The sequence below is a fragment of the Xiphophorus hellerii genome, chromosome 23 (assembly GCF_003331165.1).
Source record: "Xiphophorus hellerii strain 12219 chromosome 23, Xiphophorus_hellerii-4.1, whole genome shotgun sequence".
NCBI lineage: Eukaryota > Metazoa > Chordata > Actinopteri > Cyprinodontiformes > Poeciliidae > Xiphophorus > Xiphophorus hellerii.
Window position 1 is genome coordinate 12,034,769 of NC_045694.1, and position 70,919 is coordinate 12,105,687.

The 70,919-nt window shown below is 36.9% G+C and overlaps 5 protein-coding genes and 2 long non-coding RNA genes across 9 annotated transcripts; 1 reads left to right on the plus strand and 6 right to left on the minus strand.

Annotated features, from left to right (window-relative positions):
* Window positions 1–4,607: 4,607 nt before the first annotated feature.
* Window positions 4,608–4,813, minus strand: LOC116714211 (uncharacterized). Its single transcript, XR_004338026.1, has 2 exons — window positions 4,748–4,813; window positions 4,608–4,671 (listed from the first exon to the last, which is right to left on the minus strand). It is a non-coding gene; the product is annotated as an uncharacterized LOC116714211 (long non-coding RNA).
* Window positions 4,814–26,236: 21,423 nt separating this feature from the next.
* LOC116713877 (uncharacterized) lies at window positions 26,237–28,485 on the minus strand. 3 transcript variants are annotated; one of them, XM_032554153.1, is made up of 6 exons: window positions 27,981–28,485; window positions 27,597–27,896; window positions 27,138–27,464; window positions 26,916–27,056; window positions 26,767–26,822; window positions 26,237–26,689 (listed from the first exon to the last, which is right to left on the minus strand). In XM_032554153.1, exons 1-6 carry the CDS (start codon window positions 28,018–28,020, stop codon window positions 26,564–26,566), a joined length of 990 nt encoding a protein of 329 aa, XP_032410044.1. In that variant the 5' UTR covers window positions 28,021–28,485; the 3' UTR covers window positions 26,237–26,563. The 3 variants fall into 3 exon arrangements, with proteins under 3 accessions (XP_032410044.1, XP_032410045.1, XP_032410046.1); XM_032554154.1 differs by having other exon boundaries at window positions 26,916–27,053; window positions 27,981–28,483; XM_032554155.1 differs by lacking the exons at window positions 27,597–27,896; window positions 27,981–28,485 and having other exon boundaries at window positions 27,138–27,495.
* Window positions 28,486–35,988: 7,503 nt separating this feature from the next.
* LOC116713878 (uncharacterized) lies at window positions 35,989–36,410 on the minus strand. The gene is made up of 3 exons (XR_004337931.1): window positions 36,283–36,410; window positions 36,158–36,195; window positions 35,989–36,056 (listed from the first exon to the last, which is right to left on the minus strand). It is a non-coding gene; the product is annotated as an uncharacterized LOC116713878 (long non-coding RNA).
* Window positions 36,411–36,814: 404 nt separating this feature from the next.
* Window positions 36,815–37,836, minus strand: LOC116714874 (uncharacterized). Its single transcript, XM_032555659.1, has 3 exons — window positions 37,751–37,836; window positions 37,302–37,631; window positions 36,815–37,194 (listed from the first exon to the last, which is right to left on the minus strand). The coding sequence occupies exons 1-3, from the start codon at window positions 37,791–37,793 to the stop codon at window positions 36,815–36,817; spliced, it is 753 nt and encodes a 250-aa protein (XP_032411550.1). The 5' UTR covers window positions 37,794–37,836.
* Window positions 37,837–41,873: 4,037 nt separating this feature from the next.
* LOC116714131 (uncharacterized) lies at window positions 41,874–43,925 on the minus strand. The gene is made up of 5 exons (XM_032554471.1): window positions 43,868–43,925; window positions 43,396–43,728; window positions 42,955–43,302; window positions 42,212–42,334; window positions 41,874–42,115 (listed from the first exon to the last, which is right to left on the minus strand). Exons 1-5 carry the CDS (start codon window positions 43,908–43,910, stop codon window positions 42,027–42,029), a joined length of 936 nt encoding a protein of 311 aa, XP_032410362.1. The 5' UTR covers window positions 43,911–43,925; the 3' UTR covers window positions 41,874–42,026.
* A 13,869-nt stretch (window positions 43,926–57,794) lies between these two features.
* Window positions 57,795–60,561, plus strand: LOC116713973 (uncharacterized). Its single transcript, XM_032554264.1, has 6 exons — window positions 57,795–57,963; window positions 58,081–58,425; window positions 58,512–58,847; window positions 59,113–59,229; window positions 60,016–60,080; window positions 60,159–60,561. The coding sequence occupies exons 1-6, from the start codon at window positions 57,921–57,923 to the stop codon at window positions 60,297–60,299; spliced, it is 1,047 nt and encodes a 348-aa protein (XP_032410155.1). The 5' UTR covers window positions 57,795–57,920; the 3' UTR covers window positions 60,300–60,561.
* A 2,218-nt stretch (window positions 60,562–62,779) lies between these two features.
* LOC116714875 (T-cell surface glycoprotein CD8 beta chain-like) lies at window positions 62,780–66,858 on the minus strand. The gene is made up of 5 exons (XM_032555661.1): window positions 66,765–66,858; window positions 64,171–64,530; window positions 63,949–64,080; window positions 63,801–63,860; window positions 62,780–63,696 (listed from the first exon to the last, which is right to left on the minus strand). The coding sequence occupies exons 1-5, from the start codon at window positions 66,856–66,858 to the stop codon at window positions 63,689–63,691; spliced, it is 654 nt and encodes a 217-aa protein (XP_032411552.1). The 3' UTR covers window positions 62,780–63,688.
* Window positions 66,859–70,919: the final 4,061 nt, after the last annotated feature.

The following is a 70,919-nucleotide window of genomic DNA, read 5'->3' on the forward strand; positions in this document are numbered from 1 at the left end:
ACAGAAAATTCAAAAATTGTGTTGTCCACTAAAAACAAGAAAAAAAATGTATTTGTAATTGATTAAAACAATTTTTTTGCAATTTCATTTAAAATATCAGAGATAAAATCCTACCAATTTCCAGTCTGGTTCCATTTCCAAATAATATTTTTCCACATGAGGCCAAAGCACAGTAAAATATCCCAGAATCAGAGGAGTTGACAGCTTTTGAGTAATTAAACATACAACTCTTCTCAGAGTCAGATCTCTTCTCACATTCATGATGTTTGTTTCCGTCTGTGTAGATCATATTTGGATAGGTATTGTTTGATTTTGCTTGGAACCAGAACATGCTGAAATCTTCAGAGCAAGCCATCTGTCTCAGATTCAAAGAAAACTGAACACTGAAAGGTAGCCGTGTCTCCGAGACGGAACTGGATTGGATGCTGCAGGCTGCTGAATGACAGGTGTTGTCTGACATGCTCACAGTATTCTCTGCACAATAGAAGAAAAGCTTCAAAGTATTAGAGTATGTCAAATACACCTGTAATATTTCTGTTAAACAAAGAATAGACAGATTCATTGAGACACTTAATACCTGTCAATGTTTTGAAAGTTATACTTACTAAAATGAAGTTTTTATTCAATTCAATTTTAAAATGTAATGTAAATGGTTTAGGTATTACTTATAAATCCACATATAGTTCTATTTCTCACAGCTCTATTGTGTCCATAAGTTGAAGTTTTAGAAGCAAATAATAAGGAAAAAAAAAATTATATTTACCTGTCACCATCAAATATGTCCCACTCCAATTGGAACTCCCTGTCCACGAAGTGAGTTCACAGTGATAGAATCCTTCGTCGCTGTAGGTTGCCTTCAACAATGTCAGATTGCTAAATTTTTGATCATTATTCACCTTCCATCTTGAGTCAGGAAACTCCGGCTCAAATTTATGGGTTGTAGTTTGTTGTTTTCTCAACGACACTTTCAAAATCAGCCTCAAGTTATCTCCTGGTCTTTGCTTGTACCAGTAGATATCTCTTTCATTAAACTCACTCGGCAGAGGACATTTGAAGGTCACAGATTCTCCAGTCTGAACAATGTTCATTGGTACAAGAGTGTCTGAAAAGAACAAAAGCATTTAATGAAAAAAAGCTGCTTTAAAGACATAGCTAGTGTAATAAAAATAAAAACTCACGTCCCCGCTGAAGACAAAGCAATGTCACCAGTAACACAATCATCTTGACCCTGTGTCTTGGTAGTAGAGTTGCTGGTGTTTTAATAGTAGTGGGTGGTGCTTCAAGCAGTATTAATGTCCTGGAGGTCACAAATTAACATATTGTTCTCATTGGTTGTCACAAAATATAGATTCTGTGATTGTAAGTAAGTAAATGTCGTATGCTCTTCCTGCCACACTGTTTTTTCCACTTCTTAGAAATGCATATCACTTCAATCTTCTATTTTCACACACTTATTTAAAAATATTTTGCGCTTACACACTTAGACACAGTTAACAGTGAAATTTCCACTATTTCCTTCGTTTGTGTCATTTTACTGAATTAAGAAACACGCAGACATTGATACCATTGCAGCTGATTTGAACCTGCATGTAGAACCTCTGTTACTCTCTGGCATCAGAAGCTGCCTTTGTGAAGCAGTGGTAGCTAAGAACTGAGATCACCGTTTCTCGATTCTTCGGTAGTGGGCAGTAAATGGCATCTTTATAGCCATCTCATAAATACGAGATAACGCTTATTATACATCTTGTCATTGCAAGATAATTTTTTGTAATTACGAGATCTTTTCTCATAATTATGACAGCTTATCTCATTACTATTATTAGGTGTCGTTTTCTTTGGTGAAAGCAGCAAGCTTATGGGGTAGGAAAGGAAACTTTATTTCTATTAATTACAAAGAGTTTCTGCATAACAAGTGAAAGCAAAAAAAATGATTAAAATATTTTATCAGACAAATAAGACAAAAAACAATACAGATATGGACTAAAAAACAGCTTAAGTCAATCTATAGTGGTGAGCATCAAATGAGATTTATTTATTGCGCATACACCATGACATGCAGCAGTCTGTTTCCATTGTTATTCTGCAAACAGAAAATAAATATTGGATTTGGAATATTTAAAAAAAAAAAAAATTCTTATCTAAACTTAGAAAATCAAAGTCAGTAATATGAGCTGTGAAGATTAATGTGAAATAGTAGTAATTTCTTTAGCATTCAATAATAATATTCAACTACTTCTGGACTATAATGCAACTAATTGGGACATGTACAGAGGATAAAATCCAAGGCAGCAAAAAGCAAAACAAGAAATAAACATTTTAATCATCTTTTTACCAGTAATTACCTAATTTTCAAAATGTTTTTCCAGCAGAAAGGTGATCAGAGACACATTGTTAAACCCTCATATATTTGTGAGGAATAATTCTGTAAGGTATCCAGTTATACAAAGCAATTTCTGTCATTTCAAATTCTTTTGTTTTTACAGATGATTACAAAAACATTACAATGATTACAACCCAAACCCTAAACAACAATTCAAAAAGACAAGCGCTGTATGTTAATAAGACTATATGTCATATGTCTGAATTTTCATATCGATATTTATTGATATGAATCAATAAATATCGTTTATACTCTGACATTAATGTCAGAGTATAAACACTCCTGCGGTTCCAGTTTTTTATTCTTGCCTCCACGCTTTTTCCTTTCGCTTAGAAAAATCCACGGCAGCATAGTTTATGTTTCCACCATCAGCCTGTGGAGGAGATGAAAATAAAATTAGCTCATTTGCCTGTTGAACTATGAATAAAAGGAAACCAAAGCAAATAAATATTGTTCATCAAGCCATTTTACTTACAGGATCAGGTATTCTCTGTCGCAGTCTGTGCGATGTCTCTTGTGAAGTGGTGCTCTCCATTCCTGACACATAAAAATCTGAAGATTATAACTCCATCCATTTACTATGGATGTTTAAATCTGTTATTTTCAATCCTGACATAAGTCAACTAATAGATGCTGAGCAAATATGCAGAAGAAAGAGGTGAACATACTTTAAGATAAGTAACAGCAGTAAGTGTAGTTTTGTAGTAAGTGTCAAAAGCTTTAGCCGGTTTAATTTTTGTAATTAAAAACTGGACTGGGCTGTAAATTACATGAACAATTTGAAGTATTTTAAAAGACAGTCTTAGAAAGAAGCAAATTAGTTAAGTTTAGAGATGGGAACAAAATAGTTACTTATGTTTAGTTAGAAATTTGACTACCAAGTGTCACAGATAATAAATGCAAATAAAAACAATGCAAAAACATATTTAACTAATTCATAACTTCGAAGTTGGCATCAAAAATGATTGTTGCAATTATGCCTAGATCCTTCCATGAACAAATAAAACAAACTTTACACCAAATAGGCAAATCTAGAGAATACAGATAAAGAGTTATATCTATTTAAAATAATGAATTTTGTACATAGTCCCAGATAAAAAATAACAAACTAAAATAATGAAAATCTACATTTTTCTGGAATACTTGCCATCAGGATCTTTTTTGCCTTGCCCTCAAAGCTCCGTAACAGATGAGAACAACATTTAATATCAAAGAAAAAACCAGGCAGGATACTGTAGTCACCAGGGCAATCGATTCAAACCTTGTGTTGTCCACTAAAAACAACAAAAGATATTATTTGTATGATAATTTATGTATTATTTAATTTAAAGAATCAGAGACAAAATCCTACCAATTTCCAGTCTGGTTCCATTTCCAAATAATATTTTTCCACATGAGGTCACAGCACAGTAAAATATCCCAGAATCAGAGGAGTTGACAACTTTTGAGTAATTAAACATACAACTCTTCTCAGAGTCAGATCTCTTCTCACATTCATGATGTTTGTTTCCGTCTGTAGTAGATCATATTTGGATAGGTATTGTTTGATTTTGCTTGGAACCAGAACATGCTGAAATCTTCAGAGCAAGCCATCGTCTCAGAGTCAAACAAAACTGAACACTGAAGGGTAGCCGTGTCTCCTGGATGGACTGGAATGGATACTGCAAGTTGCTGAATGACAGTGTTGTCTGACTATCCTTCACAGTATTCTCTGCACAACAGAAGAAAAGTTTAAAAGTAAATTAATGGACAGATTCAGTGAGACACTTAATACATGTCAATGTTTTGAATATCATACTTACAACAATGTATTAAGTAAATTTTAAAATTCAATCTTAATGGTTTGCTTATATGTTTCTATTGAGTCTACATATTGTTCAGTTTCCTAAAATATTTTTCCCCATAGGGTGAAGCTTTAGAAGCAGAAATTTAAAACATAAATAATTTTTTACCTGTCACCATCAAATATGTCCAACTCCATTCGGATCTCCCTGTCCACGAAGTGATATTACAGTGATAGAGACCTTCGTCACTGTAGGCTGTATTCAGCAATGTCAGATAGCTAAACTTTTGATCATTATTCACCTTCCATCTTGAGTCGGAAAACTCTTGCTCAAAATCAATGGTTGTATTTTTCTTTTGTCTCAATGACATTTTCAAAATCAGCCTCATGGAATCATTTGGACTTTGCTTGTGCCAGTAGATATCTCTTTCCTTAAACTCACTAGGCAGAGCACATTGGAAGGTCACAGATTCTCCGGCCTGAACCGGCATCAATGGTACAGCAGTGTCTAATTATAAAAAAAAAAGAATAATTATAACATGTATTTATTTAGGCATGAATAGAATGGTATTAAAAAAACTTACAGCCCCGATGAAGAAGAAGCAATGTCACCAATAACACAATCATCTTGACCCTGTCTCTTGGTAGTAGAGTTGCTGGTGTTTTAATAGTATTGGGTGGTGCTTTAAGCAGTACTAATGTGCTGGAGGTTACAAATTAACATATTGTTCTCATTGGTTGTCACAAAATATAGATTCTGATTGTAAATATAGATTGTAAGTAGTAAATGTTGTATGCTCTTCCTGCCACACATTTTTTTCCACTTCTTAGAAATGCATATCACTTCAATCTTCTCTTTTCACACACTTCTTTAAAAAAATGTTGCGCTTACACACTTAGACACATTAACAGTGAAATTTCCACTATTTCCTTCGTTTGTGTCATTTCACCGAATGCAGAAACACGCAGACACTGAAACATATTTTGTATTTCTTATTGCCATGCTACTTTCTATTGTGGATCTCTGTATTTTAGTTGACTAGATGAGCACATGCTCACATGTAAGAACAATTTGGAGAGACCAATTGACCTAACAATCATGTTTCTGGACTGTGGGAGGAAACCAGAGTACCCAGAGAGAACCCTCACATGCACAGGAAGAACATGAAAGAACAGAAAGAGCCCAGACCAAGATTCAAACTCCTGACTTTCTTGCTCTGAGGCAGACATCCTCAGATCTAGAAAATACTTAGTAATGATGAGATAAAGGTGCCAATTGGTGCCAGTGCACTTCAGGAACAGAACAGAAACAATGAGATCCAGAAGTTCTGGATCTCATTGCTATCTGATCCAGAATTTTTACACTCTGTTTCAGTTTGTTGTAAGTTCGCACGGATTCTGACTTTATATACCATCTCACACCCATGTGCACATGTCAAGAGTACAAACGTTTTTGCAGAGCTTTCCTTGATAAATAGTTAACATTGCATCCCTCATTTCAGCACCTTTGTCAAGAATCAATTCTTGACAAAAATAACGTGCATTTTGTTTTCCATGGCTCTTTGTACTGCTGAATTAGGCAATAATGCAACAATTTATTAATATAATAAAATCTGCCGTCAAAATAAAAGTGCTTTAAAATAGAATTCTGTAATAATCAGAACAAAAATGTCATCGCATAATGCAGCAGTAACTACAAAATGTGTTCAAAGATTTTATTACATCTTGCATCAAAAAGTGGTTTTACTACACTTCGTAGCCAGATTTTATTACATTTTTGCATATTGTGGCAGTTACTACATAATGCGGCCATTAAAAGATTTACTAGTGTAAGGCATACTATGAAGTTTGGACCTGCTTTTAAAAATGTAAACCTTTTAAAGATCAAACCACAGTGGCTTTTGTCAGATTCGAGGAACAATAATTTCCGTGGCTGGTTTGTAAATAATAAAAGGATTGCAGCCAAAGTAACTGTTTGTGTTTTTAATACTGGAGATTCTCTCCATCAAAGACAGAGGAAAGGAAGGAGACAGTCAGAAACTAAACTGTATACCTTAAGAGTACGTAGGCTTACAACTGTGAACATCTGGCATCCCTGTGGCCTGGAACTTCCACAGAACGTGCCTGCATGTGGAAGGCCCTACTGTATCAAATTGAGATAGGAATAACGGAAAGGTGGCCACTCTGAGATAAAAATAATAATAATAAAAAAACAGCTTCCAGTCCAGGGTGGGCACTGCTGACTCTATGGACGGGCAATGCCCCCCAATGCCTGCCTATGCAGCTGGGTCTGCCTCCACTTCACTAAATCTGCATTTCCAGAGATAGAACAGCCCCAAAGTATGAAGCTGCCAGGCATCGCTATGTTTTACTGTGGTGATGATCCTTTCATATCCAGTAATTTTGTATTTAATTTATTTTTATTTTGAAGCATTAAAATGCAACAAAAGAACATCCCTGCTTCTAGATTTTTTTAGTTCTTATTTAGAAGATTTTAGCTTAGACTTTAGTCCACTGTTTGATAAACATACAGAATTAACTTTCATCCTGAACCACTACAGCCACTTAAATATGTGACAAATTAATAATCAATCTATTTTTTGAACAGGTTGTATCAGAGACATTTTAATTTACTCACCAAATAAACAGCATTCATAGAGGGATCATAAAAATGCCAGTAAAATGAACTTGTTCTACAAAAGGAACCTTGCATCTTGATTGAAAGGTGGCATGTGCATTTCACATTGTTACAAAAGTTCAGAGGACTATGGCATGACCCTGTTATTAATGTGACTCCCTCATGTCGAGTTCAATGCATCAACAGTAACCTGTCTATGGCATCACTGTTATTGGTTTATAAAAATTGTATTTAAAATGCATAAACAAGCAATGTTTTGCCCAGTGGTTCAACAAGGAAAGTCTGAAAGGCTGTGAGGATTATAATACACAGGGGCAAAACCTGTACCTAGTTATTACTTTATTAATAACTAATATTACAGGCTATTGAAGTTCACAAAATTAAAATACATAAAACAAAGAACATCATATTGTACAATAAAGGAAACAAATTATTGCATAACAATTATAAATAGCATTCTCTGATCCTAACTGATTAGCAATACAAATGAATGTTATTAACATGGAAGTATAATGCTTGAAACTTCTGGGTTCTTCTTTGACTACTTGTGTTGAAGTACCTAACTAATTTAGACAAAAAATTTCAAAGAGACAGACTTGCTTTTAAATGCAGTTTAAAAATTAACATGCCTTAAAAATACAGATAATTTCAAATGGCTTGGGTTGAAATGCATTTAAAAATATTCTGCATAAGAAGCAGTTACATATATAATTTTTTTTTTTTTTAATCGCCCCGCAAGGGGTCGTTTTGTGGGCTCTGGTGTCCCTTTTTCAAAGTAGGCTGACAGGAAAGGGGGAAGGAGAGGGGCGAAGACATGCGGTAAACGTCATTGGGTCCAGGAGTCGAACCCGCGACAGCCGCGTCGAGGCCACGTTGCCTCTGAATGTGGGTCGTGCTAACCCCTCCGCCACCACGGCACGCCCCCACATATATAATTTTTTAGTGCAATATTTATTGATGTTCAGATTTTAATCTCAGAGTAAAAGCACTCTTCTTTTTCCATTTTTTTCTTCCGGTCTTCACATCGTTTCTTACTCGTAGAGAAATGTAATGCAGCATAGTTTTCATTTCCACCTTCAGCCTATGTGGAAGATAAAAATAAATTACTGCATTTAGTTGTCTGATATTAGGAAATGGACACAATACCAAAAAAACAACATTTTTCCTCCATCAGTATTACTTACAGGTATTTTCTGTGCCAAGCTGTGTAGTGTTTCTTGTAAAGAGATACTTCCCATCCCTAATTATGAAAAATTGCAGGGTTATTCACTTAGTCCACTTAAACCTTGCTACACTTAACTTTTATTTAGTTTGGTTTTAAACTGTTATTTGATGATGACAAGTCAAATTCAGAAAAATTTGAAGAAATAAGAGGAAGAATTTCTTTGAGATCAGTAAGGAGAGTCAACAACCTTAGCAGCTACTTAATCTGAAAGACAGTCTTAGAAATAAACGAATTACATAAGGAAACAAAATAGTTACTTCTGTTTAGTAAATAATTTGTTATATGCTGCAGAGATGTTATATAGATAAGGAATAACTAAACTTCTCATTAAAAAATTCTCTTTACAGCTATGTGAGAATTTTGCCCCATAATACATAAAGCACACATTACACTGAACCAGCAAAACCAATAGGACCACATCTTGCAAAAACCTGTCGAGTGAAGAAAATATTTGCTCTTTCAGCTCAATATTTTGAGCATATGGTCTCAGATATAAAAAAAATAATGAAAATGACAACCATCTTTTTTTATTTTTTTGTCATACTTGCCCTGCACTGTAAAAAAAAACGGCCTCATTTTACGGTAAAAAACTGGCAGCTGAGTTGCCAGAAGTTTACCGTCTTTATACGGTAAAAGTCTGGCAACCAAAACTGCCATTTTTTTACCGTATTTCTAAAATACGGTAAAATTCTGGCAACCAAAGCTGCCAGTTTTTTACCGTATTTCTAAAATACGGTAAAATTCTGGCAACCACAGCTGCCAGTTTTTTACCGTATTTGCTAAATGCAGGATTTCACCGTATTTTTGAAATACGGTAAAATTCTGGCAACCACAGCTGCCAGTTTTTCACCGTATGTTGTAAATGCAGGATTTTACCGTATTTTTAATATACGGTAAAATTCTGGCAACCACAGCTGCCAGTTTTTTACCGTATGTTGTAAATGCAGGATTCTACCGTATTTTTAAAATACGGTAAAATACCGTACTTCCTAAAATATTTTAAAAAAAATAAAATGTGGTTTTGCCGTAGTAAATACGGTCATGCTGACTGAGGCATAATATCTACATGAGTGAAAAACACATCCAGACTGTATGATATATTGACATTTTATTGTAAACCCTCCCCCCCAAAAAAAACTTATGGTAAATTACTGGTCTCTGTTCCTACCAGAATTTTACCATACAAATTATAGTACAACAACCAAGGAAGTGTAACTTGTCAAGCATTTCTATACAGAAAGTTATAAAGAAAATAATTTCTAATTAAACAAAAATACAGATTACGAGTAATCCACTTAAAGAAACAATTTCTATTTAAAAAGTCAAGTTAAAAAAAGAACTGATTCTATTTTATGTCCAGTTTCCTCACGGTATTACTGAGATCTGGAAAACAAAAACAAAACAAACAGTATGTGTCCACATAAGAGATAACATATTGTAGAAGACAAAATGGTGATAAAAGGATTCTTGTTCTGGGTTGAGAGTCACAAGTCGCTGAGATCAGACGTTGCTCAGGATGGTTGTAGTCTTCCCAGTCACAGGTTGAAATTGAGACTCGCATGTTGTCAATCGGGTGTTTCCTCTCTGCTGGAAAACAAAAAGAAAAAGTTAGAAAGATGCACTACATGAACATCTTATTCGCTTAAATGTTTGTTTCACCTTTGTTGACTTGCATATGGACACAGGTACTTCAACCAGGTGGTGTGATCATTTCTGACTGAAAATTCAGTAGTTAAACCTTTGTTTGTTGTCAACAGGTGTGATCCTCTGGTCTGCAACCAGACAAAATACACAAACTAAAAACAAATATAACTGTTTTAGGCAATTTATGAAATAGATACTCACCATTTATCTGAGTCTCATGAAGGCCAATAGGTTGTCTTCAACCATTTATGTAAGTTACATTTCCTGCAAGCTAGCAGAAACAAAGCTGTAAATGTGAACACTTTTCATACAGGCAAACAAATTGATACAGCTGAGACAATTTATGCTAGGTTAGTTTTTCTCAGTCACTTTTGGTGCATTTCTCGAGTCATTGTTGGCATTTACAAAACAGTAAGCGCATTTCTCAAAACAATTTGTAGAAACAGGAAAAATAGCATTTGTTTGCTTTCAAAATCCTTAGTTCAGCTCTTAAAATCCTGTCTGTTAACATATCAGTGACTCAAAATAATAAGTTATAGTCTCTCTATGTACAGATAAGACAGTCAAATCGATTAGTCATGAGAAGAGACTACAAAAGGATCATTTACGCCAGTGTTTCTCAACCCTGGTCCTCAACGCCCCCCTGCTCTGCATGTTTTAGATGTGCCTCTACTCCAGAACAGCTGATTCAAATGATTGGATGACAATCAAGTACTGCAGAAGCTTGTTAATCATCCAGAGATACAATTCAGGTGTGTGGCAGAAGGGAAATACCTAAACCTGCAGGACAGGGTGACGCTGAAGACCAGGATTGAGAAACACTGATTTACGCTTTTGCTATAATTTATTCATGGACCATGCCATGGTGATTCAGAAAGAAAAAGACAGAAATGCAGAGAACAAAAAAAGTAGAAAAGGAGCCACAGGACAATCTCCTCAAGGAAAACTGTACAGTGCTGTAGAAATTACATTACATTTTAATTTCCATAGTCACTTTGTTCCTTAACTCCACTGAGGAATCTTTTTTCCTCAGTGGGGTTAAGGAATGAACAGTAGGGTGGGAGGACCTCCATCAGCATCATGTTGTGGGTCTCAGCCATGTCCTGATGTTGGACTGATGGAAACTGGCAGATGTCCTCAGCCTCTTCTGACTCTTCTTCTGCTTTCCTCCCAACTATTTCCTCCTCAGCCTCACTCCTCTTCTTCTCTCTGGCTGTTCACTCTGCCCAGATACTTGTTCATCAGTTCTCAGACATGTAACATTGTGTTGTGTTCTGACTATATAGAGCATAATGTTGCCAACTGATGGTTCACAAGATGCACCTCCAATCTGTTTCAGAAAACTGGTTGATCGTTGGTTGAGCTAATGGTTCATACACTGACCTGTTAGAGAAACTCAGGACTCACTTGGGAGCAATTTACCAATTCAGGACAGATTTAGAAAATAATAGAATATAAATTAATTAATATATGATTCACATTATGACAACTTTAAGACTTATGCATGTTAAGACTTACACAATGAACTGATGCTATTTTGGAAGTTGAGAATTCAACACAGACACGTTGTTGTCCTGTTGTCCTCATTTTCTGTATACACCCTTTATCCTCCGGGTCAAAATGACCCGTCTTCAATAAACCCCCAATATAAGCAGCTTAATTGAATTTTAAACACCAAATTCTATCTTGTATATTGTCACTCACCACAAAATGTGTGAATACTTGACTTTTCCCTCTCCACTTGAATTTCTATAGCTTAAGAAAAAAAATGTGCAAAATGAGTTTCGAATGCATTTTTATTCATCACAGTGACTAATTTTCTTTTACTTTTCTCCAGTGAACAAGAGGATGTACAATACAAAAATATGAAAAATAACATAACCCATTCAACTAATTGGCACATGTAGGGCAGTATGCAAGTGCACAGCCTTTGCAGATATATTTCTTACACCTGCAGCACACAGTATGTGTTTTACAGTCTGAGGGCAGAACTGACATCTCTTCCTCTTACTTGGCTTAGCTGAGGAAGTGGCTGTGGTAGATGGATCCTCAGGTTGATCAGGAGCTGCTGCACTCTGAATAGCTTTCACAACTGCTGCTGAGGCTTCTGTGTGGGGGACATGCTTCCTTCTTTCAATGAGTGGAGTTACAAGTGCCTTTCCTAGCTGCTCCAGGAACACCCTCTTCTTGTTGTGCTTATGAGACATCCAGGTTGGGTTGATCTCTATCCAAATCACAAAGGCATTGTAGGAGGACACATCAATGATGTTGTGGAAGATGACCAGGGGCCAGCGGGCAGTCATTCTTCTGCAGCTATATGCTCCAATCACCTTATCTAGGTTGTCCACACCTCCTTTGTTTCGGTTTTATTCCAGGATGATGATTGGCTTCCTGTCCTCACGGTCACTAATGTCGCCGTCTTTGTGCAGTGTGCTCAGAAGAACTACATTCTTGTTTTTCTTTGGGAGGTAGGAAACTAGAGTGGTGGTGGGTGTGAAGGCAAACTTTGAGGAGAAGACCTCTCTCTCCTTTGACCCAAGCAGTGCAGGTGGGAGCTCAGGCTTGTTCTTTTGAACTGTACCAACCATGGTGATCTTCCTCTTCAGGAGCTGCTGTCCGAGTTCATAAGAGTTGAAGAAATTGTCACATGTCACATTGTGACCCCTCAGTCCCTCTGTCACATCAAGCACAACTCGCAACCCCTGGTTCTTCTCTGGGCATCCACTGGTTGACTTCCCAGTATAGACTTGCATTTTCCAAGCATAGCTTGATTCAGAAGCCACCCATGACTTGATCCCATATTTTGCTGGCTTGCTGGGCATATACTGCCGGAAAGGACAACAACCTTTGGACAAAAGACATTAGCATCAGTGATTAGTATCAGTGTCACAGAAAACAGTCAAAGAAATCAATAGTGAAAATCACTTTTATTACAAATATGAAAACAGATTACCTCTAAATGGAACCAGTTGCTCATCCACTGTTACATCAGGCTCTGGATTGTAGAGGTAGGGCAACCGCTCCACCCACTTGTCCCATACCTCTCTTATGGCTGCAAGTTTGTCTGTCATACGTCTTGCTGGTCTTGATTCACGGTCATCAAATCGCATCAGTCTTGAGTAGGTGTGAAAGAGTTTGACTGGCATTGTGGCTCGGAAAATTGGCCTTCCACTCTCTGCTCACTTCTGCTACTGATTGATCTGAGACACAACTAAAACTTTGTAACATTTTATGGTTTGTAAATAACTCTGTGACCTTGATTTCAACTCCATTTGCCTCACGGGTCATTTTGACCTGAAGACCATCTTTGTACCTTTTTTTGTACAGCTTACATGGAAATGAGAATAAAAGCAACACTGAACTTTTTCTATTGTCTGGGCCAATCTAGGAAAAGTCTTAAAATCTCAAGTTAAAAAAATTACATTTAGGGGATTTTTTGGGGGGGGGGGGGGTTTAACACAGTGGCGGGTCATTTTGACCCGAGGACAACAGGAGGGTTAACATATTTTGATCAAGACGATAAAAGCAAATTACAATTATAAAAGCATAGAAGTGTACATAACCAGCTACATGATGTACAAAAGCAAAACTTGCAAAACTAATTGTTTTGATGTGCAGAAGTGACACAGTAATTTGAAGATTGAACAGGTAGTTTTAAGAATTTCAATTCTGTTCTGAGAGATGCACCCAAACTGAGAAAAGCTGTAAAATATTAATATTTAAATTCTCTTATCTTCAAATCCTTCAACTGTCATGGACCCAGTGACTTTAGTGCAAGTATTTTGGGTGTGAGAGTCAAGAGGTCAAAGGAAAATATTAAATAATATCTCTGATGCCAAGCTTTATACTTCTAAGTATTACCAAAATATTGAAACAAAAGCTAACATGTTCTTCAGAGATTTAACTTGCATGCATGAACATTTCACACTCAAAGTAATTCAAATTAATTATTGAACCAAACTTGGAAAAAGTTGCTTCTGCCATTAACAATAACTTTAAGCACATGTAGTCTGAAGTAGACCAGAAATATAATCTATGCAGCCGTTCCTACAGAAACATTAATGGAAGTGTTGCATCTGTGAAGATTAAATGTTCCATATAGTAAAAATATCTAGCTGCAGTGCATGTACATAAACAGCATGGCTCAGAAACTACACATTTCTTTGTCAGTTGGTTAAAGTTAGCTAACTTCAGTTGAAACCGTGAAAGGGACTCACCTGTGATGTGTTGCCCTTCTCCTCCTGAACGTGCAAAAATAGCAGAAATTTGATTTCAAAGACAGTAGCAGCATCTTGACAAGGACCAGGCCTACTGGGCTCTCAGCACCCTAGTTAGCAACCTTAGTTAGCACAGTGACTTTACTGTGTTGAGTTCAGGACACCACTACAGGAACAGAGTTAAAAGAATCTTGCTGCTGATGCTGAAGGATCAAGCAGCAATGCAAACTAGATAATTATTTGTTTACATGACAAATAACAGTCTCCATTTACTGTAAACCCTACTATTTATCACAATAACAAAATGAAAAACTCTCTAGACCAGGGGTCCCCAAACTACGGCCTGCGTCATTTGGTCTGGCAATGCCGGATCTGGCCCGCCTCCTCATACCAGAGAGCATTCAGTGTATTTTTTCATATATTGTATTTTCTGGTTTGTGGATTTCTCTTCAACCACCAGGGGGCTCTTGAGCAGATGTTAAACTAACTTTCCCTCAAATATATACTAGTCAGTCCCAGTCACCGTTTCACTCACGGTTTTTTTCCATTTCCATTCTGGGTAAAAATCTATCTAAAAGCGACCGCGAATGTGTCGTAGTCAGCAACCCCCCCCCCCCCCCCCCCCCCCCCCCCGTCGACAGTTTCAAAGACAGAACAGCCCCCCCCCCCCCCCCCCGCCGACAATAAGTTTCTAAGGTATCTTTCTCCAAAAACTAAGACCGGCCCCCGAGCAGAGAAAGGAACAGCTATGTGGCCCTCGCAGGAAAAAGTTTGGGGACCCCTGCTCTAGACTATTCTCTACTAATAGCACAATATTTAAAACCAAGTGTGGGATTTGTGAAACTTCAATGATGGGTGACTTTACAACTTGTATGATTTTGGATAACACTAGAATTGTTCTTTATTGAAGTTTCACAAATCAGATAAAGGTTTTACAAATCCCACACTTGGTTCTAAATATTCTGATATGAGTTGAGAATAATCTAGTCCAGATTTGAAGAGTCTAGGTGTTGTAGTTTTTTAGCTAGAGTAAATTAAAGATGCTGATTGCAGTGAAAAATTAGGTGGAATTGCCCTTTAGCCATTTCCCAAATTGGAAGCAGCAATTGGAAACCAACTTCAGCTTCATTCAAGCAAGAGGGGCTAACATACAGTTCTCTTAATGTTAATGATCAAATGCTCTCATAAATGATGGTGGCGTTGGCTGTAGGAGTTTGCTTTGCAATCGGTGGATCGCCAGATCGATGCCTGGTCTACTGCTGAGATTTCAGTTTGGTGTATTAAAGGCATTATTAAAAAAGAAACCAAAATATCACACCAGCATTCTGTTCTTTGTAAAAAATTATTTTGCAGTCTTGTTTACGCTTTTACATTGTAGATCTAAACATCAGCAAAATTTGTAATTTTGGCTGATTGCTACTGTTAAGTTTAGGGTAATTAACTGCTGGCAATATTACAATTTTTTAAGAACTTTACAATTACTTATATTTTTACACTATATTTCTGTATTTTCTACATTCGTGACTGTCACAATTATTTAGGATATATGTTTATTCAGTTATGATAATGCCATGTATTTTCTACGGCAGTATAATGCTGTGAATATTCTGGTCAGTAACTGCTGGCATTTTACAATTTTTTACCGTAAATTTACTGACTTTCTTTGCAGTTTCGACTTACGGTAGTTCCATGTAATTTCTACGGTAATGCAATGTTTTTGGATACGACGGTCAAAAACTGTTGGTTTTTTACAGTTTTTTACCGTAAATTTACTGACTTTTTTTACAGTGTGGGATGGTTTTCGATCGGCTGTTGGAGCTTGGCAACAGATGAAAACAACACTTAAAATCAATGAAAAGACCAGGCAGGATACTGCAGTTACCAGGGCTGTAAATTCAAAGCTTGTGCTGCTTGCTAGAAACAACAAAAACAAAAGAATTGTTCATAATTAATAAAATCACAAATGTATTATTTAAGTAAAAGCATCACAGACAAAATCTCACCAATTTCCAGTCTGGTTCCATTTCCGATTAACAGTTTTCCACATGAGGCCACAGCACAGTAAAATATCCCAGCATCAGAGGAGCTGACAACTTTTGAAAACTGAAACAAACAACTTTTCTCAGTGTCAAATCTCTTCTCACATTCATCACGACTGTTTGTGTCTGTGTAGATCACGTTTGGATAGGCATTATTGGATTTTGCTTGGAACCAGAAGATGTTAGGATCTTTTGAACATGCCATCTTGTCAGAATAAAACAAAATTGAACACTGAAAGATAGCAGTGTCTCCTGAACGAACTGGATTGGATACTCCAGGCTGTTGTATCACAGTGTAGTCGGATACCCTTCCAGCATTCTCTGCGCAACATAATAAAAACACAAAAGTCAATTAAACAATGTCAGATGCATATTCAATGGTTTCAATTAAATATTGGGCAGCTGTCAGTGGAAATCTGTCAAATACTTTGAATGACATACTTAAAAATATGTATTTTAAGTATGTCAGATTTTAATCTCAGAACAGTTTGTTCATAAGTTTCTATCAAGTCTGCATATCGTTCTGTTTCCTACAGTTTTATATCCATACGGTGAAGTTTTAGAAGTAATATTAAACAATGCCATTATTCACTTATCACTATTAAATATTTTCCAATGTTCCAGATTTGTGCTGTCTCATTGTCACTTTCAAAATCAGTTTCAGAGTATCTCTAGGAGAGTCTATGCTGTACAAAAATTTAATGTACAAACATATTCACTGTTTGTACCAGTGAATGTCTGTGGTTGAACTAAGAATAGGGCAGAGCACAGAACAAAGGTCACAAATTCATCAAACTGAACCAGCTCTACTGTTACTAAAATGTACCAGAACATATAAAGTATCTTGTTTATTTTAGGATTTCACATTTTATATTTTAAATATACCTGTTGCTCCTCACATGTATAGGCGAACAACCAAAATGAGTACTTAATAATATTTCGGGTGTAAAATAAGGAGGTTTGGTTAAGTTTTCATATTGTTAACAATATCTTATTTTTCTTTCATGACATAGGCAATTGCAAACTTTATAGAAGTATGTTGTATTATTTACCTTTGAATGTCAAATTTGTAGCTCTCCATTCAGGATTCTCAGTGGAAACATTGCTTGCACAGTGATATATCCCCAAATCCCCTGGTGTTGTCCTCAAAATTGTCAAGTTTATTTCTTTTTTATCATCAGTAATTTTCCATCTTAAGTCAGAAAACTGTGTTCCAAATGTAGAAGTTGTTATTTTTTGTTGCTTTACAGTCAGTTTAACAATTTGTCTCAAAGTATCCCCTGGACTCTGCTTGTACCAGTAAACGACTTGTTGGGTGAACTTAAACTTTGGCATAGCGCATAGAAAAGTTGCAGGTTCACCAAGCTGAACCTGCATCACTGGAACCAGAGAATCTGAAGAAAAAGAAGACATATTACATGATAGAACCTCTCAATATGATCACTAAAAACTTACAACTGATTCAAAAGCACTCACATGCCTGATGCAGAAACAGCAGTGTAGCTAATTGCACAAACATCTTCATCCTCCCTCTTGCAGTCCCAGAAACAACACTGGTATTTTTAATCTGACTGGGAGGAGCTTCAACATCAGACATGTCATACTCACACATTTTTCTGATTGGTTATCAAAAGTTATAATCTTAAACATCTAGTGACACTTTGCTCTTCCTGTCACAATGGTTTCAGAAACTTTAACTAAACACATAAATGTTTAGCAAAGTATTTAAAAAATATGTTTATATTCCAAAGTAAATGGCATGTTTGGCTGTCCTACATTAGTAATACTTTAAGTAATTTGGAGAAAAACAATTATGTACCTCTCCTTTTATTGATTGCTGTATTACTTGATTTATGAGAAAAACATTTACTTTAATAGTATGTTTTAAAGATAAATACGATTCTCATTATTCCAACAGAACAAATGTAATCAAGTCAGCCATTGGATGCCCTTGTGTTATTTATTCTTTATCACAAATTTCTGGACTTGTCACTGTTGTGTATAAGTCAGAAGCTCCTTACACTAGATTCTAATTCAGCTTTTGAAGTTGTGTCTGGTGCTGACTGAAGATGCATTAGAGGTTGATAGAAACCACGATGGAAAGCCTAATGGTTGTGATGCCCTTAACAGGAAAAGGGCCCCTACATCATGCAAGGCCAGCCTAAAATACCTTTGCTGGTCTTGCCTGATGAGCCAGAGCCATTGCACTGCACTTTTCTCTGTTGGCTGTGAGAGACAAACAGGGAGATTAAATTTATGAGGTTTTAGTGGGGACAAAGATTTTCCATTTAAAGATGGTTGATTTTATAATAAACAATAGAGGCTATTTTTATATTCATAGGCTAGGCTCTATCGGATGAGTTCTTCTGATCTCCGCTCTTCATTGTCAACCGATCTGCAGCACTTGCTCATGTGTTTGCAGGTCTACTCCACAGCTGCACACTGAGCGGATCTATGAAGAACTTGGCTGAAGCAGAAGAAACAGAGAAGGCAAAAATGAGCTTCATTACTCTGGGATGACTGTGGCTTTTCCACAGGCTAAACCTCCAGCCCACTGACCCATCCACCCACCAGGAAATCCCTGGTAGTTCTGTATTCCAGTCTACCCCTGCTTCCAGTACTAAGATCACTAAAGACAGTTTTTTATTATGACTTCAAAATCATGGATAAAATAATTTTCATCTTTCCTTTTCTTGTAGTTACAGTTTTGCGAAAAAATATATTAATATTTAATGGTGATGTTAAAGAACTGGTTCATGTACTGTAGTTGTGAAGTCTATAGGTTGGGTTAAGAATACAAAGCTCTTAATGATGAAGCTCAACCATACATGAAAATCTCCCATGTTCAGCTAGTTCTCAGTTTCCATTGGAGTAGCACCCACAAGCTCGACTTTTCTCCTTTATTCCTGATGTTAATCTATGTAAAAAATGTCAATTATTTTGTCTATTCTACAGTTTGATATTTATCCTAAAAAAACAAAAAGATATACATGTCATCAAATGAATGGTAACTTGGGTTTGTAAGTTTCATACTCCACATTGAAGTTTTATATTTAATCAAAGTCACATCTTGTATTGTTGAAACTAGATTTATTGTATAAAGTTATACAAACATTAGATGGTAAATCAGAGGAATACATTTTGAATGTTTTCATCGTACATAAACTTAAAAGACAACTTTTGCCAGTTAACATACTGGGTTTTGTAATTATTGTGGTGTAAAAACAAAGGACACATAACTATACTAGATGTTCACATGGGTGAAATTTCCTTGAATTTAACCTGAGAGTACAAAATTTCCTCAATTTGAATCTTTTTCTTTCTTCCTTGTTTCGCTTTTGCTCCAGAGAAATCTAATGCAGCATGACTGCTGTTTCCATCTCGATCCTGGATAGTAAAAAGGCAATATTATGAAGTTGAAATTATTCATTTATATCCAGGTACTGAAAATTACTTTATGAATACAGCAACAAGATATTTAATTACTCACAGTTTCAGGTAATTGTTTGCCAACGTCATTCCTTTCCTGTGAAATGGTAGTTTCCCTTCCAGCTGAAAGTAAATGCAGGGAAATTTAAATGTAGACTTTTTTTTTTTTTTTACAATTTCTCAACATTTTACCACATTAACTGAACATTTTGGTTTAATTCTGTTAGTAATGCTTGTAACTGCAGTACATGGTGTATTGCCAATCTTACTTTTGGTGGCATTTCCAAATACAAGTGCAGTATTGTAAGGCAATACATAGGTGTTTGTGTGGTTATGCTATAAAAGCACAAACTTTTACTGTTTTGAACTTTTTCTGATCTCCAAAAGAGATTGAGCGTCAAACTTGATCAATAGTGATAAAATAAACTAGCTATATGTATATATTCAATTTAAGACACCATGATGACACTGAGTGTAAATGGTGCAAGTAATGTGAAACCATAAGCATATAAAACAAATATGAGTTCTCAATTTTCCCCAAAGCAAACCATTGCTCTAACATTATTTTCACTGTAGAGTAAAACCCTTGGTGTAGTCAACTCAAACTTACCTTTCAAGCATTTACATCCAGTTCTTAGAGGTTGGTAAATGAAAACAATATTCACAATCACGGAAATAACCAAGCATATTGCTAATATCACAAGGATTATGAGCTGAAGACCTCCAGATCGCTCTAGGAAAAAAAGACAAAAATATATTGCACAACCCTGTTTGTTACATGATAGGTATATGATTCTTTATGTTGAGGAGAAACTCTTACCAATCTTACTTTTGATGGCATTTCCAAATAAAATCTTTCCACATGTAGCAATGGCACAGTAGTAAAATGCAGAGTCAGGGGAGGTAATGTTCTTAGAAAAGTGATAAAAACAACTATTTTCACTGTCGGATTTCTTCTTGCATTCACCACGTTTGTTATTATCAATGTAAATGATGTCAGGATGAGACTCTTCTGCTTCAGCTCTAAGCCAGAACACACTGAGATCCTCTAAACACATTTTGTTTTCTAGATCAGTGAAGACTGAACACTGTAGAGTCCCATGATCTGTGGAGAGGCCCGGATCTAAAATTGTTGGCTGGTGAAAAATGGTGTAGTTTGATGCCTTCAAAGTATTTCCTGGAAAGTACATCAAACAGTTTGAAAAACAATTCAACAAACATGAAGCTACTTGCATTTTGTTTTAAATAAATCTGATTTATAATGACTAAATTTAATCCTTTCATGCATAGTGGTCACTACTGTGAACAGCTATCTAAAAGCCATTTTCTTGTGCTTCTTATGGATTTTTATGTTATAAATGCACACAGACCACTGAAGTGGACACTAATGCATCATAAAATACACTATCAATTACTGCCCATCGGCCACAAATGCAAGAAATTATTTTTGTTAAATCTAATATGGCCGACAGACAAAAAGAATGCCAACCGAACCTGTCCCTCCTTCTACTGTGTACGACTCTTGCAGGTAAAAAAAAAAAAAAAGTGAGATCAGATAACCCCTAAAGACCAATACTACTGATGTATTTTTCAAATAACAATTTTGTATTTGGAGAAAACGAAAATTGATCACCGAAAAAAATTAAATAATAATAAAAAAAACTTTCCAATTTTTTTCCTACCTTTTTTTTATGAAAAAAAGTAGGAAAAATAAAAAAATGGAAAAGAATCCTGACAAAGGATCATAATTCATGCATGAAAGGGTTAAGTTAAGAAATCTTCACACAACTAAGGAGTTTTCTGTCTTTAAATAATTTCTTAAGATATTGTACCCACTTTAAAGGAGGGTGTATTTGTAAGGTTTTAGATCATATAGTTTACCTTTCACAATCAAATACGTCCCATTCCATTTATTGGTTCCGATCCAGTCCATAACCATACAGTGATAGATTCCCTCATCCTCTTGAGTTGCTCTTAAAATCTTCAGACTGCTAAATGTTTCATTAACACCAATCACCCATCTTGAGTCAGAAAACTCTGGTGAAAGCACAGAGGCTGCAGGCTTTTGGTGTCTCAAAGTGAATTTTACGATCAGTCTAAGATTTTCTCCTGGACTCTGCTTGTACCAGTTGACTTGTCTTTGGCTGATCTCCATATTTGGCAAATCACAGTTGAACATCACAGATTCACCAAGCAGAACTGGCTTCACTGGAATAAAAGTATCTAAAGAAAAATAACAATAGAATATATTATATTGAACAAAATGCACGTCATGACAAAAATCTGGAAGTACTCACATGCGCAACGAACAAGAAGCAATGCACCCAATAGCGCAATCATCTTCGTACTGTCCCTTTAGCAACCTTGCTGGTACTTTACTACCAGCGATGTGTGGGAGGAGCTTCAAAATGGCCAAACTATGTGTGTCAAAGTATCTGATTCTTTTATTGGTTGTTTCAAAATAAAGATTTGGTAAAGAGTAGGAGGTGTCTCACTTTCTGCATACTGGTCTTTTTCAGAACTTAAAAAACTTACAACTCTATTTTTGACTTTGTTTTCATTAATTTAAAGAAAGTTGTAAAAACTGAAATTTAAATATTTGTTCATGAAGAGGAGATTGAGTTACATTTTATCCATGCAATGAAGTGGTACTTCCCATCATTGTATATATCTTTTTTATGAAAACAAATCTACTGTGGCCTGTAGATCCTCTCTAATTGGATGTATAATTTATTCACACATATTTATTGTTATAAATTTTATTAAGGTTGAAGCTTGAAGAAGATCAATTCTCAAACTTATATAAGTAAGTACTGGTAGTGGTAGGACAATAAGTCTTCAATAAAGGAACCTTCCTCTGCATCAGTACTGCAACATTAGTTGAACAATGCAGTTTTATAACAGGTTTTACTTTTGAGATTTCCAGGTTTGTGTGACAAAGCGGTTACGTTTGTGTTCACCACTTGTGCCTCAAATATATTTCTTATTTATTCAATATTTTTATAGTTCTGCAACAGACTGGCGACCTGTCCAGGGTGTACCTCTCGCCTGGAACGTAAGCTGGAGATAGGCACAAGCAGCTCCCGACCCCTCTAAGGAACAAGGGTGTTAGACAATGGATGGATGGATGGATTTTTATAGTTGGTCAAAATGCCTGAAATTAAACATTGCTGTTGCAACTTTGCTTTACTTACTTGTTTATTTTTTGTTTGTGGTAGTGTTATGTAACAGTCCTCATATATGCATAAGTTTTAGTTAAAGCTAGCACTTCTGGACCACTGGATGAATATGAATGTTTCTTTTGTTTCAGTGTACTTTTTTTTTTTCCTTTTTACTTACCATTGTTTGTCCCTTTTAGATGCTACAGCCTGAGGAGGTGTATGGGAGGGGCCAGCCCAGCATTTCCTGCTTAAATGGCTGTATGATGTCACAGATTGCGTCAATGGGTTCTACCAAATGGAGGGCTTTATTATTTGGAATTTTTTTTCTTTAAAGTAACCATTTGAGTTTACCTTCATTATGTGCTTTACAGACCATTAGTTATGTAGATGACTTTGTAAATTAGATTAGTAATCTTACTCCTGTTTCTTTGTTTAGATTTTGTTGTTTAGTTTGAACTGTTCTATTATGGTATGCTCCAATGAAGTGCATGTTTGTTGTCAACACTTTGACATTATATATATACTGTATATATACTGTATATATATATACACTGCTCAAAAAAATAAAGGGAACATTTAAACAACACAATATAACTCCAAGTAAATCAAACTTCTGTGAAATCAAACTGTCCACTTAGGAAGCAACACTGATTGACAATCAATTTCACCTGCTGTTGTGCAAATGGAATAGACAACAGGTGGAAATTATTGGCAATTAGCAAGACACACTCAATAAAGGAGTGGTTCTGCAGTTGGGACCACAGACCACTTCTCAGTACCTATGCTGTCTGGCTGATGTTTTGGTCAGTTTTGAATGTTGGTGGTGCTTTCACACTCGTGGTAGCATGAGATGGACTTCACAACCCACACAAGTGGCTCAGGTAGTGCAGCTCATCCAGGATGGCACATCAATGCGAGCTGTGGCAAGAAGGTTTGCTGTGTCTGTCAGCGTAGTGTCCAGAGGCTGGAGGCGCTACCAGGAGACAGGCCAGTACACCAGGAGACGTGGAGGAGGCCGTAGGAGGGCAACAACCCAGCAGCAGGACCGCTACCTCCACCTTTGTGCAAGAAGGAACAGGAGGAGCACTGCCAGAGCCCTGCAAAATGACCTCCAGCAGGCCACAAATGTGCATGTGTCTGCACAAACGGTTAGAAACCGACTCCATGAGGATGGTATGAGGGCCCGACGTCCACAGATGGGGGTTGTGCTCACAGCCCAACACCGTGCAGGACGCTTGGCATTTGCCAGAGAACACCAGGATTGGCAAATTCGCCACTGGCGCCTTGTGCTCTTCACAGATGAAAGCAGGTTCACACTGAGCACATGTGACAGAGTCTGGAGATGCCGTGGAGAGCGGTCTGCTGCCTGCAACATCCTTCAGCATGACCGGTTTGGCAGTGGGTCAGTAATGGTGTGGGGTGGCATTTCTTTGGAGGGCCGCACAGCCCTCCATGTGCTTGCCAGAGGTAGCCTGACTGCCATTAGGTACCGAGATGAGATCCTCAGACCCCTTGTGAGACCATATACTGGTGCGGTTGGCCCTGGGTTCCTCCTAATGCAGGACAATGCTACACCTCATGTGGCTGGAGTGTGTCAGCAGTTCCTGCAAGATGAAGGCATTGAAGCTATGGACTGGCCAGCCCGTTCCCCAGACCTGAATCCGTTTGAGCACATCTGGGACATCATGTCTCGGTCCTTCCACCAACGTCACGTTGCACCACAGACTGTCCAGGAGTTGGCGGATGCTTTAGTCCAGGTGTGGGAGGAGATCCCTCAGGAGACCATCCGCCACCTCATCAGGAGCATGCCCAGGCATTGTAGGGAGGTCATACAGGCACGTGGAGGCCACACACAATACTGAGCCTCATTTTGACTTGTTTTAAGGACATTACATTAAAGTTGGATCAGCGTGTAGTGTTATTTCACTTTAATTTTGTGTGTGGCTCCAAATCCAGGCCTCCATTGGTTAATAAATTTGATTTCCATTGATGATTTTTGTGTGATTTTGTTGTCGGCACATTCAACTTTGTACAGAACAAAGTATTCAATGAGAATATTTCTTTCATTCAGATCTAGGATGTGTTATTTGAGTGTTCCCTTTATTTTTTTGAGCAGTGTATATATATATCTCCATTGAAGTCCACTCAGATTTTCCTTCTGAAAATGTGGCTTTGGGACTCCTTCCATTGTTCTCTTTTTTCACTGAATTATCTGGAAACCTGGGTACACAAGAGGGTTTCCTGTTTGCAAACTGAGTGATTGACCTTTAATAACTATTTGATGAAATTGCCCCAAGCTAGGAAATTATGCTCTTCTAAAATAGTGCAATGATGAAAAAATCCCGCATGACCAATAAGTTTCTTGATCATGTCTGAACCTGCAGTTCAATACACAGAAATATCTTCCTCTGTTTTTGTCTTTTCGACACCTGTTCTATTTGTGACTGAAAGGAGAACAACTGAGCTTTCACAGGAATAAGTGCAAACTACTCAGACCTGCTGGATCGTGGATGTGTTTGCATAAGGATCAAGTTAAAGCTGTGAAACCAGAGCACTGATTAAACAGCTTGTTGCACCAAAAGTGGACAAAAATATAAGAAAATACAACAGGTTTCTCAAATTCTCCTTTGCCCACTGTCCTGAGTTTCATTATTTCTCCCGTCGAGTCAAAACCTCTTTCATGTGGCTATCTGTCATGAGGCTGCAAAACCAGGCCTCATGTTAAGGTGTGGCCACTCATATATCTCTAATCAATCTAGCGAGATCCTGGACTGATATAAGAGTTCATAAATATGGAATAATATTTTTTTGTTGATTGAACAAGTCTGAAACATGCATTGAACCACTATTGTTTAAAAACACAAACTCATGCAGAATCAAATGTACTCATTCTTTAATGAGTAAATGGTGGCATTTACTCATTAAATTACATTAAATTACAAACATTAACTCTGGTTAGTGTCTCATGATTGATTGATATACAGAGACATTGTCTAGTATAAACTGAAACTACTGAAGCATGTATCTTCCACCTGATGTTGAGTCACTATTCATGATTCAGACTGTGGTTGGTTTAGAGGAGATGGTATTTATGTATCTCCCCATACAGTTATAGGTAAGAATATTGATAAAGTTTCTAAATATAAGTACAATCTTATAGCAAATTTTCCTTTGACTAAGCAGTTTTGATTTTTTGGCCATGGAAATACTTTTATTCTACATTCTATTTACAATATTGCAAAACGCTCATTATCATTGACGTGTAAAGCAAAAGACAAGAAGAATAACCATAAAATTCTATGTGAGATATGTCTTATTCTACACCTCTACACCTGTCACTGTGTTACAGCTGCTTCCTGAATAAACCCACAAAGCTTCAAAGTCTGCTCAGAGGCTCAGAATAAAACATTTTTCTAGAAGAACACAACTTGAGTTTTCAGACTTATATTTAAACCTGTAATAATCTTGTGCATAGTTAAAAGTAAGGATGTTTTTTTCTATCCTGTAGTGCAAATTTGTGGGAAACAATTATGGTAGATCAATACTAACCTCTCAAATAATCTTTTAAGCATATTAGTTGAGTATTTTGTTTGTTTGTTTGTTTTACTGTGCTTTGACTAGGGCAGAGTTCAGTCTTTTAAGTAAACATGTCTAAAGCATGACTGAAGTTCAATCATCTAGCAGGATATACTAAGCAAACAGATACTCAAAAAGTTTTAGAAGAGTTAAGACTTAAACTTTAATGAAGCTGTAACAATTTGTAAAAATGCTTCAAAACTACATGTTCTTAGCCATAAATAAACTATATAACTGACTGATAAAACACACAAATGATAATTACTTTTATTTATGTTTTTTTTTTTCATTTACTAAGTACTTGTAAAAATACGTGTGTCTACTTGGGAAGCATGTAAGAAATTTTATTTTAAGCAAATGAATGCAGAATAACAATAACATAACCAAAAAAAACAACAAACTAACAATAAAGTGCATTTTAAATTTAGTCTTCAGATAAAAATCAGAAACGTATAAATTAGCTTAGCCTTTTCAGACCCCATGAACATTAACTTCTGTGTAGATGACATCTTGCTCTTCAGCTGCTGTGGCCCCTGTTCTTTTTTTGCTGGCTTTTCTTCTTGTAGAAACTGATGAATAAACCAAGTTCTCATGTGACTGAGGACACAGAAAAAAATCAAACATAAAGCACATATTTTTGCTTCTTATTATCAAGGTTTATTATTTATTACTACCTTCTGACTTTCTGGATTTCCTTTGCTTGGTTCATGTGCTTGCAGCGCAACTGTGTCTAAAATTGAAAAATTAAATAAAAACATCCATTTAAAACGTTGTCAAGTTTTCCAGCTCATTTTTATATATTAGTATCTGAGAGACAACTTACCATTGCAAGAGCCTTTTAACTGCTTATTAATTTCTATGACTAAGTATATGAGGAAGGCCATAATAGCCAGACAGAAAGCCAACGCAGCACTCAGTAGACAGGCGACTGTATAGTAATTTCTTGAATCTCCTGTGTTTTCTGCTGACATGACATAACAAAAGAAGTTCTGTATTCAAAGACTCATTGAAGTCATTTAATATTTCACTTTAAAAAATAGATTACCTTCAGCGATAGGCTTTGATTTTTCTCTAGATGTGTCCTTGTCATCCTTTGCCACACCACAGTGATACATCTGAGCATCAGACAAGCTGGAGTTCTTGAAATAGCTGTAGAGACATCCTTCAGAGTTAAATTTAAATCCACTTTCCTCTGCATTGTCAGTGGAGTTGAAACCTGGAAAAGTCTGAATTGATTCGGCTCTAAAACAGAGCAAATTCTCATCTTCAGGACATGATTTATTTCGAGAGTCACGGAGGGCTGAACAATGGAGAGTCACTGAGTCATGGAGATGAGGTGGAACAGATGTGGGCACTGTGGTGACAGCAGATTCTAGTTTCACAAAAATAAAATATTCTTTTCTTTAGAAACGCTAGAAAAGCATAGAAACATTTACACAGAAAAACCTCAATTCATACAAAAATAATGTCATGGACATTTTATTGCATTTTTTGATTAACTTACCTTTAACTGTCAGATATGTCAGTTTCATAAATATCTTGTTTTCCTGATAATTTCTAAGACAGAAATAAATTCCAGAATCATTTAAACTTGCATTCGTTATCTTTAACACCCATATTCCGACATCTGTCTCAAATTTAATATGAGGATACATATTCCCAGTATTCGCAAGATTTTCAGCAGAATTTCCAGAATCTATCCTCATCCAAATTATTTCTCCAGCAGACCTGCGTGAACATGTGATCTTCACAAGTCCTCCAACATTTACAGTTTGTGTATCCATAATGGGATGATCTTTACAACCTAAATAGCCATAAAAAACAGTTAAAAACAGCAGATAAAGAAACATGAAGTGAAATGTGGATTAAATCTGAGGAGTTAACTTACGACCATCTTTGAGCATCAAGAGTAAATAAATTAAAAGCATCGTTTTCTGGTGATCCAATAGAAGATTGCTGTGATTCTGTGGCCTTATTAGATATGATTCAACTAAATGTGACCATATAAACTGGGAGGAGCCAGTTTTAGGGAAACTATGATTGGCTGAAATTTAGAACAATCTTGTTGCCCTTTTACTTTTCTACCACAGTGGAAATAAGGTGAAGGCCCTCTCAGACACAAAAGCACTAAACAAAAAACATCAGCAAGCCGCTGTCATTTCATGGTAGATTCTCATTGTGGTTTTATGTCAGACATGGTTATAAAAAGCTCAAAAGCTCAGTTTATGCTCGCAAGGCATTTGGATTTTTTTCATCTCATCTTTTCTTCACTTTCAGTGTAAACCAAAATGCTCTAAAGCAAAAAAAACAAACAAAAAAAACAGTTTGTCTAAAAGATAATTTCTCAAATATATATTAACTTACTATGCAGCCTGTCGTAGGCAAACTAGTCATACGGCCCCAAAACATTTTGCAACCTTGTTTTGCTCTTTCGGTACCTGCTTGAAGACTCCTGCCACTGTCATGCCTGCAGCCTCACAAAATGAGCTGAGTTTGTCCAAATATGTGTGAAACGGGGGGCAGTTCGAGCAACATTCTCATTCGACTGACTGTTCTGCTGTCGCTTTGCGGTTCCATGATGCCGACTTTGTTGTTACACATCGAAGCAAGACGAGGGTGACTAAGTTGAAATGTTCTGAAAAGTTGAGTCATCTTCATGGAGGCTCAGGCTTTGGTGCCACATTGTGATTAATTTAGTGAAAAGAGCTACTCTTGAACTTCACTTTTCCACTGACTGAAATAACATTTTTATGAAAGGCTTTTTACTTTGTACAGGACTGCCTGGATCCAGACTGAATTTCTACAATTTCCTTTTAACAAAACGTTGCCACAGATTATTGTTCTTCACATGTTGTCTTTTTTTCAAAAATACCACATGTGTAATAAGCTGGAGTAGTTCTTCGTAACTGTGACACGTGGGATTTGCCTCAATGTGTCATGGCAATAAGAACTTTGAACTTTGTACAAATTTAATTTATCTGAAAAAAAGCAACAAAACAAAAACAAAAAAAACAGCAGCTGTCTTGAAAATGTGCATGAGAAAACATCTTTCATCATTAAATGTAAAGAAATAAAAAAATTTTTCCAATCCCTTCACATCTTATTTCACAATATGCACAAGAAAATAAAACATTAGCATAACAGAGGCATTAATCCTACACAGTATGATGAGATTAGGGGAAGCATTATATTTTAAAATATCATTGATGCAATTAATAAAACACACCTCAATGTGGGATTTGACACATTGAGGCAAATCCCACAGTTTCTATCGGACAACCTCCCGTTTAAGAAGTTGTGGTTGTTATGATTCAGCTATGATGCGATTTCTTAACACATTTCATCCCAGGGAGCCTTCAAGCATGATGCATTTTGCTCTGGGTCCTTCACCCAATGTGCACAAAGCTTCATCCCTTCCACCCAGTTTATCAATAGAACATATATCACTTACATGGTGTTTTTAGGCTGAGGTGCTCCTAAAATGTCTGGACACATCTTATAACACTGATGTGTCCAAAAGATGAAGCATCTTATAACGTTGTTATAAGATGTTGTACAGAGTTTAGCTGGATGAGACAACCATCTTTCAGTGTTGACAAACAAAGAGGCTTTGCACTTTTCTTCCCATATTTCACACACCAGTACAATTTGAAGAATTTGACTGTGCTTTTTTATATTTGGAGGCTTTGCTGTTTTTTGGTTTTGTAATTTTCAGTAGGCTGTTGTGTTTCGATTTTCTTTTTATTAGAAAATTCGATGTTCCCTTTATTCACAGGTGAACAATTACAGACTAATCTCTAAACTATGTATCGTAGCAAAAATTTTTGAAAAATTTGTTGCAAATCAATTGAAGAATTTTTTAGATTCTAATTGTGTTTTACAAAATGTACAGTCTGGTTTTAGAAAAAAAAACATAGCACTGTTACTGCCACGTTAAAGGTTTGTAATGATCTTATCCAGGCTCTTGATAACAAAAAACATTGTGTTGCTTTGTTTATTGATTTATCAAAGGCATTTGACACAGTAAATCACAAGCTTTTAATTGAAATTCTACACAGGATTGGGCTCTCACATCAAGCTACCATGTGGGTAGCTGATTATTTGTCAAACAGAACCCAGAGAGTTCAATTCTCTGGTGTCAGTTCTTCTACTCTCACTATTTTAAATGGCGTACTTCATGGCTCAGTTCTGGGTCCGCTTTTATTCTCTATTTATATAAATAACTTGTGTGACAATCTGTCAAATGCTTTTTACCATTTTTATGCTGACGATTTAATAATATACTGCTATTCTGCATCACTATCACAGGCAATACAGTATTTGCAGTCTGCTTTTAATGTAGTTCAAACACGTTTACAAACTCTGAAGTTGGTTTTGAATGTGGACAAGACAAAAGCAATGATTTTCTCACATGCTAGAAAAATACCAGAAACTTCTCTATTGCTTACCACTGCTATAGGAGCAGAAATGGAGTTTGTCAGTAATTATAAATATCTTGGTTTTATTCTAGATAATGAACTCTCTTTTAAAAATCACATAGCAAATCTACTACGGACATTGAAAATGAAAATTGGGTTTTATTATCGAAATGGATCTTGTTTTACACTCAAAGCTAGAAGAAAATTGGTAACAGCGACATTCCTGCCACTTTTGGATTATGGAGATGTTTTATATATGAATGCTTCGACCAAATGTCTTCAATCATTAAATACTGTGTATCATTGCGCTTTAAGATTTATAACCGGTAGTCGACGTCTGACACATCATTGTGATTTGTACGCAAAAGCTGAATGGCCTCCTTTAAGTGTACGGAGAAACAATCATTTAATGATCCTGATGTATAAATCTTTACTCGGTCTAACCCCAGCATATTTATCCACTCTCCTACATAGAACTGTCAGTTCTCGTTCTCTTCGCTCCAATAACATTATTCTTCTGCATGCCCCACGCTTTCGAACTGAAAAAGGGAAGCAGGCATTCAGTGTGTTGGCCCCCACAGCGTGGAATCAGTTGCAGTCTGAACTTAAGATGTCGGAAATGATTTCACTGGACTTATTTCGAGCAGTTCTTAAAGATAGGCAACAAGATTCTATGAAACAGTGTCATTGTTTTTAAATTGTTTTTATTGTTTTATACTTGTGCATATGTATTAACTGTTTTTATCTTGTAACCAGGTTGCTATGTATTGCAAATTTTTTGCTCAGATCCCTCTTGAAAATGAGATCTAGATCTCAACGGGGTTTATCTGATTAAATAAAGGAATATATAATATATATATATTCATAGGAATATTATTTTGCTTTCTTCAGGTTTCCCTAGTTTATTTTCTCTGAGTTGAAAACTGAATTTTCTCATATTTACTTATTTTTTGACTACAAATTAAGTTTGAGAACTTGAAACATGTAAATGTCACAACATTTCTAAGTGGAAAATATTGTTAGTAGATGGTATAAACTTCTGTAAAAAGTTTGAAAAAGAAGTAAAAAGTAAAATAAATGGAAGAAGATATTCACATAACAGTCACTGGCCACTTGGCTAACAGTTAACTTATTCTTATTATTTCAGCCTTATAATGGATTTTGATATTTAGTTTTAACTGTAGCATAATATAACTGACTCAATAGTTGAAGTCAAATTTACAGCTTTGGTGTAATTATTGTCCAACTTAAGTAGACGATCTGGATGAAAATTAAATAATATATAATGTCATTAGCAGGACATTTTTGTCCCTGAACATGATCAGAACAATTTCAGAATAGAGATTTGCAATGCAAAGTAATTTTGCAATTAATACCAATTCCACTCTCACAATGTCTCTGTATTGGCTGCTAATACTTTGTCAGAGAGATTCAACAGGACACCCATAACATCCTGCTCCAACATGGTGACTTGATTAGGAAATTACTGTTGTTATTGTTACAAATTGAAACAATGTTATGGTCCTAAAGGTCTGACCTATGTGATTTAAAACACAACGCTAGTCCTGAGCCTCATGTTGTTTTTTGCATGAAGAAATCTGCTAATGTGCAAGGCTAGCATTAGCATATAAACTCATATCAACTTTGTTTTGTTGTGACTCATTGTTAATTTTTTAGCTTGTAATTTAGTGCAGTTTCAGTTTAGACAAAACTTACAGGAAACATCTGTACTTCATAAAATTAAGATTTGAAGAATGTCTTGACTGGTTTTTAAGCTGATCTCTGCACAGCTCTCTCTCTCTCTCTCTCTAGTTCTTCTTAATTCCAGTTCTCAGGGCCCCCTGCTCTGCATGTTTTAGATATGCCTCTATTCCAGAACAGCTGACTGAAATGATTACATGACCTCTTCTGCAGACATCAAGTACTGCAGAAGTCTGTTAATCACCCACAGATTCAATCCAGGTATGTGGCAAAAGGGAAACACCTAAAACATGCAGGGCACGGGGGGCCTGAGGACCAGAATTTAGCTCAGTGCAGAGCGGATTATATAATACAGCCACACTGAGAAGCACAGTAGTTAATACAGTCTCTTTCAGTATGAACACTTAAGAAAACTCTTAGTTCCTAAAACCTGAAATTTGTTATGTCAATAAAAGATGATGGCTGGCCTAAAATAAAGGTTTTCAAGTTGCACACATCAAAATGTTCAGTGAAAAATATGCCTGTACAACACATCAGATTGGATTTAACATTGCTGATGACATCACATACAAATGGCCCAACATAGGCGGAATTAACTGCGATTAAAAATGCCAGACCAGTACTGGATCATCCCTTGTACGATCTAATACTTTGTAAATTATGTCTTAAAAATATTGTCTGGTCGGGGCGTGCCGTGGTGGGGTAGGGGATAGCGTGACTCATGTTTGGAGGCAAAAAACCCCCAACATATATATATATATATATACAGTATATATATATATATATATATATATATAGTCTGGTCACTGCTACAGTTGCAACAAGTTTGCATCAATTGTAGGTGGAAACTAATGACTGATTAACACTACTGTTTCGGACTGGAACATTTTGGTTTGCGGCTATCAACTGGGCCAATATATTGTTGACCACAAGCCAAAAATATTTTGGTCTGACAGCAGAGTAACTGAGCAGCACAAAACCACAACTTCTATTGTGTGACAACAGCTAAAGACTTGCAAGATGCAGAGCTCACTGTGCTGCATTGGCTTTAGACCTTGTGCCATGTACAAAAAAATGCATTAGACTGCAAAGCTAACATATTATGAATAAATCTAATGCCAAATTAAATCATACTCCAAGCTGTCATGCTAATTCTGGATATTTGTTCATAGAGACAGAGTAAGATGTCTCCTGAAAAAAAAACAAACTAAAACAAATAACCAAAGTTTATTAAGTATGGTTCTTTGTTCTTAGTACTGTGGCTTAGCATGCACATTTGTTAACACATTGTTAATAGAGAGAGGCAAACAAATTCACACTAACTGCTGAGAAACAAACGACGCATGGAAACTTATGCACTGCTGTGGTTTGGCTCGGCTCTCAAAGAGGGGTGAGAAAACAAAGGGGCTTTTCTTTCTGTCTCACTTCCCGCTTTCGTCTTAAAAAGCAGACCTTATGCTGCTCTTTCTTTAGATAAAAGAGAAATAAATGTACACTTCAATTACTCTTAACTTTTACTTGCATCAAAAAAACCTGCAAAGCAATTGAGCCAACAAAGGATGGACATAAAGTTCACTTTCTTCTCCGGTTGATGCAATATATGCAGCAGCTGACGGACTTGAGTCATGTCTGAATATAAAGCAATAAATTACCATGGAACACAAATTAGGGTTAGTTAAAATGAGTAATGCATCACTTATTTTTCAAACTTTGATGGATAAAGATTGTTGTACTATTTTTTTTATATATTCCGATTGAATTATTATATAGTAATCACATAATTATCATATCAGTTTGCAAGACCTCATTCAGCCTGCTGAAGTCTCTTGCGGCCCACAGGGTTTATATCCGGCTGATGCACATAGAGAGGTCTGTTCTGAGTAAACACCTTCAGCATCTGGTCAAAGGGAGGAGAAACAGCCAACACAACTTCTAATTCTGTGTGGCTGTCCATTGTTTTGTTTAATTTCACTTTTAAAATAAAAAAAAACTAAAACTTGCTTTATAAACTGTGAAAAGTTGTGATGGACAAATACAACTCGGTTAACTCTAAAAACTATAGCTCTGTTGGTGACTGTGTAAGAAAGTATTACAAGTTTGAGTATATAGCTTAGAAAAAGCCCCATGCATAAAAATACAAAAAAAAACGGGGCAAGTTTTGACTGGTAAAGATGAAAGTAGCCACATAAGTGTCAAAATGTCAAGTAATCCTAATGCAGTTTTAGGTTAACTTCCTTCTTTAATCATTTGAAAAATAATGAAATTATTGTAATTCTGTATTAGAGGAAAATTAAAACAATTAATTTCAGACTGTGCAGCATGAGACATGAGACATGGGACTTGTGTACAAAAAAAAACAAAAAACAAGAAGTAAAACCTAATCAGCTTCTGATGATGTCTTTTTTTTCTTACCAGAGATGCCCCCTGCAGGCCAAAAAAAGGTTTTCAGCTCTGAGGATCATCTACTTTGACTTGGATACAAACTGAGTTCAGAGACTCTGGGATGTTACTTCAAAAATGTATATTGTTGAATTGATATGCCTTTTAACATCGCTGTGGGGTGTCAAAATGCTAAGCAGAAGAGTTTCTGGTGGTAATCAATTTTGAAGGCAATTTTGGAAACAAATTCACCGAATGTATAGTTTTATCAGCTGATTTTTTTATTGCTGAATATAAATGCTGATTCATACAAACAGTACTGCTTTCTCTCCAGTTGTCTATAAAGAAGGAAATTGTGGATTCCAAAGACTTTTCAAGAATGTTATTATTTTGTTAAGGAATTTGACTGAACAGAACTGAACACAACCCAAAACCAGGCTACCAAGGGGATACAGAAAAAAAGAAACACATAAATTATAAAGATTAATTTGAATTGTAACTTTCTTTAGAGAAAAAAAAATAAATAAATCAATTCCTGAAAATGTTTTGCTCCCATCAGGCCTACAGCATCTCATGAGGTAACTGCCTCATTAGAGGCAGTGGTTATGTATTTAAGTGTAACATGGGCATGCACGTACATTTGTTTAGTTTTTTTTTTTTTTTTTTTAGTTCACATGGTCCTGAACTGTTTTGTACTCTGACGATCATAATGTGAAGGCGGGAAGTAACTTACCTACTTTTTCAGATTTCTAAATTTTTTCTTTGAACTCTTATGTGAACTTTGGCCAACAGTTTATCTATTTTGCTAGGTCCCAATTAAAGAATTATTATTCAATTTTAGACACATTTAGATATTGTATTAAGAAAGTTTAAAATAAACTTTTTTTAAAAAAATCCATCACACATGAACACATGTAATAAAAATTGATTTAAAAAAATCCAGATTACTTTTTTTTTTTTTACAGAGTAGGGCTATCAATCTCATTAATCAGAAACTCTGTCACTTGTATTTACCATTTAGCAATAGTAAAAAAATCTACTCTTTTTATTTAAACCACACAGTTTTTGAAAGTGTGTTATATTACACATTATAAAATATTGGGATTACTGTTTCAATTTACTTCAGTATGCATCAGAGAAATACACACAAGTACAGCCGTGCTAAGCAATGAAAATAAAATAAAAAAAACACAGGTGTTTTTAAACAAGACTTAAAGTTTTCACCATTGTGAATTGTAATTTTTCATATAGGCAAAATATAGCCTGGTTAAATGCTTTTTCAAAGAATTGAAGAAAAATAAAAACATTTCCAGTAGCAACCAGATTTATGAAGATATTAATCAAGTACTAATTAATTGACACCACTGTAGACAACCTCTGATGTTCCTTTGTTTCTTCCTCTCTGTTCTGGCAGCTTTCCTGTTGGTCAATATGGGAGCACTGTAAACCAACGAGTTCTCGCCTCTCTGAGGAAAGATTAGATTTATGAAAAAATATGGTGCAAGGTCAGAATAATAATAAAAAAAAACATACGCAGGTAATAATAGTGGAACATGTTAGAATTTACCTGCTGAATCTGCTGATCATCATGACCCCCTTTAGCATCTGTTTAATGTGCAACAGAGATTTTAAGGAAAAATCATGAAAAATATTTTCATACAATGTTAGATGTACTGATAGATTTTGATTTACCATTTGAACAGTGACAAGTTTTCTTCATGAGGATGTAAGTGAGAATGAATATAATAATCACACTTGCAGTCAAAATGACAAATAACACAATAAAAACTGCATTTGTCTTCTGCAAATCTGACATGCTGGGACCTGAAAACATTAAAAAACCCAATAATATATATATTATTTAACAAAATAGAAGATAGAAAAAATTTGTGGTGAATTCTTTTAAATTCAGTCCTATTTAATGAAATGCAATATATTCTAAATGTTTATTTATTTCAGTGACTCAATTCACTAAATGAAACAGATTCATGTGTTTAAACCTTTAATTAATTGTGATGATTTATGGGTGAATTACTGCTTATGGAAGTAAAACATTGAAGTAGGAATATTACATAAAAAAATAAAGAAATATGGGCTTGATTAAAAGTATGTTTAGTACTTGCTTAAGGGTTATTATTTTCAAAAGATAATTTTAAAATGACAAATGAGCCTTATTAAAATTCATTCTAATTTATTGAAAATGACTGTGCACTTCCATAAATATTTAAAGGATTGGATTAACTGTACCTTCTATGTCCAGTTTGGTTCCATTTCCAAACAAAATCATTCCACATGAGGCCACAGCACAGTAGTAAGTCCCAACATCAGAAGCAGTGATGTTCTTCGAGAAGCTATAGATACATTTTCGCCCAGAATGATCCTCAGGATTGTTCTTACATTCACTACCGGGGTTTGCAGGAGCATAAATTAAACTGGGATTAGATTTATCTGATGCAGCTAGGAACCAGAACACCCTATGATCTGTTGAACAAGTTTTATCTTGTGTGTTAGAGAGGACTGAACAATGTAGAGAGACTGGGCTTCCTGGATGAACTCGATCAGGTAGAGGGTGTTGGACAATGGCAGTGATGTTTGACTCTTTTCCTGGAAAGAAAAACAAAACAATATTTAAAAATAGTGGGTTATGCTTTTATTCTTCCCGCTAACCATATTGTAAAAATAGTATTGTGCATATATTTACTTCTCCTTACCACTGATTCTCAGAAATTCCCCCGTTAAAAAACTCATGTTGAGCCAATTAACTTTTAAGCAATAGTAAAGGCCAGCATCGCCGTGCTGGACTTTACTAATGTGCAAGATAAAGGATTTTGTCTCTTGTTTTGCTGTAATATGAGCAGTTTCTATACTATCACTAAAATCGAAGGAATATGTTCCTCCCAAGAATTCAGGCCAGTGTCCAGGAATAAATCTGATCCAGTACAGAGATGCTTTATGCTCAGAGGTCAATCGCGGGCAGGTTAGGGTCACATCTTCTCCAACAGCAACAGTTCTTGTTCCAACACTCAGATTATCTTTGCATCCTATAAAAACACAACAAAGCAAACATAAAACAGAGCAGATTAAGTCAGAAATGTGTCTTTTTTTTTTTAGTAAAATCATGTGCAGAAAATGTGGAAAAGAAATTACATTTTACACTTACGTCCAACTACGACAGAGAGCATGAAGTAAAAAATGATCAGCATTTTCTCATTAATCCACTTGAGGCTTTGTTAATGTGAAGACACATTGTCGTCGGGAATATAAATGATTCACTTTATTGTAAGCTTATAAAGAGGGCGGGGAGAAACTTAAGACAATTTGATTGGCCATCGGTGATGCTGCTATTTTCACCTCAGTGGAAATAATATCAGCAAACTTTCCACCCAAAACACATAACACAAACATCACACATTTGTTTTGTTTTTCATGCTTGGTTTCAAGCAGATACAAACAGATACAATATAAGTTGCTGTAACTATGATAGCACTTTAGCCATAATTTTGCCTTTTATTAATGGATATTGGACATTGCAGCATGGTAAAGCTTCGATTGATTGGCCTTTACTTCACAAAGGGAACAGAAGTAAACGCATTCTGTACTCTGTAGTTTTACAGTTGCCTTAATTGTATTTATTCAATAAACAAAACAAAAAAATATTTTTTTCTTTGAGAAAATGAGCTTTCTCAAAGAAAAAATAAATGTATGTGTGTGTGTGAGCGTGTGCATGTTCACAGGATTTTAAAGAATTAATCCCACAGCATGTTATGGATTTTCACACCAGCTTATTATTGCATTGAAATAAGTTTCTGGACAATGATTCATTTTGCTTTCAGAACAGAAAAACAAAAAACAAAACAATGGATTGTCTTCTTACAATCAGTGGTATCCTGTTTAAAAATCAGGCCTCAGACCTGATTTGATTGACTGTTTCATTTGTCTTTGAGCATATTTTTCCATACTATAATGTGAGAAAGGTCTATAATGTCCCATAGTCACCTAAATGTTGAAAACGGCGACGATATGAAGTACACTTAAAATAAGTCATTTTCTCTAGACCACTATTACAATCCCTTAAACAGCCAAATATGTTGCTTCGGACAGGTTGTAAAACACACAAAGAACTATGAACCACTCAAATGCTAATGTTAGTAGAAAACAAGAATTTATTTTACTATTTATGCTAACCATTTACAGAATAAGCAAGGACAAGAGAGACAAAAAAAGGAACGTAAATAGAAACTTTAAGCTTCAGAGTCTCCAAGGCCAAGACAACAAAGCACCACTTCCATTGCTATGGATTACAAGATACAATGTCTGAGCTCTAAGTTTAACTGCAAGATTAGAGGAGAAAAAGGGCCTTTTCAGTTCTCTTGCCTTTTCAGAAGCACCCATTTGTTCACACAAAAAACACACAAGTGTACAATAGCTAGAGATAATATTTCTGCAGAGCAAAGCCTCGGGAAAAGCAGCACACCATCTTGATTCTTTATTCTTTGTGCAGTTTTCTGACAAGTTGCAACAAATCTCAGAAGTGAAAGTAAGGCAGACATGAAACATAAAGGAGATAGAGTTATCTCATGAAGAGCATCTCTACAGGTCAGTAACTGTAACATACACTTTTTTGAAATAATATAGGGAAGAAATAAAATATAGCACCGCAATTGGCAAAAAAAACCCTTAAACAACAAATACCATATATGGTAACATGTTTCAAACAATTCCTTATTGTTCTTTCTTTAAAATGTAAATGTTATAAGTTAATTAAGCATCCATAGTAAGTCATTTGTTTGATCCATGAAAATAATATGTATTCAACCTTGTGATGCAACATCTGGCAAAGAAACTAAAAGAAAAATAAGATGAACTGAATGTAAATGAGCCAAAATGAAAGCTGCACACCTCTCTTGATGGCCCACCAACCCAGTCAGGAAATGTGCTGCTGAGAGGATGTTGTATACTCACTGCTCTCCTTCGACACTACTTTTATAAGATTGATTTTGAAATGTCAAAGCCAACCTTTCTGTGAAGAAGAAAGAAGCTGATTGTGAATAGTGAGAAATATATGGCATTATTAAATAGACTAGTTCAACAGCAAGACTTGAAGTAGAGTGGAGAACTGAGTAGCAAGTGCACCAGCTTATGAAGTGATCAAGCTGCAAAGGTCAAAACAGACTGGAACATTCTGGTTTGAGGTTTTCTTTTGACTCAGCATGCAGCTGACCAAAGGGCAAAACGTGTGGTTAGACTGTACCTTTATACAACATAAAGCACCTGAGAGGTATATAACCACATCTCCTCTGGTTTGACTGTAGGCGTCATCCTGTGCTGAATCTCACATGTCCCTGCCTCATCTCTTGTTTGGTGCCTGCTTTCTAACCTGCTGGCTGTTCAATAATGGTGAGAAAAAATGTAAGATTTCTGAATAATAAAATCAGATCAAAATTTATGAATGAAACCTGTTGATCAAAACAGTGACTATTTGATAAAACAGTGTGAATAATTGCTCATGCTTTGATTCTCTTTCGTTCTCTCTTTTTGTCTCTCGCTACATATATTGCTATTTTTTCTTCATTGGTTTCATAGTGAATCTAAACTACTTTCCTATTTGTAGAGCCATTCACTGTCCTCTAATCAATCACTGAGACAATTATTTAGGTTAAGATGATATGGTAGGCCAGGGATGCCCAAAGTCTGTCCTTGAGGGCCGGCAGTCCTGCATGTTTTAGTTCTCTCCCTGGTGGTAGTAACAACCTTTTCAGCATGTCAATGTTCTTCTTAGGCCTCTAACGAGCCATCATCGGATCGAGGTGCGTTAAACCAGGGAGAGAACTAAAACATGCAGGATGCCGGCCCTCGAGGACCCACTTTGGAGACCCCTGTGATAGGCGGATACATCTTGCAGCTTTGTTTCGCTTCATATGTGGTGAATTTTATAATCAGGTCTGTTCTGAGTAAACAGCTTCAGAGGTTGGTCAAAAGGCGGGAAATGGCCTATTGCATCTCTTGACAGTCAGTGTAGCTGCTTTACTGCTCATGTTTCTGTGGTTTTTGGTTTCATAGAGCGGTACGTTCGTTACAAGAAAAAAATATATATATATATCAGTACATTTACCATTTAAAAGTGTAAGATGCATGTTTATAACATCAGAGGCTTGTTTTGTGGGTTGTATTAACCTTGCTTCTGCTTGATGTTGCATCATAAATTATATCATGCTGAGCTAAAAAGAGCACACAGTGTAATCAAACTAATAAAAATAAGATAGTAAGAAGAACTCTACCAGGTAAGGATTATACACAGAGACTGTCAAAGGGGCAAATTAAAAGTTCGTTAAATAGAAAGTGAGAAAAACAAAAAATATAAACCACAAGACAGTAGTTTTGCAATAAGCAAATCCTGTCTGACAGATAAAGGATGACAGAAACCTCAACTGGCAACAACTTTTTTCAGCTGCAGTCACTCAGGGTCAGCACTCAGTTATGAACAACTTATCCTGAACTGCAAATAGGATTCCAGTATCAATACTCAGTTTATGCATAATAAGCATCGTAAATGCCATGTATTTAACCCTCCTGTTATGTTGTGGGTCAAATTGACCCATTTTAAAGTTTTTAAAAATTACTTGGAAGTATTTTTTTTGCATAAAACTTTTTCTATTTGTCTTAATAGGTGAACTCTACATATAAATTGAAAATTTATTAATTTTACACATTTGTGACCCCCCTCCCCCCTCCGCGCCTACTTTTTCCATAGATACTGTTCGGGTCAATTTGACCCGGCAATCAAGTTGAGGGTTAAAAAAGATTTTAAAAAATGTCCAATTCTATATGTTTCCTTGCAGCTATGAATCATATTTCACCACACACACAACACACAACACACACACACCCCCACACGCGGACACACCCCAGCCCACTTTCTCACTATTCTCTTTACTTCACTAGAAAACTGCGAGAAAGCAGGCGTTCATACAACGTTTGACGGGAACATTTTCTCTTCCCGTGGACAAACTCCACCCACACTGAGTGGACACTCAGTAGAAGATTTTTTTTTTCAGTTTTTTCAGTTTTTTGTACACCTGTGTTGTTCTGTCCAATCAGAAAATCTCATGTTTAGGCCAATAATAATTTTCACACATGCACCTCAGTCTTTGAGCATTCAGAGATTAACATTGAATTTAAATTGGAGCCAGCAGTGAGTGCAGTCTTATCTTCTTTTTCTGTCTGTGTTTAATATTTACATGATAAATCTGTTGGTCAGACTTGTTCAATTAACATAAAACACAAAAAGCTGATACATTTAATGAAAATGATGGAAAAACATTTGACTGGCTGCATATAGCTTTCAAACTAAAATTGCAATTTTACAAATCCTTTATTCCATAACAGCAGCATAGATCTTTTTCTTCTCCACGTTTGCCTTCTTTTTTCCATTATTGTCATTCATTACTGTGAAGATGACGGCAGAGTAAATATTTGCCTTGCCAGTTTTTGCATAGCACTTGTTTTGCTTGCTGGGCTGCTGACACTGAAGTTAGAAAAAAAGAAAGAAAGAAAATTATGGAAATTACATAGAACATATCAATTAGATTTTTTAGTATAAAAAATGAATGACTTAGGTTACCATTGTTATTGCTTTCCTTTATGGCATAAATAAGGACAGCTAAAACAATTAGGCTGATGGCCAAGCCAAATCCAAAGACAACGTTGACCACCGATGAACAAGTGGTGATTTCTGTAAAGACAACTACAAGAAGAAACTTGGATATGAGTCCAAAATTATTTTTATATATGCAAATATTAAAGAATAGCATTGACTGTCATTAATAGTAAATTGGAAATAGTTTGTTTGATAAGTGATATTTTGTTTAGTTAAGGACTTTATAAGGAAAAATAAACAATACTGTACAAATAGCTACTCTTAAAAAGTAAGTTTAGTCTGGTATATTTAACAAGCTTGTGGTCCTTAGATCTTAAAATAGTGTCGATAAAACCTCAAATGTAAAGATTGACATTAGGTGTTACGCAGTCATTTTTATATCTCTTACAAAATGCTGAGTGAGGAAATCAGAATATTAAACCATTTATTACGATGTACAACCGGCTAGCTTAAATAGTTTAGCATACCGCAAGACATTCAGTTATTGTCGACTGAAAAGAACATTTAGATTTTACCTTATCCTATTTCTGGATTTTGGATAAAGTATTACATGCATTCATGTTGCATCTATTTTACTTTAAAGGCATCTGGCTAGCAATTGCCATGCAGCCACATATCTAATAAAAGCACTCTGCTATATACAGTACATGCTATGTCACCATAGTTGAAGCAAATTCTCTGATAAAGAGAAAATCTAAGACTTTTACCTTCATAATGCCTCTTATCTTCATTTCCAAATAATATCTGTCCACATGCAGCCACAGCACAGTGATAAGTCCCGGCGTCAGAGGTCTCAGAGAAGTTGTAAAAACATTTCTGTGTGGCGGGAGCTTCGGGATTGCTTTCACACTCTTCTCCACTGTTTTCTTGTACATAAAGTAAACTGGGATGAGAATGATCGGATCCAGCTTTGAACCAGTACACCCTGTTATCTGCTGGACATGATTTCCTCTGAGAGTCTGAGAGAACTGAACACTGCAGAGTCTCACCAGTTTCTGGATAAACTAGGCTAGATGGAGGCATCTGAATGATATCAGTGATATCTGATTCTAGTCCTGGAAAACAACAAAAAAAAACATGTTTCAGTCTCACAATCAAAAGAAAATTACTCATAATAGGATTTGTAGGTAATTTATTAATAATATTACCTTCAACTTTTAGAAAGTTACCATTAATAAATATGAAATCAAGTTGTCTGATTTTAATACAGTAGTAAAGTCCATTGTCATTTCTCTTAGCTTTATTAACATATAGAAGAAATTTTCCCTGTTCTTGTTTCGTCTGAATGTGAGAAATCTTGGAAACATCGTCGTCCATGAAGTTAAATGTTGCTCCAAGAAATTCAGGCCAATTTCCAGAAACAAATCGGATCCAATACAAAGTTTCTCTGTAGAGAGCAGAGGTCTGGTGTGGACAACTTAGGGTCACATTTTGTCCAACAGTTACCGTTTTTACTTCAAACTTAAATTCTTCAGTACAACCTGCAACACAAAAAAAATATTAATCACACAATAGCTATTGACAGGAGAAGACAATACATCTTCACTGTGCTAAAGCTATGAATGCTGGCGTAATCTTTGTTTCACGAAAACATTTAGTGTAGATTTCATTCATACTCACAGCCAGCTCTGATCATAAGCAGAAAATATACGATCAAAGGCATTTTGTCACTACACCTCTTCAGACTGTGTACAGTACAGGAGATCATAGGATGGGTCAAACTAATATAATTACGTTCAGGGGGAGGGAACTATTTAGTGTGATCTGATTGGCCATTGATGGTGTTTGTTACCTATATAAATCACCTGAATTTTCTAACCTATCCTCACAAAGCAAGCTTTATCATAAGTTTCTTCACTTATGGATTACCTAAAATCAGCTCTGTTTGACAACATAAAACCAAAGGTGGATCTCAGGAGATAAAACTCAATGAAACTCATTGCGCCTCTATGGTCTTAAAGTTTATTTTGCTATTTGATAGTTATTCTCCATCTCTTCAGAAATACCTGACCTGTTTTGATGTTACTACTTTCGTCTGACCATAACAATCTATTAACAAACTATTAATGTAGTATTAATATAGTAACTACATTGCTGAACCAGCTGAACATAATCATAACAATCAACAGGTACAGGATTATGAACAAATGAATAAAATGCTTTTCCAGAGCCAAATCCAATTACCTCAGAACTGTAGCCTCTTGACCAAAACAAAAAAATGTTTATATAAAATGATCACTTTCAGTAAGTAAAATTGGGACTACACATGTAAGCATTTTCCTCTGTAAATATATTTCTAATATGTCTAATGGCATGGAATTGACAGCAGAGGTCAGTAATAACTACATCAACCAGAAAGAAATCAAAGCAATTTAATCCACAGATTAAATTATGTGCCATAAAGTGGAACGAAAATTAAATCAGTGGAGAAAAGGATGTGCACATATGCATAAGGGCAAAAACCAAAAGAAATGCATTGTAGATATTAACTGATTGTTTATAAAAAGGTTTCTCTCCATAAAAGCATTGCACACTGTGGTATGACTGGGAAAGCGGAGACTTTCATAAAAAGAGTCTTACTGTTGAAAACATACAGCTATATTTCTGAATCAAACATTCCAGTCAAAAGTAAATCACAAGCGTTCTCAAAAAGGTAACTGGCACTTGTATAACTTTCAGAAAGACAAGGAAATTGCAGGAATAGTTTTCCCTACCAACACAAGTTATAAATTCTCATGTACATTTCATGTTATTAGATAAAATTTAATGTGTAGTACGTTTATTTAGGCCACTGGGAATATCCTGAATAGTTAGTTTCCCTCTTTCAATAGTATAGTTAACTATTTTTAGACGTAAAAAGACATTAAAATGTTTGGAATTAACTGTAAAATATAAATAAATTGCTGGACAAATAGAGTCTTAGTCCTGGATGAAACCAAACGTTTGCATCTTGAGTCACTTTATCCATGTAACCAATGGATGGTGAAAGCATTTGAGTACTCAGATATATAAATATGTGTTTTATATCTAATAAATATAAAATGTGATGGAAACAAAATATTAAATTCAGTTTAAAACAGATTTACAGTAAACACAAAAGAACATCCTTGCTTGTAATGTTGTGTAATTTGAGGGGATTTATGCTGTCCCTCTTTAAAATAAATATGTTTCTTATTATCTTAAAAACTGACCAATACATAACCCTACAGTGATGTCTGAACCACTTAGTGACTTTAGAGTGTAAAGCATCAGCACTTCATTAAAAACAATAGGGAAAAGATCATTTGATGCAATAACACACAAAGACATTTTCAAACTGAAAAGCTCCACCTTCTGAAGGAAGCTCCTCCTCACTGTGCAAGTGACGTCACTGGGTGGAGTATAGATGAAAGAGTTAAGGAAGTGTTTGTGGGCACACTTTCCATTCTCTGCACTTCAGAGCAGCTTGGTCAGTGAAGTGCATAAATATGTCCATGTTGAAAAGCAGATGACAGCACTAAAGTCATAAAAGACTGGTATACAACTTCAAAAGTCAACTCATGTTTAAAGTACAGGAAGTATCCAAAAAACAAGGAAGACGTTCAGATATTTCTTACTTCCATTATTTGAACAAAATGCCATGCCCATATTTGAATGAGTAGTAAAATAAATATAAATATGTATTTAATGATTTTAATTATTATTATTATTATTTTGTGTTTTATTAGTTGTTTTATCTTAGTTTTGTGCATAGAAGTACTTTCAGTCATCTAGTTTGACAGAAATCTTAAAATGCTGCATGAGAATTTGAGCAATGCTGTGGTTGTGGTTTGTTCATGCGAGGGTGTGAAAACAAAGGGGCTTTCCTTCCTGTCCAAGCTGCAGCTTCATTCTGAAGAAAAAAACACTTAAACCGTTTTTTAATTTGCATAAAAAGATACCAGCAAAGTAACACAATAATATTGTTTATAACTAATATTACCCAAGAAACAAGCACAAATTCATTAATGCAAAATTAAGTTGGCTTGAATTTTTTTTCCCCTCAAGCGCTCTTTCTTTCACTGCTTGTTTGTGCAAAAAGGAGAATTGCTAGACTTATTCTATTTGTTGTACCTAGATTGCTTTTGTGAAAGTTATTTTTTTAAATGAATGTTTTATAGCCTGTTATGCTTTTTGAAAGCCATTTCTTTATGTTCTGTAACAGGTATAAAAACAAAATTTCATAAAATTCAGTAAAAAATCATTAACATGTTTTAATTTGGACTTTAAAGTAATTAAAATGGGAAATATCAGTCTTACAATTAAGTTAATGTGATTGCGCTTTTTCTCTGACTTTGTTTCCTGTTGAAGCGAAGTGTGTGATGCATCTGTTCACAGTAAACAAGTTTTGCGGTCGGTCAAAGGTCAGAATAGCTGTGGAAACCTGCTTTGTTTGTGACAGTAGGAAATATGTCAAAGGAAGATTATGAGCTGATAAAATCTCAAATATGTTACTTTGCAACATGGATAGATTTAAGAGAAAGTGATGATGTGAAGCATTATTTTAGAAATAATTTGTATTTATTGCATTCGAACTTTAATGGAAACAAACATGATTGTGTTGAGAGTATTTTTTGCAAACTCTCAAGCATCGCACTGGAAATAAGAGAAGTACTGCCTTTGCAGATTTATTTTATTTTGACAATGTGATCGGGTTGTGTAAAAAAGATTAAATAGTGTCATAAACCATTGAAACACATTTCAGTTTCTTCTGTAAATGCTGAAGATGTTAAGGTATCACAATCAATGATAAATGTTATTTCATCTCAACAAATATGCAATAAAGCTGCTAATCTTTTAACAATACAAGTAAAATATGTCAAGAAGGGTACCAACACTCTGTTTCTCTTCAAATGTAAATAATTTTATCTAACAATAAGGCATTTTCACCTACATCTAACTAAAATGGCACTGGTTTGAGTTGTGCACTTTGACTTTATGTTGCACACAAACAATAAAAATGAACTTAGTATAAAGTATATTTAAAAGCTCCACCCCACATTGGCCCACCTACTTTTTCCTGTCCTTCCCTTTAGTGGGAGGGGCGAGAGGCGGAGCAGGTAGGGAGGTGTTTGTGTTCACACCACTGATCTAAAAGTACCTCTGTCACTTTCAGAAATGCAGTCACGTGGAGGTGATGGAAAGTCTCATCTCAAAAGGTGATGCTAAAAGTCACAACCAAACTCATATATTCCCAAGTGAAGATAATTTTATGTCACTCAGAACTTTAAGATCACTGGAATTCAGTCAGATCACAGAAAAAGTAATTGTATTTTTTGTTTGTTTTTGTCACGATCTGTTTTTCTGTGTATTTATTTCAAGTTTTCTGTGTCTTTGAGTCTCCTGTGTTGTCCTGTGTCCTCTTGATTATTCCCAGGTGTGTCTCATTCCCTGATTACCTCCTGTGTATTTAGTGTCACCTGTGTCTCTGTGTCTTTGTCGGGTCCTTGTCATATGCACCAGTCTGTCTTGCTGTCCTTCGGTTACCTGTGCTACCAGTGCTGAGCTTTGTTTCCTGCTCTGCTGTGCTGACAGGGTTTTGGACTGTTTTGGATATTCAGACATTTTCATCATTAAACTCCGTTTTTTCACTTCTACCTGGATCCTCAGCGTCTGCCTCTCCACCTCACACCGCACCTCATTACAGTTTTTGTTTTATTTACCTGAAGTTTACTATTACTATTACATGCATAAACTAAGAGGGAATCAGATTTGTAGACCTGCAATGTACTGTAAACGCAGCACAACATTATTGTAGGACAGAGTAGCTCCACCCTTTGGTGAGGGAGGATCAAGACTTAACCCAAAAGGAGAGGAGGTCACTGTTCTGACTCAGACACTTTGAGACAAAGAGTCGTAAAACTATGCATGTTGAGGGCTGACATTTAGGCTAGACAAAGAAAATGTGGTCTTAGTAGATATGATTTGGGTGCGAAATCAAGAAAAAGAAAAAGGAGCAGGAACAAGAGGGAGAAAGAGAGTAGAGATTGGCTGAAAGAGAACCAATGCATCAGCAGCATTGAATTAGATTGTTGTGGACTGAGACAATGTCTAACATGTGGCAGACTTCAAAAAGTAAAGCAACAATATAATATAAGAATACCAGCATTAATCAGCAAACCATTAAGTAAGCATGCAATAAAAAGGCAATTTACAATACTAGTCAAACACACCTAATTCAGCCTAGATAGTCTCACTGTGAGTCAATCATTAGTCGGGTTAAAGCAATGTCCAAAAATCCATAAATTGATGGAACAAGATAAAATCTTGTTCTCTTTCAGCATGGTATCCCAGCAGGGGGGTTCTGAGTAGAACATTTTGTACTTTAGATTGGAAACTTAACTCTGAGGAAAGCACCTTTCTTGTTGAGGAATGGAGAGATCGCTACAACAGGCCTCTAAGACACATCAAGAGACGTCCCATGTCTCCATGGGAATGCAGGAATGCAGTGTTTGCGGACTGGTTTCTAGAAGTTCTTCAGTGAACAGTTTGTAGATTTTGAAATGGAAAAAAAAAATTTCAGCGCTCTTATGTCTTAGTTGGAGGCTCACACCTAAAGATAAAGTTTTGGGATTCAGGCCTTACTTTTGTAGTGGGGATCAATTCTTACCTGATCAGCTCCGAGTTTTATTGCAGGGAGGTTGCCAGGGATGTCTTCAGCACAAAGAATGTGATATTTCAAGCAGTGGTATCTTTGATTGAGGTTGAAGGACTTTGCTATGACAGACATTTTGAAGCACTAAAAACCTGTACATCCTTTAAGAGTGTACTGAAAATATTTATTAGTTTGAGCCAAAGGACCCAAAAGGTACACCTTTAAAATAAATGTCAGGATTTTTTTTGTCCATTTCAGATTTTGTGCAGCGACTAAGTAGCATATGAATTGACTGAGGCCAAAGCAACATCTATATCCCCAAAAAAAACATTGAGTCATCCAACTTAAACTGAGACGTCTACAATCATATCATCAGCCGCTTTCAAAGTTGCTCCCTTTTCAGTGTTTTCAAAGTTTTCAGGTTTAGAGCACATTAGCTTCAGCTTCTATAAATCATTTGCCTTTTTTACAACATCTTTTCACGAACAAACATTCACAGAATTTCACGAAGCAATCATTAGTTTAGAAAACCTTTTAAAATGAAAGGGCACCTGCATACCAAGTATGGTGGGCTGGCAATCTTCGACGTTTCAGCCAATCACTCTTGGGAAAATACTTCATTACCTTTCGAACTATAGTCTGCATTTGAGCAAGAAGACATTAGTTGTGTGAGAAAAGGCTGTAGCACAATGATTGTCAGGGTGGCTGCCTTGATTGTGTTTTTCAGTACGACTGGTAAGTTATTTATTTTTATTAAAGAAAATAATCATATTGAGTTACTGTTTACGTGGAAAACATTCTGGTGTTTTTGAAATAATAAACGTACTTGAATTTATTTTTACAGCTTTCTTTCCATCTGCTAAGGCTTCCCACCTGATCAGCTTAACTCTGGTTGACATCGGTGATAATATAACATTCGACTGCAATGTTTCTGAGAAGGAGCTTAAATTTGTTAACTGGTATAAACAATCTCTTGGACACATAGTTGAAATAGTGGCTACTGTGATCCTTGGTCAAACGACAATGACTGAAAAATTTAAAGGCTCTCACTTTGCAATAACACCAGAAGGGAATCGTTATGATCTCACTATCTTCAATATCAGCAAAGAGGATGAAGCAACATATTTCTGTCACATTGGAACAACATATTCACAGAAGTTCCTCAGTGGCACTTTCCTAGCTGTGAATGGTAAGATGCTGTTTTCTGCCTGTAAAATTCACTGACATGTAATGTCTTTTTCATTATCTGTGTTACCTGTGATATTTACCATGCAGATGATAAACAGCAGAAATCTCTCTACTTGAAACAACATCCAAAGACAGAGTTGGTTCAGCAGGGAGAGACAGTAACTCTCCAGGTGTTCACTTCTCTCCAAGAATAAAGAAAAGTCCCAGTGCCCAACTAATCCCAGTATGTACTGGTTCAGAACTGAATCAGAACGATTCCATCCAGGCATCATTTATACTCAGAGGAACATCAGCGACAAAGACTTGGACAGAAGCTGTTCTTGCAGTTTATCTGTACAAGACTCATCTGATGCTGGAATTTACTACAGCGCTGTGGTAGCATGTGGATCAATCAGTGATTGGTGAAGGAACCAAAGTGGAGATGAGTATGTGTTTATAATTTTTACTTTTCATAAATACATTACTTTGGTTTGTATTTTTTGGACCACTCAACAACTCGCTGGTAAGTTTCACGTCAATTGGAGAGCTCAATTCATGAGGAACGTTGTGTGGTCTTATAACAATGATTTAATTGTCATTATCATTTTGTTACTTGACTAAAACTTATTACCAACTTATCATGTTTAGTGAATTTTGTTTTCTCTCAACAAAGTAAAAATCACTACTACTGTTTGACATATCTGTATGATTTCTTTCGAAAATGTCCAGTGAAAATATGAAAATGATTGTATAACCTTGTTTGTGCAGTGTTGTTTTATATTAAGAAGTGAAACTTTAACAAATATTCTAAACAGTTTTGAAGATAAAAGTTATCTGTCATATAATATGCTTGTTTGCATCGCTAGCTCTGGACATAATCTTTTCAATTACCTCTTCCCTAACAACACATATTTTGATTGTGTCTAATGTTTCTGTTTGTTCTTTGTTCCAATCTAGGAAAAGATTCAAATCCTCTTGTTGTTGGACTTGGAGTACTGTTGGCTTTAGTGTTTCTGTGATTTTTCTATTAATTTTCAACAACAAAGACAAAAACATTTGTCAACACCTCAAAGGTAGGCCTGCAATTTTCAGGGATTGCAGTATATAGTATATAGATAACAGGAAATGCATAATGCTCTAAATGCATAAAATTGAGAACCTGTTTGTTCAAGATACATAGGAATTAATAAGCTTCTGCTTTCTTTAAAGGAGAACTTGTCAGGAAGTGTGCGTGGTGAGTGTGATGCGACGCTGTAGACCACGTGAGATACAGTAGTTATGATATAAGTCCGGGACAAGCAGCAGGCAAGAACACGAAGCGAGAAGCTAACTTGCAGACCCGACGAGACAAGGAACACAGGTGGAGTATACCGGATGGTTCACGAGACTTGGGACAATCAGGGAAGGACACGAAGACTAAGGACACAAAAAACTCTAAATGAACACAGAAAACACAGATCCTGACAGTACCCCCCCCTCAAGGGCGGCTACCAGACGCCCAAAAAAAAAAAAAACCACAACAAGGGTGGGCGGAGGGGCGCTGGACGGGGGGCCAGAGTCCAGAAAAAACAAAAACACAACAAGGGTGGGCGGAGGGGCGCTGGACGGGGGGCCAGAGTCCAGAAAAACAAAAAACAACCCACCATCGTGGGCGGAAACACAAGAAGGGCCAAGAGTCCAAAAACAAACAAAAAACTACCCACAGGGTGGGCGGAGGCAAAGGAGGCAGGAACCACGGAGGTGGTCCGGCGGTCGTCCGCGGCGGCGGGAACCACGGAGGCGGTCCGGCGGCCGTCCGCGGCGCTGGAGGCGGGAACCACGGAGGCGGTCCGGCGGCCGTCCGCGGCGCTGGAGGCGGGAACCACGGAGGCGGTCCGGCGGCCGTCCGCGGCGCTGGAGGCGGGAACCACGGAGGCGGTCCGGCGGCCGTCCGCGGCGCTGGAGGTGGCGATGAGTCCCGGGGGCCGCCCACAGACGGCGACGACGAGCCCCCCGAGGCAGGGTCTCTGGTGGAGCACAGGGGGTCTCGGTCGGAACGCTGGGGGTCTCGGTCTCGGGTGGAACGCAGGGAGTCTCGGTCTCGGGTGGAACGCAGGGGGTCTCGGTCTCGGGTGGAACGCAGGGGGTCTCGGTCTCGGGTGGAACGCAGGGGGTCTCGGTCTCGGGTGGAACGCAGGGAGTCTCGGTCTCGGGTGGAACGCAGGGAGTCTCGGTCTCAGGAGGAACGCAGGAGGTCAGGGTCTCAGGAGGAACGCAGGAGGTCAGGGTCTCAGGAGGAATGCAGGAGGTCAGGGTCTCAGGAGGAACGCTGGAAGTCAGGGTCTCAGGAGGAACGCTGGAAGTCAGGGTCTCAGGAGGAACGCAGAAGGTCAGGGTCTCAGGAGGAACGCAGAAGGTCAGGGTCTCAGGAGGAACGCAGAAGGTCAGGGTCTCAGGAGGAACGCAGAGGGTCTCGGGAGTCGGGGTCTCGGAGGGAACGTAGAGGGTCTCGGGAGTCGGGGTCTCGGAAGGAACGTAGAGGGTCTGGGTCTCGGTAGGAACACAGGGAGTCTCTGGAGGAACACAGGGAGTCTGAGTCGGAGCGCTGGGGGTCTGGGTCTCGGAAGGAACACTGGGAGTCTCGGAAGGAACACTGGGAGTCTCGGAAGGAACGCCGGCTGGAACGCCGGCTGACTCGGCCTCGGGTGCGCCGGCTGGAACGCCGGCTGATTCGGCCTCGGGTGCGCCGGCTGGAACGCCGGCTGATTCGGCCTCGGGTGCGCCGGCTGGAACGCCGGCTGATTCGGCCTCGGGTGCGCCGGCTGGAACGCCGGCTGATTCGGCCTTGGGTGCGCCGGCTGGAGGTGAGCCGGAGCGGAGCCTCGGGGCCGGCTGCGGGGGCGAGCCGCAGCGAAGCCTGGGAACCGGCTGCGGGGGCGAGCTGCAGCAGAGCCTGGGAACCGGCAGCGGAGGTGACAGCTCCGGAAGGCGACGAGGGGCCGGGTCCACCGGCGGCTCACGTCGCTGTCTCCGGGCGGCCTGGGGTGCGCCGGCTGGAACGCCGGCTGGAACGGCCTCCGGTGCGCCGGCTGGAGCGCCGGCTAGAACGGCCTCCGGTGGAGCTGGAGCAGGATCTGGGCTGGCGGAGAAACTGTGTGGTTTGGGAGGCAGAGGTTCGCCAGCCATGACGGCTAGAGCCGCTATACGCTCCCACTCTGCCTCCCTCTGCAACTCCACCAACCCCGGGTGCGGAAAGCGAGGAACCCAGTAGTCCAGCAGGTGTCCCAAGCGGATGGCGAAACCGAGGCGTCGGATGGCAGCGTACGGCTTGGCCATTGCCTCCTCGTACTCCCTGATGGTTTCCGTCAGCTCCTTAAACTCATCTGGGTCCATGATGAAAAATAAAACCAGCGTGCCTCACCGTACTGTCTGGTCGGGTCCTTCTGTCAGGAAGTGGTGCGGGTGAGGTGGTGAGGCAGACGCTGTAGACCCAGATGAGATGAATAAGGGATGTTTAATGATAAATAAGTCCGGGAACAAGCAGCAGGCACAAGGAAACACAGAACGACGAAGAAGCTAACATTGACGAGGACCCGACGAGGAACAAGGAACACAGGTGGAGTTAAATACACGGGAGGGTAATCACAGAGACGAGACACACCTGGGAACAATCAAGGGGAGGACAGGACAACGAAGAGACTTAAGGACACAAAAAACTCTAAATGAACACAGAAAACACAGATCCTGACAGAACTTAGTGTCCTCTTGTATACTGGAAATGCCAATCTAAGTCACTCAAGTGAGATGGTAAATAAATGAGATATTACATAATGATGATCATTCTGTATTATATGGCTGTAAAATAACATTATATTCTTTCTCATAGATAAATGAAACCACAGAAGCAAAATACACAGTAAAGAGATGGAAATGAAATAAAATGAAGCTCCATCATTGTCTTTATGCCACTGTCACATCAGATGATGGTGACCATCAGCTATCCACTCTACAAGCAGAGTGGGGCCAGTAAACCACAATTTTAATTTGCGAAAAATAAATGTATTGCATTGGTGTCTGTTTCACCTTCCAATTACATTTTGTCTGAAAATCTCAAAATAGTTTGGAATTATTTCATACTTGTTTTGCCCACTGTTCACCGTGTTTGGTGAAAAATAATTGTATGATTTCTTCACAGTATCGATGCAAAGTCGACCTTGTAAATACGTGTCAATGACCAGTTGTCAATTATCTCATCAGGTTAAACAAATAAATGCTAATAAAATATTTCACACAAAGTGTAATACAGAGTGGACAAAATGTACTGTGTAGAGGTTTGGGATCCATTTCATCAACTTCTGCTCAGCTTGTTATCTTTACTTTAATATTTTATAAATTTACTTTTTAATGTTTTTCGCAACAATGGTAGAGTGTTGGAGGAACGGGAGCAAGTTTTGCTTTCACAAGCGATCACTATGAATAGACAAAACTCTCAGATCCATTGAAAATCAATTGACAGTGTGCATGAAATGCTTTCGCAGGTACGGTGGGAACATTTGTAAGTTTGTACCTGGGTTTATTCCCAACAACAGTCAATATGCTTTTCTTAGTGATGAAAGGTGGGATACTTTCTACATTGCTAAATCAGACTGATTAGTGTCGAAAATCAGTTTAATGTCTTTTTGTTGTTACCAACATGAGCAAATCCCCTCCGGATAGTTGAAAAGATGTTTATGGCCATATCATCCTGTGCGGTTCACGTCAGGACAGCAGTGAGAGCATCACAAAGCTGCTTTTAACTGGAACTGTTGAAAAAAACTTGGACTATTCAGTCTTCCAGTTATGAGAGAGCAGCTATTCATTCAAACACAAGAAAGGAAAATTACATCATAAAAGTAAAAAAAAAATAAATAAATAAATACTGTAATGATTTTAAAAATTCGACACAAAGGTCAAATCCAATTCAAATGGGAGATGCTGAATTAACTTCAGATATCTGAGGGAAGGACTGTTATGAGATTAAAAACATTTGCATTAGAGGGATTATTCAGGCATAAAGTATGATGTTTTTGAATTTGCAGTATAACTAAAGAGTGAGGATAAAAAAAAGTACTGTGCAGAGCTACTGAACACAAAGTTCAACCTTCCAATAAACAAAATAATGCTTGACAAATTAGTAGAAATGATGCATGGAAACTTAAGCACGACAGGTTGTGGTTTGGTTAACACAAGTGTGAAAACACAGACGCTTTGTTTCCTACCCAGCCATTTAGCTTACTTTGAAGTGAGCCTTTACTTTTCTCTTTAAAATATGTACAATTATAAAAATGTTTTGACAAAAACGAGCAAAAAAACCATCAGCAAGAAAAAATGAATGTGATTTTATTGACATAATTTGAGCATAATTATTGATACATTTTGTTCTTTTCACACTTCCTGTCTGGTTGAGGCTTGCAGAACATCTATTCTGAGTCAACAGCCTCAGCAGTTGGTGAAAGGTAAAATAAAACAACCTGCAACTGTTTCTATTTTCTGCTGTCACTTTTGCATGTAGTTTTTCATAATGAAAGGCGAACTGCTTGCATAAGGTTTTTCTTTTTTGCTTTTAACGAAGTTTAAAATAGTTAGACAAACTTCAAAGAAACTGATTGTGAGAAAAAAGGGAACATGGGTATCAAAGTGTCAGCAGGAATAAATAAGGACAATCACACATGGAGTATGATGTCACTGAAGATGCAACTCTGCGTTGGGATAAAAGGTGTAAAATGTACAGGTGTAGTCAGGGCCGTGCAGAGACCTTTGGAGGGAGAGGGGCTCAAAGTTAAAAAAGGACACATTGAACAAGATCTTAAAAGACCTGTACAATAACATAGCAACAACCCATATTAATCAAGAATTTAATTGGATCCTACCATATCATTGCCATCATGCGGGGACAATGCAAAGCAAATGTAGTCTGTATATTGTATATTTTCCCCAACAGGTATAATGTTTCTGTTTTTGCTGCTGACAGTCCTGGAGAGCTGAGTTGATCTGAGACTGTCACTGTTGGACAGACCAGAGGAGAGAAGGTCTCTGGTTATGAAGTTATGAAATAAGCAAATTTGCTGCCATTTTACTAATTAAGGCCCTAATAATATCTATTTAACCTCTAGAACAACTTGGCTAGAGACTTCTTTATAGATCAAAAAAGCTCAAAGGGGTTAACTCTATGTAATAGTTTGTTGTTAGCACCTCTGAGATCTAGAATTGTAAGACTGGGATATCAATGCAAAGAAAACTCAGTAGCTGCTGGTAGGGGCCTCCAGACATTCAGAGGCCCCTAGAAATGGTTTAATTGTAACACAGATCATAGATCTAAACCTGCATTCATTTATAGAAAATGACAATGTTGTTAAATTTTATTTAATGCATTCAGCTGAGAAAACAAAAATTGTACATTTAGGATTTAATTAGGAAGTTTACTTTGTAAAAGTTTAAAGAATCATCTTGATAGTTTGATTATTGTGTTACCATGGCTACAATATGGTGTAATCTTTGTGTTTGAGTTGGGTTTGTTAAGAAATACATCACAGCAAATAACCAATAATCAGTGACTGATTTGAAACTCAGCCAATAAACCTGGTCTCCCTCTCACAGACTTCACCTTATCTATATTTAAACACTGTTAGTGATGCTGAGGTTCTCAGTAGGACGGGTTCGGGGGTGTAGAGGGGGAAGAGTCTAAGGCCCCATATTACCTTGGGCCGGCCCTGCATGAACAGCCTCTGGAATCTACCTTTAATCCCCCGGTGGCCCCTTTGTCAGTCCCCCGATGCTTTGGGGACATTTCGATTCATTTCATTGTGGCATGTGTGGCTTTATGCTGCGGTTCTGAATTATTGCCTACAGTATTTTCTCTGATGTTTATTTCGTGAACTCTAAATGGGCCGAATCTTCCTTTAACATGTGAGGTTCTGCAATAAGTTCTATTTACAGCCGCGAACCTCCAGCCCAGATCCTGTCAGCAGCTGCTTTAACCCGCCTGGTAGAAACGTAAAGGAGCAGCAGAGCGAACAGTCAGCAGGTGGTACCAGGTGGTACCAGGTCCAGGTGGTGCCGGGGATTTGAGCTGCGTAGTGACTCGCGGTGACAGTTGCAGTCTTATATCAGGATGTCTGATATAAAGACAGACATTCTTTATATCTGTCGGTGGGTCAGGCTGCCTTTAGCGAACCGGGCATTTGGCAGCCTGATTAAGTTAAAGTCAGAAGTTTTTTCTGCAGCCGAAGCATTTCTGTGTTAAGGGGCGAGGCGGGGTTTTCCCACTATTGCGAGGACAATAATGAAAATATAAATAGAAACAGTTTTTCTAACATCAACATCAAATCTACGTTTTTATTCACAAACCAGTGTATGAAAAAATATCATATATGTATGATCGCTTTTTGACAGGTGAAGGATTTGACCATGACTGGTTTCAGCAGACAAGTGACAAAAGCAGATGTTTTTAATATAGCAATAAAAGAAAATGACGTTTTTCAGTCTTCATTAACAGCATCCACAACAAACAAGCTGTTATCAAAAGCAAAAAAACTCTACCATCTTTGCTCATGATGTTTCTCAAAATCTGCCACAAATTTAACAATTTGCAAGACATTACAATAATTATCACTTTTGATATCAGAAAACCAAATACACTACACAAAACACTTATTTTGGCATGATTCTTATCATAAGTAAGAAGTTCAAATAAGCATACTCATTTAAATCCCTTGTTCACTGAAAAGGCCTCACAGGTTTAGCAAATGTGGGCTGTACAACTTCGAACATTTCAGCCAATCACTGTTGCCTGTTTTGGAAACACTTCTACACCATCTAAACCTTCCATTTGGTAAGAGGACACCGATATGTGAGAAGACGAATAGCTGTACCACAATGTTCGCAAGACTGGCTGCAATGATTGTTCTCAGCATGGCAAGTAAGAATACTTCTTTTCTAGAAAGAATTGCATCTCCAGCAGTAGATGGTTGGAATATATCGGACTTGAATTTTTGAAACTATTTTTTACTAAAGCCTTAACTGTTATTTTCCACAGCTCTTATTCATACTGTTGAGGCTTCCCACCTGATCAGCTTAACTCTGGTTGACATCGGTGATAATATAACATTCGACTGCAATGTTTCTGAGAAGGAGCTTAAATTTGTTAACTGGTATAAACAATCTCTTGGACACATAGTTGAAATAGTGGCTTCTGTGATCCTTGGTCAAATGACAATAACTGAAAAATTTAAAGGCTCTCACTTTGCAATAAAACCAGAAGGGCATAGTTATGATCTCACTATCTTCAATATCAGCAAAGAGGATGAAGCAACATATTTCTGTCACATTGGAACAACATATTCACAGAAGTTCATCAGTGGCACTTTCCTAGCTGTGAATGGTAAGATGCTGTTTTCTGCCTGTAAGATTCACTGACATGTAATGTTTTTTTCATTAACTGTGTTACCTGTGATATTTACCATGCAGATGATAAACAGCAGAAATCTCTCTACTTGAAACAACATCCAAAGACAGAGTTGGTTCAGCAGGGAGAGACAGTAACTCTCCAGTGTTCACTTCTCTCCAAGAATGAAGAAAAGTCCCAGTGCCCAACTAAACCCAGTATGTACTGGTTCAGAACTGAATCAGAACGATTCCATCCAGGCATCATTTATACTCAGAGGAACATCAGCGACAAAGACTTGGACAGAAGCTGTTCTTACAGTTTATCTGTACGAGACTCCTCTGATGCTGGAATTTACTACAGCGCTGTGGTAGCATGTGGATCAATCGTGATTGGTGAAGGAACCAAAGTGGAGATGAGTATGTGTTTTGTGTTTTCTGGCCACTTTAAACACATCAGATAAATATAAATATTTTATCAGAGCATTAGCACAGAAGTAATTTAATTTAATCAGTCCCTTTAATTTTTTTCATGTGCGTGGGAACTCTATAACCTATTTCTGGAAGTTATAGTTTATTGTGTTGGCTTAGTGTAGCCTTGTTGATAATATCCAAATGCAAAAATTCACTACCAGTTAAAACATTTTATTGATATGTGCCAAACCCTTTTTTTCTTCTAACATAGAGCAAGAAGTTGACAGACTTGTCATAATACTTGGAGGACTGCTGGCCTGCTGTGTTATTATTATAGTCCTCCTAATTTTCTACATTAAACTGAAGCGAAAGTGTGGACAATTCAAAGGTGAGTTTTACAAAATGCTAACCCCAAACTCATCTTGTTTGGCATGCATGTACCATCAGAACAGGATGGATACATTCTAGTGTATTCCAGATTCTGACCCCGCTCTCTGAAAGTTGAAATTGAGACGATTTCAGGCAAATGTTGCTTTGCATCAGGCAACGCAACATTTTTTCAGTATTATTGTCCAATTTTAATGACCTTGTTTGAACTGTAGTTCTAGTTTTCTGTTTCTCAGTTTCCTGGGTCTTGACAGAATTCTTATGGCTGAAGCGTCTGTGGGATATGTGCTGTGAGGTTAAGGGTTTTGTTTTTTCAAATATGTTATTTCACAAACATTTATTGCATTGCGTAGTTATCTTTTTTCAAACCATTTATTCTGACGTACTTTAGTTTCAAAAGAACTGAGACCAGTCTGTCTGTCTGTCTGACGTCACCTGATATGACATTCTCAAAGTCTCTAAAATCTCTCATCCTTGAACTTGTTAAAGTAGTCTTCTCCACAACTTGAAGCCTAAATCAAATGAAGCTCTGCCATGTGACTGGCTCAATTATTTTATGCATTAATGTGCCTTGCAACTAAGTCCGGTAAAAGTATGTTTTACTTTTTGCTTGACATAAAATCCTAATAAAATACAATTACATTTGCAAAACATTGTGTCTCTCTTGTGTTTCATTTAGCTATCCAAAAGACAAGATAGAAGAAACATTATAATCTTTCACAACACCAAAAGCAAACAACAAGAAAGAGAGAAAATCTATGAAAACACTTATGTTTGTTCTTCAAAGGTCAAAATGGTGGTTCCAGTCTGGTAGAGGATGGCAAATCAAAAGTTGTTCACACAAGAAACTTGGTAAATATACCCCTGACAAGTCTTTCACAACATGTTCTATGATAATGAAAATAGACTAAATTGTTCCTTCTTTTGCAGGATGATGAAGCAATAGAAGTGAACTATGCATCAGTGCAAACCCGGGTTAGAGGGTCTAATGAGAAGAAAAAGCTTCCTGAAGAATGTGTTTACTCCTCTGTCAAATCAGATGGTCACCAAAATCACCTCTCCTCACTTTAGTCATTACATCACTCTTAATATTTCATGCTCTTCTTTTTGAGCATATTTCAATGACATAATTTGTAATGCAAAATCATGTTTTCTTTTTCCTTTTTCTTGTTTGTTAATTTTGTAGTATCAGTTTGTCGACACATGAAAAAAAACCCCAGCTGTTCTATATCCCATGGATCACACTAAGTCATTTATTTTTGCCTAAATCAACTAAATTGTGCAGAATTGTAAATTATGTTGACAAATATGTAATAGAATAAAGCTGAATAAATCATTGCAATAGTTTTGTGGTGTAAAAATTTATTTCAGACAGTACTTCCTTCATGCAGATTGAATAAACTTACATCAGAAATTAAGTTTCGAGTTTTCTTCTAAATACTGATCCATACTGAGTGTTGTTCCCAAAGAGCACCACTGCTATGCCTAATGTTAGTAATCCTTCTACTACTACTGTTATGTACTATAGTGTCATCATCAGTGTTGTATAGTAACGAAAGTAAAAATACTTCACTACTTTACTTAAGTATATTTTGGAGTACTTCATACTTTCCTCGAGTATGAACATTTTTGATGACTTTCACTTTTACTTCACTATATTTTCGAACTTAATTGCGTACTTTTACTCTGATACATTTTCAATGTGTGGTTTAGTTACTCGTTACAAAAAAGCGAGAGAGAGAAACGCAAGTGTTTTGACCCCACCTACTGATTAGCAAGTAGCAAGCAGGCTACGGAACAAAGTCGGTAGCCTACTTGCCTGGGCTTGTTCATCACCACCAATAGGATACACCTGTTTCGCTTCTCCCATTAAACACAAAGCAAGTCTCGCAATCAGCAGCAGCCACATGGAGGAGGAGATGGAGACCACAACGACTGCTGGTGGCTCCAGGGGAACCACCAGCTGGTGATGAGAGCCCATGGCCTTATTTAAACACAACCTACTCTTTCGTGGGTGTTAAAGATTTGTCGTACCGCATGAAGTGTATGCTATTCCTGCCCAAAGATGTGGAAATTCTATCTTACAAAAACTCCCCCGATTATAAAAAATGTCATTCAAACTGCATTTTTCTTGTTTTACTTTTTACTTATACTTTTCATTACATTACTTGAGTACATCCATTTTTACAGCAATTTCCCTACTTAACTACAAGACGTTTCAGATACTTTAAGACTTTAACTCAAGTAACATTTCAGTCAGTGACTTGGACTTTTACCAAAGTCATATTTTGGAGAGGTACCTATACTTTTACTTGACTCTGAGATTTCAGTACTTTATACAACACTGGTCATCATAGTGCAGGAATATTGATTGTGATGAAAGAAAAAAAATGAATTGAGGCCAAACATTGGGTGCCGTATTCATAAAATATTCACAAATTATTCAAACAAATCATTTGAAGATTTCCAAGTTATGTTTTAGTTACAAAACAAATTGCAAATGTCAAACAATAATAAATACCAGAAGTCTGACACATAAAACCTCCTTTATGCTTTCTTAACATGAGCAGCCAGGCCGGTGAGACTGTTTGCCCAGAGAAGCAAATGTTCTTGGACCTCCTCTGATAGTTAGCATCTGTTTTATTTCTCATGTACCTATTTTACTTGTCAGAATTAGTCTAGGTGCTGCCTTACCTGAAAAAGGAAAACAACATTGAATAGAACACTGCAACACCAAATGTATGAACTGACCCCTATCCATCCATGCATCCATCCATGCATCCATTCATCCATGCATCCATTTTCTGTACACCCTTGTCCCTAGTGGGGTCGAGAGGGGTGCCGGTGCCTATCTCCAGCGAATTATTCGAGTGAGAGGCGGGGTACACCCTGGATAGGTCGCCAGTCTGTCCAGCTGACCTCTACCATGAATTTATAAACTGTTTAACCTGCGTTACGTTCAGAGATAGAAACAAGCCTACACTACAGAACGGGAAAAATGTAAAGCTGGTAGAGACATTGCCTAAACTCTGGTGCAGCACAGGATAGTTGTTTTAAGAATCATTGCATCATTTTTATTTTGACATCACAATTATGTATTACATTCTGCTGGTTTGCCACAAAAGAATACTAAAGGTTAAAGAGGTATGAATATATTTATCTTTCTTATTTTCTCTAAATGTTTTGGCCATAGAGACACACGAAAAGCAAATGCAATATATTCATATAAAGATATGCTTTTACTCTATTTACACTGACCAAAAATAAGTACATTGTTTTTTTTCCCCAAAAATTTGTGTTTCACTTTTAACTCACTGATAACAATGGAAAAAGGACCAAGCTGTATTATTAAATTTTATTACAGTGAAAAAAAATAAACTAATAATATTTCAATCAATCAATCAATCAAATTTTATTTGTATAGCACATTTCAGCAGCAAGGCATTTCAAAGTGCTTTACATCATATCAAACAGAAACACAATGCAACATAGAATCATCAACAATCAAAACACGACATTAGGTCAGGTTCCATCAATAAATTTGTAATTGATTGAAGTTTCAAATACAATTCCAAACAGGTGGGTTTTTAGTCGAGTTTCCATCTATAAAAGGTTTACCTGTTACACTCCGACTGTGTTATATGTAACAAAATACTTATTGCTATTTTTATTCCCACTCACGCTCACAATCACACAGTTTAAAACGATGTAAACAGCATTTTAATGGGCTTCTGGCACAAGGCTCCGTACACCTCTTTCACAGAATTTCGAGCAAGGACTCTACCGTCCCTCACGGATTTTTGTGCAATTCTATGGTACCTATTAGTGTCTAGAATTTACAGGGTTTGTGTATTTATACATTTTATGAAAAGTGGGTTGTTATAGTGATATTTTTAAAAATTTTTGCTGTGAGTTATAATTCTGCTGCATAACTTACAGCAGAATTTCTCACACTTACAACTTTTACTCTCTTGAAAACATTCCATACATACACAATTCATCATACAGTGATGAACATACGTTGCATTACTAAAGAAACAAAAAAGTACAGAAAAACATGAAGCTGCACTATTGTTTTAAACATATTTTGGGCAAATAAACATCAGTCACTTTAACTTTTAACGCAACCCAAAAATGATACACAGCTTTTAAATGAAACACAATAAAATTGAATACACATGAAAAGTTCTTTAACCTGGTGAAAGTATTTATTAAGCTAATATAATTAGCTTAATAAATACTGTTAAATGCAAGAGACTGCAAAGTTTTTTGGCATGCCAAGCAAAAAAATTAAAAAATAGTCTAAAAGGATCCTTGAATCAAATGCTTTATGATTTTATTCTTTATCAAAGATCCTGACATCATTGTAGATGGTACCTTCTTTTCTTCTTGCCTTAACTCTGCCCACTCGATCATCGTTTCTCTGGGTAAAAACTGCTGTAGAATAAACTAGAGATTCTTCATTTCTCTGGGGAAATAAAATGAATGGGCAGATCTTAATGTTCAGATATTTGTAGATATAAGATGCACATTATTTAGCTGATATATTTTTAACAACATAAAATTTCTCACTTGCTGATTTTGCAATTGCCCACAAACTACTACATTCATTTTTGCCTGGAAACTCAGGACCTGTTAATTACAACAGTTTAAATAGAGTTTAATTTTATGTTCAAAAGAATCCACTTTTAAAGAAAAATAATCTAGTTACTACTCTTACCTTTGGAAAAGTGACAACATTTTTTCCTAATCAAATAGACAAGTAGAGCCGTAGCAATCAGCATCAAAACCAAGATTCCACATAGCAGAAGAAGGAGAGTGTTGTTCCTCTGTGAATTATTTATGCTGACATCTGAAACATAAAAAAATATATAAGTCATCATAGAAGAATCAAAATATGACATAATATCGTGACTGTAATGCAGGAACATGCTGGAATTACCTTTAAACTCCAGTTTTGTGCCATTTCCAAAAACTACCATCCCACATGCAGCCAGAGCACAGTAATAGGTTCCAGTGTCAGAGGAGCTGATGCTGTCTTTCACAAAGTTAAAGACGCAACGCTGTCCAGACTGAGACTCGGGATTTTCTTCACATTTACCATCACCCTCATTTTGAGCGTAAATTATACTGGGATGTGATTGTGGTGAAGAGACTTGGAACCAGAACACCTTGCGTTCCTCTGGACATGTTTTCTTTTCTAAGTGAGAGAGAACTGAACAATGCAGACTCACAGAATCCCCTTCATGAACTGCATCAGATAAAGAGTCTTGAGTGACTGCAGTAATGTCAGGTTCTGATTCTGGAGAAGAAAATGAGATAAATTAAAATATTTATAGAAATGACATACATAAAATTTAATTAATAAAAAATGACTAATATAAACATTAGACAGATCTAGAAATATTTCCAATAAAAATACTGAATTAATGGGTTTTTTTTTTCCTGATATGTTAACCTGTTGACATTGATAAAACACTCTTGTATTTAAAGCTTTTGTAATTTAGGTTAAAAAGTTTCACAAAACCCTTTACCTTTTATTCTGAGAAATGTTCCATTTAAGAAAGTAAGGTTGTAGTTGCTGTGTCCTTAAGCAAAAATAAAATGCTGTGTCACTTAGCCTTGTTTTTGCTAAATGTAGAACAAAACTCCCAGGTTCTTGTTTTGTTGAAATGCGAGAATATGTGTCTGAATCAGGGTGATTAAAAGTAAATGTTGAGCCTAAAATATCAGGCATTTTTCCAGGGATGACTCTTATCCAAAAGAGGTATCCAACACCCCCTAGATGAATGTCGTTTGCAAGAGAAAGTCACATTTTCTCCAACAGCAACAGTTGTTATCACAAAGTTCTCAGCATCTGCACATTAAGAAAACATATTTACACAAAATGGTAATTAATAACCCTAATGCGTTATTATACATCTTTTACTAAATAAAGAAAAGACTACATTTTCTGAACTGTCTCATACTTACATTCAACTTGGAGCATCAGCAGGATGAAAAAGACAGCGTACATATTGAGGGCGTTTATCAACTCAATGCTACAGTTAATTTTGTTTACTATATAGGACGAATTCTTAATTTGGTAATATAAAATGGGAGGGAACAATTTCTTAGACATCTGATTGGCCTATTCAAATATTGTGTAGCTACCCCAGTGGAAAGAGAGTAACCAAAACTTTCCAGCTTAAACATGAGACAACACCAGCAGAGAGCTTTGTCATCTTTTGTTAGTGAGTTTTGGTACCTGGGTAAAGTTAAAAGAAGGGGTTTGAAGCCTACAGAAGCAATAATTATGACTTTACACATAAAAATGTAATAATGAGATTAAATTAAGAATCAAAAAATCAAAACAAAGAACTCAAATCAAAAATAGAATAATACTGGACATGGTGTCAGAATTGCCAAAAAACCATCAGGAGGTTTATTAAATATCTAAAAACCTGATGCTGTTTTAATAAGTTCAAAGTACTTTATGGAGAAATAAATGTTTTACTAGAAAAGAAAATGTATTTTGTGTTGTGTTCTTATGAGTCTAGTGGCTTCTGAAAACCCCAGACGTTTTGGTTTTGTAAAGGTGATATTGCTTTTACGAATTTTACACGGCACAAGGTTTGATATAATAAGCACACCTTTAAAACAGCACTGCTGAAATCAGAATTAAATTAACAAACCAAAAGCCTGTCTTCTTAAAATCACTATGTAAAATTTTACAAAGCTTTTCACATTATCTAAATATAGAACAAACCTGAGTGCGTGTGCACATGTTTGCACATGTGTCTAATTATCCGATTGGATGGAAGAAAAATCCAAAATCAGTGCTAGTCATAGTCTATGCCGCTGCACTAACTTAGTTTGCCAACATTAAAATTATTCAGTGCATATAATTACTATACATGTCCTGATCTGTAGAGTAGAACAAAAAATTGTTAAAGTGCCAAGGAGTAGTCTTAAATAATTTCTTTCATGAGTGGAACCTTATTTAGTACTTACTAATATTGAAGCACTACTTAGTGCTTAGATTAATAAACATAGTTTAAATATATATTTACTGTATGCGTGTTGGCTGCACAGTGGCGCCCCGTCCCCACTAGGGACAAGAAAATGGATGGATGGATGGATGGATGGATGCGTGCATGTAAAGACATAATTAAAATTTGCCTTGGGCTTATTTCAAATGCAGTGGACTAGAAGATGGAAAAGAAGAGAAAGGAAAAGAGGTGGGTCCAAAGTAAAAGGGAGAGAGGGAGATGAGAATAGAGGAGAGGAAAGAGGACAGAGAAGATACAAGAAAACACACTGGATGTCGTCTGTGGAGAGGAAAATAAATATGAGAACCAAGAAACTACAAGGACAAATAGCATATCCATATCTAACATTAATACTGAAAAGCACAAGATGTGACCACAGCACAGACAGTGTATCTAAGAATACTTGAATAAAAAACTGAGTGAAGGTGTGTGCATGTGTGAGTTTCGAGATCCAGTTTTTATATATGAATGTTCAGTAGCAAGTGTGAAGACCCGCAGACCTAACCACTGGAACCTGAGGCAGACATGGAGAAAATCCGATACTCAGGACATCCAGAGGCCCCTAAGAGCCACGGGATGACCACCACAGGAACAACCATATCCCTGTTCCAGAGGAGAGCAGAGGAGAGGCCTGGTGGAACAACCCATCATCCGCAGTGTAGAAAACTGGAGATTTTGATGAAACAAAGATAAACAGAGGGTGAAATCACTGCCCAGCGATGTGACAAAAAGTAGAACTGATCAAACATACTGTCTAAACTATCCTGTTATTAATTTTTATAATGACCTTATTGCTTAAATTACTAAACAAGGGCGTGCCGTGGTGGCGTAGGGGTTAGCGCGACCCGTATTTGGAGGCCTTCAGTCCTCGACGCGGCCGTCGCGGGTTCGACTCCCGGACCCGACGACATTTGCCACATGTCTTCCCCCCTCTCCTTCCCTGTTTCCTGTCAGCCCACTGTCATATAAGGGACACTAGAGCCCACAAAAGACTCCCTGGAGGGGTAAAATAAATTACTAAACAATGGAAGGGTCCTACAATTAAGGCAAAATTTTCCAAGCATATTTACATCACTTAAGGGCTTAACACACCTCAGTATCTCTTTAAACAAGCTACATATTCAGCCTGATTCACGCGTCAAGAAAAAACTGGGAATTCTTTTGACCTGATCTTTCCTCCTGACAACCTTTAGGACACTTTAATTTCATGATGACTCTAAAGATAATCTTCATTAGTATAGCTCCAACTTTAAGTCAGGGGTATCCAACATGTTGGATTGTCTTGTCCAAATATGATATTGCATGTTTCCCCCGATGACAAATGATCATCCAGCCTGTGGAATGTGATTTGAAGCCAATCAGAAAGTGAAGTGATGGAAACAGAACAGAATCCAAAACACAGAAGACAAAAGAAGCCCACAACAACTCACCTCCATATCATACTGTCGCTTTTATGTCCTGGTTTGTTTTGAGTTGTTTTTGAGGATTTGATTATTCTGTGCTCTTTAGTCTAGTTCTTCTATTAGATCAGTCTTGTTTGTGCTTTACTTTAGCTCAGTCCTTTTCAGTTTTTCCAGTTATGTGTATTTCTTGACTCTAGTTATTCCTTGTTACTCTAGTTTAATTATGTTTCTTTGGTCATAATTCTATTCTTTAGTGTTAGATTCATTTCCTAGTCTCTTGTGTACTCTCCCTCACCTTTTGTGGCATTTTTCTATCTTTCCCCTCACACCTGAAACCCGTTCCAGGTTTCAGTCCAGGTCTTTTGTTTCAGGATTCATCCCTCACAGTATTTAAACCCCTCTCTTCCTCACATTTCTTGCTGGTTCCTCCTGTTAAACCATTATTTTCTGTGATTTCCCTGTTTTCTCTGCTGGTTTGTTTGGTTCCTGGTTTATGTGTTGTTGTTTTTTTTGTTCTTCTTTGGTTCCCTGTATTTTTGTAAGTTTTTTCCTTTTTCTTTTTTCATAAAATCTACAACTTCAACACAACATCTCAGTCATGTGCATTTGGGTCGTCATCACCGACACTCACCATGACAACAGCAAAGCCTTTTCATTCTTATTGCTTTCTACTGCACAAACTATCACCACGTCTTCTTCCTTGTCAGCCATGTTTATTTACTCTGAATTCACATTTGATCTCAAGGGGTTTAGAGATTTCTTTTTTTGGCACTGACACCTGCTTGTGTGTGGTGTGTTGTATTTTTGCTCTTCGTCTGCACACCCCACACTGTAGGAATATTATATCTTTCATTTTTAATTGTCGTGTGTGGAGTCACTCAAGTTGTGAAAAAACCCCCGACAATTTTAAAATCTTGCTGGTGAACCAGGCATTAGTCAACTCAGACAGGAAAATGTGGGCTGTAAGCAGATGTATACAGAAACCTCTAGCAGACTCTTGTGGACTTTACAGATAGAGAAAATTACATCAGACAGGTTTCTCAATGGGCCAGACAGCAAGGCAGGTCAGGCGGTGTGAATCACTTATTATTGTTTAAGAAGTGCCAGATTCTGACCATGGTAAGAAATTATCTTAAAAATTTGAGAAGTACCTCAAAAGGCTGTGACCTAAATTTTGTCATGAAGAAATATTTGTTTTGTTTTTTCAGACAATTCTTGAGAACGGACCTCTGAGTCATGAAAAACTTCAAGATGAGTGAAGTAAGTTGAGAAAAGCAGGGAAGAAGCCACCAGGATGTCAGATTGCCCAACGAGTGCCAGAGCTCTCTTACCCTAGATGTGAACTAATAAAAAAATATGTTTATGGCGTGCCGTGGTGGTGTAGGGGTTGGTGCGACCCATATTTGGAGGCCTTGGGTCCTCGACGCGGCCGTCGCGGGTTCGACTCCAGGACCCGACAATTTTTGCCGCATGTCTTCCCCCCTCTCCTTCCCCATTTCCTGTCAGCCTACTGTCATTTAAGGGACACTAGAGCCCACAAAAAAACCCCCTGGAGGGGTAAAAAAAAAAAAAAATGTTTCTGCATATCTGGCAGTACATTAACAACAGTTGGGTGTGTGTAAATCAACACATTGAGTACGATGAAAACTTTGAACAACAACCTTTTGATGAGAACTGACTGAAATTTCATGGAACGTATGGATGAAGAGAAGACTTATTTTCTGTTTTCTGAGTATTTGGCAATCTGGAAGGTAATTATTCAAGAAAAAAAATAGATATGAGTCATGTGCTGTGCTAACTGCTAACAGTGAGTCATCCTTATACAATCCACCAGTGGTTTTGCTTTTTATAGTGGGCTCACTCACTGTTACACCCAATAATCCTGCCATAAATAAAATGTCTGTTAACTTCATAAAGTTTTTTTTTGCAATAAGCCCTGCACGCTTTTTGCAAATAATGCTCAGTTCAACAGCAAAATGCACATTTGGAATCACAGTGGTGCAAATTAAATATTAGTCTCTGCATCTTTCTGTATTATGGAGCATTGTGTCACAATGCAGACACTGTTAATAACAAGGATTTTAAAATACTACAAACCACAGGAAGACAAAAAGAATCACCCTCATTTTTTGACTTAAACGTTAGTAGCCAGCACCCTAGAGTTAGTTTATCTGGTTAACCGATAGGAGTTTGTGGCCTAGTAGTCAGAGAGACCTAATTTAGGAAGAAAAGATTTTGAACCACAATTAGTGAAGTGGTTAGCCCACTAAACACCTCAAGAAACAGCTCATGATAACCTATTGGGACTGTTTGAAGTAGAACACTTCAAACAGTCCCGGCAGCACAAAAATAAGTCAAGATGCAAAAAAAAGTTAGACCATCTCCCCTTCTGTTTTCTAGTTCACAGACATACTGACACACTTAAACTCCTATTGGTTAATTTTGGACTTCATACTTTTTTCTTCCAAATATTGAGCATGTTCTCTGAAAAATATCACATGTAGGCTAATGCATTTTTTTGTTGTTGATTTTATGAACTAAAGAGTGTTTTAGGTTATGGTTCTCATGGTGAAACACCTTCATGTGAGGTTTATTGTAATAAACTGTATATTATTTACACCAGACATTAGTGTTAAAACATTTAAGTAGTCAAAAGATCTGTCCACATTATAAGAACAAAGTAGTTTTCTGGAGTTATTTCTCCTATCTGCATTACCAGCAACCATTTGAGTTTCATTATCTGTCAAAATCTTTGCTGATGAGAGTAATAACTGGAAACTTGGAGTGAAATGTATGGCACGTCATCACTGAGTTCACACATCCTCCCACTGTAAGCAAGACTGTCAATATGAAACTCTGAATGGCCGGTATAAGCTGTCTCTGATCTGTAAAACAGCCATTGTACCACCTGTCATCAACTTCACCACTGTTTTAGTATAAAAATTCTCAAAACAAGATGGAATTATATAGTGTCACATAATATACACCGTTTGAAAAAGAATTTATTATTTATTAAACTGTTTGAGTCAAACTTAAAAGAAATTAGAAGGTTTTTATGCCTCCCCCACTTCTTGTCACCTTGCACATCCTGTTGAAGCTGCGAGGCACGTCTGATCTGAGTAAACAACCTTTGTGGTCGGTCAAAGGCCTGAGAAGTGCCTCACCACAGTTTGTTTGTCACGGGAGATGCAGCATGTGGCTTTGTCCTGCAGAATGCAACTACAAAGGCCTGCCATCATACAGATGTTGATCTGTTT

Excerpts from the sequence above, each read along its gene's own strand:
- LOC116714875 (XM_032555661.1), bottom strand. The coding sequence starts at position 66,858 with ATGGTTGTTCCTGTGGTGGTCATCCCGTGGCTCTTAGGGGCCTCTGGA. Across the intron at positions 64,531-66,764 it reads GTCTGCCTCAGGTTCCAGTG|AATCAGAACCTGACATTACT; the intron begins GTTAGGTCTGCG and ends TTTCTTCTCCAG. Across the intron at positions 63,861-63,948 it reads ATGTTGTCACTTTTCCAAAG|GTCCTGAGTTTCCAGGCAAA; the intron begins GTAAGAGTAGTA and ends TGTAATTAACAG.
- LOC116713973 (XM_032554264.1), top strand. The coding sequence starts at position 57,921 with ATGTTCGCAAGACTGGCTGCAATGATTGTTCTCAGCATGGCAA. Across the intron at positions 58,426-58,511 it reads CACTTTCCTAGCTGTGAATG|ATGATAAACAGCAGAAATCT; the intron begins GTAAGATGCTGT and ends TTTACCATGCAG. Across the intron at positions 58,848-59,112 it reads AGGAACCAAAGTGGAGATGA|AGCAAGAAGTTGACAGACTT; the intron begins GTATGTGTTTTG and ends CTTCTAACATAG.
- LOC116713877 (XM_032554153.1), bottom strand. The coding sequence starts at position 28,020 with ATGCTTTTAATTTATTTACTCTTGATGCTCAAAGATGGTC. Across the intron at positions 26,823-26,915 it reads GTTAAAAGGCTCTTGCAATG|ACACAGTTGCGCTGCAAGCA; the intron begins GTAAGTTGTCTC and ends TTTCAATTTTAG. Across the intron at positions 26,690-26,766 it reads GAAATCCAGAAAGTCAGAAG|TCACATGAGAACTTGGTTTA; the intron begins GTAGTAATAAAT and ends CTGTGTCCTCAG.
- LOC116714131 (XM_032554471.1), bottom strand. The coding sequence starts at position 43,910 with ATGCCTTTGATCGTATATTTTCTGCTTATGATCAGAGCTGGCT. Across the intron at positions 43,729-43,867 it reads GCTTATGATCAGAGCTGGCT|GTTGTACTGAAGAATTTAAG; the intron begins GTGAGTATGAAT and ends TTTGTGTTGCAG. Across the intron at positions 42,116-42,211 it reads AAAGGAAAGCAATAACAATG|TGTCAGCAGCCCAGCAAGCA; the intron begins GTAACCTAAGTC and ends TTCTAACTTCAG.
- LOC116714874 (XM_032555659.1), bottom strand. The coding sequence starts at position 37,793 with ATGCTGATCATTTTTTACTTCATGCTCTCTGTCGTAGTTGGAC. Across the intron at positions 37,632-37,750 it reads GCTCTCTGTCGTAGTTGGAC|GATGCAAAGATAATCTGAGT; the intron begins GTAAGTGTAAAA and ends GTGTTTTTATAG. Across the intron at positions 37,195-37,301 it reads GGAATTTCTGAGAATCAGTG|GAAAAGAGTCAAACATCACT; the intron begins GTAAGGAGAAGT and ends TTTTCTTTCCAG.